The sequence below is a fragment of the Spinacia oleracea genome, chromosome 4, assembly GCF_020520425.1.
Source record: "Spinacia oleracea cultivar Varoflay chromosome 4, BTI_SOV_V1, whole genome shotgun sequence".
NCBI lineage: Eukaryota > Viridiplantae > Streptophyta > Magnoliopsida > Caryophyllales > Amaranthaceae > Spinacia > Spinacia oleracea.
This window is the reverse complement of record NC_079490.1, coordinates 170,744,243-170,803,821: the sequence shown is the minus strand read 5'-3', so window position 1 is coordinate 170,803,821 and position 59,579 is coordinate 170,744,243. Positions and strand designations below refer to the sequence as shown.

Genomic DNA, 59,579 nt, shown 5'->3' with positions numbered 1-59,579 from the left:
AGGTTGCTGACTGGATCCTGCACAGTGAAACCGTTAACTAGCCTCGGGGGTGATCCGAGAATTACCCCTCCGATGCTTAAGTCAGATTATGCTGATAGCTCTGTAATAAATGCTTATAAGAATGATTGGGTTGGAATTGCGTACCTTTGGCATTGATGGGGGTCTGTATATATAGACGGGTTATTTGTACGGAGGACCCGGGTTATTACCCGTTGGTTCCGGATCCTCCTTTTCGGCTCTGATAGGCAGATGATGTCAGAGAACTGCCGACTGGGTTTGTAAACCCTGGATGCCGACTGCACCTTTGGTGCTTCTTGTGAGTATATGTCTATGATACAGCTGTTATGGGTTGTCCTACCGGCATACCGGTAGGGCTACCCGTACAATTACCATCTTAACCCACCACCAATTTTGGTTTATATCTTCACATTAATTTATAAATAAATGTTCACATGAAGTCTAAAACAAATAAAATTTATGTGACTTTTTAATTTCTATGGACTATTTTGAAAAGAAAAAAAATTAAAGCATTACGACAACCATGAAAAAACCTGATGTCATAAATCTCATAAGAATCAACTATAGGATCGTCTTACATACCTGCATATATATCTAATTTGGTGTTTTATTAGTTTGACGCACTTAGTTGCATGAGAAAACAAATTATACAAATTATAAGATGATATGATTGAAAACTTACTTGCCATGATAAATGACTTAGCGTGTCATACTTTTCATTCTATAGAATAAGTATTTTGGTCAAATATTGAGCTCAAGAAATATCTAAAACTTTAGTTATTCAATGTAGCAACCGGGGCATCGCCCGGGCCACACACTAGTTATCATTTCAAACAAATATATGAGTGCAAGTGTACAACATTCTCATGTATCTAATAAATTGCGTATTTCTATGTAGAAATGAATAAAATTAGTGGAGAGTAAGTCTCTTATGAGATGTTGAGATCGCTTATGCATAAAACTGTTGATGTTAGCATTAAAAAACATATATACACGATGAAAAATGTAACTGTTTGAATAAAAAAGTGAAAGTATTTGATGGAAATATAATTAGTAGAGCATAATAATTAATTTGATCTCAATGTGTAACTGTTTGATTAAAAAGGACAACTATTTGATAATAAGTTGTTCTTATACATAATATTGCATTGCATAAATTTTTGTGATGGGTAGATACCTGGTTTTGTAACATAAACGACTTGGGTGATTCCAACTTTGTGGTAAAGAAATTTTGACCAGGTATTTGGTCTTGCTAACCCCTACTCCTATGACCTTTGGTTGGTGTTATAAATATTCATACAAAATTTTAGGTACTCGTTGTGTGTATTATATAAACGGTTGTTATTTTTGTTGTTTAACATAATTTTTAAATTGTTATGAATGTGCGGGAGTCGATATGATAGAAAGTGAAGACGTATGTGTTAGTAAATACAATTATGGGGCCTCATATGTATACAATAAAATGTGTTAATCATCATATAGATAAGCCAAATTTATAATGGTCTAATTACGGTTTACGGTCGGACTTGGCTTAGAGGCATAATTGTCATGAAAATAAGTGTTGTAAAGATACCATAGTACTATCTTTAATGTGGTGACGGGTCAAATTAAAGATAGTACATTTAAGTTTATTATTGAAACGATTATGGCCCCCGGTGCATGTTTTCATTAGTGTATATTATTAAGAGAAAGCTGAAAAGCTAGAAGAGTAAGAGGAGCATTAAAGATATTGTCTCCTCATGTTCTTTTCGGTTACATTTTGGGTCTTTATATCCCATCAATGGAGAGCCAAATAATCAACACACTAAACCCAGAAAACATAGCATCGGAAGGCTTAATCGTATCCGACACTCGATCCCTCTTCACTCATGGCTGCTATGGAAGCTCAAGGTATGTAATTTAAATTGATTGTTCTTTCAATGGGTTTACATGGATATGATCTTTGATGAATCATAATTCAGTCTTTTAATTTCTATCAATTGGTATCAAGAGCCGACCATGTTAGACCCTTGGAGTTCAATTGGATTGTTTACCTTTTTTTTAGTGGAAGCTCAAGTTCCATTTTCTGTAGATTTTCGATCTATGGGGTTTTTTTTGTTTTGTGGGCTTTCTTTGCAAATTAATTATGATAATATTTTTGCAATTATTATTTGGGATGAGGTTGATTTGTTTTGGATTAATTTATCAAGCATGCAATTCACTGGTATAGTGTTTCAAGAGATGATTTTTTTTTTCCCCTAAATGGCATTGCTTGGAAAATTTGATTATTGTTAAAGGGCATTTAGGTCATGAAATTTACATGACTCATCCGTGTATCAATTTTGGAGAAAACATGTAAATTTCTTCCTATTGTATTACTTTTATGGAAGAATGTGGAGGAACAGGATAATCTCAAGTAATAGGTGTTAATATTTTGATTGAGTTTATTGAAACAATATTATCACAAAAGTGATCCCTGTTGCTTAAATTACTCAAGAGAAATATCAACTGTTGTGTATGTGTATAATCTATGCGGTTCATAATCGGCCCAAAGGAAGGTAATTATCTGGCCAGATTACATGTACATTTGTGATGATGACCATGTAACAATTATCAGGTTAAAAAATTGTGAATGATAAATTTAACCCAAAGGTGTGTTTATTTGTTTACAAATATTATTGTTAGTGTTCGATTGTCACAACAAGAGTACCATTAGCAGTTAATGTTATTGTCAAAAGACTTGATGTTAATGGTGTGCCCGGTACCTTGTGATGGGAATTCTATTATTTGATATTCTTCCCTAATATCTTATATGATATGAGCATATATTTATATCATTTACCTTATTCTTTGTACAGCTAACTTTTCCACAATCTCAGCTAATCTGAATTCAATTCCAATCCTTAATGGTACTAACTTTAAGGAATGGAAGGAAAATGTTCCACTACAGGAAAATGATACATATGTAGACGGAATAATTGTGACGGTGTAACAAAGGGTCGCAAGGATTTTGGGGGCGCGAATACTACTTTGCAAATTGCGGCGGTTTAGAGGGTCGCAATATATTACGACACACTAAAGCGTCGCTATTTACCATAAAAAACACGTGAAACCCACGTGTTAATATTTCGCCAAATATTTTCGCCAAATATTTTCGCCAAAAAGATATCCCGCCTAACTCTGTTCCCACGCCCTGCTCCCACGCCCTGCTCCACGATTTTCTCCCTCAAACAACCGACTAAACCCTCACTCTCAACAATCAACTGCTCTCTACTCTCAACAATCAACTGCTCTCTGAAACATTCCTAGAGAATCGCTCAAGCTTTCGGAATCCCCTCAATTTCGTCGGTAAATCCTCAAATTCGTCCACAGTTTGTAGCAATAATCTCATTCCTCTCAATATTTAAGGATTGAAATCCCAGCTGGTTAATTCGTCTTCATAATTGCCCAAACAAAACCATCTCAAGCATCTATAAATTAGTGTTTTTTTCTGGAGAAATTCGTTCGTGGGTTGTAGAATTACAGCTAGTTTGTTTTTTCAGATAGATTCGCCCAATTCAATCAAGAAATTCTTGAAGGTTTGTTTATTTTTTTACTTTTATCTGCGGAATTTGTGTGTTTGATTTTTTTTAATTCATACTGATAGTAATTTTCTTGCAATTTAACAGATTTATGCAAGAATTCAACATATTGTTTTTATGTTTTAATTTAGGGTTAATATGTAGTTAGTTTCGATCAAGGCTGTATTTTAATTACTTTTTAATTTCTATTGGTTTTCTTAGTCATTTATATTGCATATAGATTCTAGTTGTTTTATATTTCTGCTTATTACAACAGAGATGCTGATGTTGTTGTTTAATTGCTGTTTAAATTTCAATGCTTTTACAAAATCATCAATAATAATTCACTTGCACAGTTGTGATTTGCGTTGGCCGAGTTTTTCATAGAACCGTAGCTTAAATTTCCACCCCTTTAATTTTTATTCTCTGTTTTGGGTGGGATTTTTGTTGATGAGCTTCTGCGATTGCGGTGGTGTTGGTAACTGCAGACTGTTGTGCGGTATGTTGTGTTGTTATCCGGGTTGCCTCTACATTTATGTTCTTATTGCCAATTGTGCTTTTGCAAATGCATCCTGTGAAGGTTTAGGCTTTACTATCTTTCTCAATTTCAACGTTGCTAGCTACTAAAGCCAATACTATGGCCCGTGAATTTGTTTTGGGTATTCCCCCTCCGACCTCTTATTAATCAAACCGATTAGTTTGTGGGTGGTTTCATTGGATGTGATTTTTTATATTTTACTCCTGTTTATAACATCTTATATGGTTGAATTTCCCAAGATTTTTCTTGCATTTGGTGATTTCTGACTGAATATAAATGCATATTGTTGTTTTGATAGGTTATCCTAACCCACAATAGGTAAGCTGTATATAACTAGACTCTGCAATATTTGTGAATACTGGGAAAATAAATTTACCTTAACTAGTAATACAAAAGCAAAGTAATCAGTTAACAAGAGATTAGACTCTAGATATTAGGTAATTTCATTAGACTTAGATGCTACTGCTAGTTAAGGTACATTTATTTTCCCAGTATGACGTTCTGCAATGAGATGTAATTACCTCAGTATGACGTTATGCAATGAGTTGTAATTACCTCAAGAAAAGCCCAAATTTCCTCGAAAAGTTCCTTTAAAATCACAAAAATAATTAGAAAACATCCCAAAACTAGTTGTATTCTGCTTTCTGTGTGGGAGGATGGTTTTCCATATATTTTTCCAAGGTTCAGCTTCAAATATTATTAACCTCTTTAATCCGTACTGAATTTCTGTTTCAGAGAAATAAATTATCTATAAATTTCTCGTAAATTAACCAGGGTTCTTTAGCATTGGATATAGGAAGACTAGCAGGAGGATATGGAATGGGTGCCTTCTCCTATGTGGTATGTATGCTTTGGAGTTATATGCCATCTTTCTAGACAAAAAAACTCTGTTCAATGGCCACATTTTTGCAGCTTTACATTGAAGTGCTAGCCAACATGATATGGTAAAATCAACAGGTACCTGTTTACATTGCGGAAATATCACCTGTAAATCTCCGAGGAGCACTTACAACATTAAACCAGGTATTTTTGTAACTGTTGTACTTCATGTTTTACTAAAAATTCTTGCAGTTACCATATCAAATTTTAATAATGATATTATTACGGTTTTTGCATAGACTTACACTATTTTCTCCTATTGTAGGTCATGATCTGTACTGGCGTCTCAGTGGCGTTTATAATAGGGATAGTTTTATCATGGAGGACTTTAGCATTAACTGGTAAAGAATTAGGGAAAAGGAGTTCATTGCTGAGTTTGATTACTTAAAACAAAAATCTTAGACTTTGTAGCAAGAGACTTACTAGCCATATAATGCAGGACTTGTTCCATGTGCTGTTCTGCTTTTGGGTTTATGCTTCATTCCAGAATCTCCAAGATGGATGGTAAGCATACAGAATCATTTCAAAATTAGGTATAAAATTCAATTGGAACAATCATATCAAATCGAAGTAAATACAGGCGAAAATAGGATCTCAAAAGGAGTTTGAAGCTGCATTTCAGAAACTTCGTGGCAAGGATGCAGATATAACCCATGAGGCTGCTGAGATTCAAGTACTAGTTGTTCTAAGCTGGTTCTTTCAATTTGACTATTATTATACTCAAGCACTGAAGTGGCCTACTCATATTTGCACATTACGACTTTCAATTGACAGGATTACATAGAAGAACTCGAAAAGATGCCCAAAGCTAATATGTTTGACTTGTTTCAAAAGAGGTATCTACGTTCTGTAACGGTAAGACTTCTACCCTTGTTATATGTTATCAGCTGATTGTGTCAAATTTGTGAATCCATAAGTCTTAACACAACTCCCTAATCTTATAGGGTTTTCTCAACTCATTTTGTTAAATACTTCGTATATGACAACTCACACACATTAACAAATCACATCATATACGGGCCAACAAAATACTATATATAATGTTCTTTAGATTTCATAATTTAACAGTACTTTGTCTTACTGATCACTAAACCAATGAGCCAAATCTGACTCAATTTGTTTATCTGATTAAATAAGCAAGGGCAGAGGCGAGTTGCGCTACTTAAAGAGAATTGATTAATTCACTTGACCAACAACACAAAAAAAAAATGTTCATCAGATCAGAAATTTGAGTTCTTGAGCTTTCATTAGCTTTAGCCAAAAGTGATAAACACTTTTCCAAAAGTTATCCCTATTCCAAACCACAACCTATGTCACTCGAAATTTGGACCGGGACACACGGACACACAGACCGCCACAATGCAGATCAGCTAGTGGTTTCTTCACTCTATGTCCAGCCTAATTTGAAGCACTAAATTCTCATATCCTACACAAAAGATAAAATAACAACTAACAATGCCTACCATCACCAAATGTATTTCTACTACCTATATAAGGAAAATATCATGGTCAAAATCCACAATGGTTTCCCATCAAAACCCACCTCCCAGCCAAATACCATTTTGACAATAAAGATCAACCACATACTCCACTCCAACCTCCATCCAATTGTGTTTGTTCTGATAGACGTTTCACAACCTCCGACAAATAAATTTGATAAGTCAAGTTATCTTTCCTCTGTACTCTTCTTGAATTACTAGAACTTCTACTTCACTAAGTTTTATCAGAATATTTCAAGCATGTTCACTTTATACTACTCCCATCTGGATTCTAAGGTCATGGAAAAATACATCAACCATGAGAAAGCATTGCAGTTGATCCACTAACAAAGCCTTTTTGTTTCACAAGAAACATCTCAATCCTTTCTTACAGAGTTACAGATCGATCAGCAAAATAAATGAATTGCAATACTGACGACTCACAAAACAGAATTGCAAGAAGAAACATACAGATCGATCAGAAAAATAAATGAATTGCAAAGTAAAACTCTATACCTAAACAAGGTTGGTAGGAGCCAGAAAATAGCAGATCAATATGGTATTGTGGCCAACAAAAATTTGAGAAAATAGCAGATCAATATGCATAGCACCTGACCAATTCACAGGAAAGTCCGACCCCCCCCCCAGGTGATGTAGCTTAACAACTAGCAGAAACCTACAACCTGAAGTTCCATGTAAATCAAAAGTTTTAGCAGCCATGTTGACAGCTGACCTGAACATTGCAGAATCTGAGAAGGCTGTTAGATCTATAACAATCTTTACTCAACTGCCAAAACCCTAGGAATTCAAAGGCTTTACTCCCCTAAGGTACAAATTAGAAAGGGTTTAGATTGATTATATGAGCTTCACTCACTAAATGCAATTAATCTACCTGATCTAATTTTCAGTGTTTTCACTGGCCCACAAGTGTATTTAATCTTGTTTTACTCACCGATTTACAACAGACTCTTTAGTTATAAGTCTCTCCTTCCACAAAAGAATTTTTGAAAAATTTCCTGAATATTTATCTCAAAATCTGAAAATTACAAGCAAAGAGCTGAAATAATCTTAATAAACTGTCCTAGTACCTCACTACCTCCTTAACAAATTACATATCTAATACCTAGTCCCTAAAAAGATTCTGAAATAAGAAGACTAAACCTAATCTAATTAGGAAACCAACTCCTGGTACACAAGTACACGTTTTCAGCTCTTCTTACTTTCTTAGCACCTCTAAGTTTTTAAACAAACCAATCCTGATACACATGGGACTTGAACAAAACAACAATTACTGAAATCCCAAACAAATTTTAATTTGAATTCAACAGATTCAGGAATCCTTGATAGTGCAACTAGCAAACAGAAAAACGAGTTGAATTCACCAAATTGACACACCATTGCATAGCCTTGGCTAATAATGATATAGAGAAGATAACATGATTTTTAGAAGAGTCAACGACCTACTAGAAAGAATAAAATTCAAATAGCTCATCTGCAATCAACGACTCCTATAAACATAACATTAGAATGTATGAAGAAGATTTTCACCATATCAAAATGTAATTCACACGTAAGGAAACCAGTTTAGAATGCAAGGCGTACAAGGAAAAAGGCAACTTGTCTGTGATTCTTTTCAGCAGCCAATTGCGCTGGAGTGAGGCCAGTGTTATCTACCACAATCAGGTCGTCTTTCTTTCCAGTCTGTACCAATACCGTGCAGGCCTCCAAGTTCCCTCGAATGGAAAACCAATGGAGAGGGGTACATAGCTCGAGAGAAAGCATTTATGTATTTGTGCTTGTTTATTAACGTAAACCAAAAAGTGTGGATGGTTTATGCGATGGTAAAATTATATAATATGATTTATGCGCCGGTAAAATTCTATAGTACCATGGGGTTGTTATGAGAGAGAAAGTTGAGTAATGGTCGAGGGAGCTGCCTGCTGCTTTTAGCAGAAAGAAGGTCATGTGAGTCTAAATCATATACATTTTTACAATCAATCTCTTTTGGTCTTTATAATTCAACCCCCAAAGTATTGTATGAAGTATGGTTTAATCTCTTTCCTTTTTTACATTCTTCTTCTGCAGGTAACTCTTGAGATCCCTTGGGTCAAGTGGGAAGATGGGTGGACATGGGAAGTGAAGGCACAATTGATGGAAGCTGTTGAGTGGCCTCAAAAGCACCAGGATGCATTCGAGCGAATTGGAACCTGCCCACCAACAGGAGTGTTGTTGTTTGGTCCCCCCTGGATGCAGCAAAACGCTCATGGCCCGTCCTGTAGCTTCTGAGGCAGGACTGAATTTTCTGGCTGTCAAGTGTCCAGAGTTATTCAGCAAGTGGGTTGATGAATCTGAGAAGGCTGTTAGATCTCTTTTTGCCAAAGCAAGAGCTAACGCGCCATCAGTTATATTTTTTGATGAAATAGACAATCTTGTTGTCATCCGTGGAAAGGAAAGTGATGGTGTTTCAGTTGCAGATAGGGTCATGAGTCAACTTTTGGTTGAATTGGATGGTAAGCTATTTGTGGGTCTAGTAGCAGTATCATTATTTAATAGATTGGAAGTGTTACTTTGTCGTAAAGCTGTTTTAGCTATTTACCCTCTGTTGTCTTCTTGCTGTTTTGTTGCTTTCTTTAATCTGTACCCTTACGCCTTTCTTCAGTTTTCCTTTGGGTTTGCATTCTTATTGGAACTGGATTGTTTCCTTATTTTACACTTAATATCTATTAGTGAACTTGAAAGAACCATGTGAAGATATCTACAATCTTGGAGTATATTTAAGGCCCCCTCATGTTAAGTGGTGGCATGGTGCAATGATGGAAATTGTGTCAATTAAAAGTGAAGCAAACTAGACTTATGTATGGTCCGAAAATGTTTTTTCTTATTCATGTCATATGATGTCTGGAACCCTAAGAAGACCTGCTTTCTTCTAGGTCTACATGGAAGAGTTAATGTTACTGTTATTGCTGCTACAAATCGTCCTGACAAGATTGATCCTGCCCTTCTTAGACCAGGTGATCTTCTGCGGCTCTCTCTGATACACAAATATGAGTAATTTTTTTGGTTAAATTTACTTTTTTTTTTCTTTATCCTGCATGTTACCAACTTCTTAAATATTTTCCTGATTTTGGACCCGGTTATTGAACAGGGTGGTTTGATCGACTCCTATATGTTGGACCCCCTAGTGAAACAGATCGTGTTGACGTATTTCATGTTCATTTGCGTAAAATGCCTTGCGGTTTTGATGTTGATGTAAGCGAGCTGGCTCATCTTCGATCTGCAGGGAAGCAGCAATTTCAGCAATTGAAGTATGTTGTATAAGTTCTTGGGTTGCAGAAACGTTTGTTATATTTTCAGCTGTAATTTTTATTTGCATATTTCAATGAAATCAGGAGAACCTAAATTGTTCAGAAGTAAAGATGGAGCACTAAAAGACTGCAATTCTTCGTGTACACCCATCAGAGATTCAACCTTATCAAGAATTGTCGGACAAGTTTCAGCGGCTTGTACATTCCAAGTCTCCATCAGAGGCATGTGTACATCAACTTAATAGACCAAAGGAGTTATCATCCTGGTAACAGTCCTTTTCTACATTGTCTATTTGGTTTAAATTGTCAGCCTACCAACCTGCTTAAAATCCTTTTGATTGCTTGTAGTGCTCCCTTGTACTGTTATTAGCTTATAAAATGTAAAATTTCTCTAAGATATCGTTTTTCCATCTGACCAAACCTATTTGGTTTTCTAGACTATCTGCTGAAATATTCTGAGACTTGTGTTGCTGCCTAGAGATTAATAGCTGAACCACCAAAGCCACATGCTACAAGCTTAGAACTATTTGGGAAGGGGCGATTAATAGTTAGTATTATTTTGAGAAGTCCTCTAGTAGTTAGGATCAAGCCTGGTTAGGATTACTGTTAATTTTCCCTTGATTTTAAAATATGTTCATCATGCTTTGTATATATATTTGACATATTAAATTTTCTTTGCAGATTATTGATGATTCAAGTGGTAATAGTAAAATGTAGATCAAGAGATGAACACGTTATCTTGAAGCTACGCTAGCATAAAGATAGGTTTACTTGGTAATTAGTTTGTTCGTAGCCAGGAAGTTGTTTTTATTTAGTTTTGGACTATCTTGTAGAAAAAATGATAATGCCAGTTAGAAAGTTATTTTTGTTTTAAAATATCGCTTTTATTCCAGTTTGACTAGACTCTGCTAATTAATTTAATGTATATCATAGCATGACGTTATATATATATACGTAGTAAGTTAATACTTGTATTTGATTATGACTATCTATGGTCGATATATATTTTTATAGATAATTCATGATTTTAGATTAATTTATGTATATATATATATATATGAAAAAAAATATGATGCAAATTGTGACGCTCCAAAGTGTCTAAATTATTATGTATATATGAAAAATAATATGATGCAAATTGTGACGCTCCAAAGGGTCTAAATTATTTTGGAGGGAATGAGGAGAACTTGAACGAAAGTAAACATATAGGGACTCTAATGAGAGTCTATATATTTCGGGTGTCTAAAGCGTCTCTATATGGTTTATAGTGGCTGAGAAATGTGTCTATAAGCGTGCAAATAGTGACGCTTTTTGCAGTCTAAATATTGCGACTATCTATAGAGTCCCTATATCCCAAATAGTGGCGGCGAAATACATAGATATTTTGCAAATTGTGACGCTCTAAAGCGTCGGTAAATAGCGGCAATGAAAATAGCGACCCTCTCTCAAAGCGTCGCTATGTGAAATTGCGACACAATTTTCCGTCGCAATTTGACCCAGAAAGCGTCACAATGTGCCGCGTTTTTTTGTAGTGTTCAGATATGTTTAGGCTGCATGGATCTGGACCTTGCATTAAGAGATGAGCATCCCCCTTCTCTTACGGACTCTAGTTCTTCTGATGAGAAGAAATACTATGAGAAGTGGGACCGCTCGAATCGCATGAGTCTTATGATCATAAAGCGTGGCATTCCAGAGACATTTAGGGGTGCAGTATCCGATGAGGTTACTAATGCCAAGGATTTCCTTGCCGAAATAGAAAAGCGCTTTGCCAAAAGCGATAAGGCGGAAATAAGCATGTTATTAAGCAGCTTAACTTCCAAAGAGTATAAAGGCAAAGGAAATATAAGGGAGTACATAATGGAGCTGTCTCATATTGTTTCAAGGCTCAAGGTCCTAAAGGTAGAGATATCAGAAGATATTCTCGTACACTTGGTCTTGAACTCTCTTCCTGGAACTTTTGATTCATTCAATGTTAGCTATAACTGCCAAAAGGAGAAATGGACTCTAAATGAATTTCATTCTGTGTTCAAGAGGAAGAGAGGCTAAAACAAAACAAGACAGAAAGTGCTCACCTGGCTAGTACCTTTAAGGAAAGGGGCAAAAAGAGGAAAATAGGTGCTTTTAAGAATGAAGCTGCAAATGGCCAAAAACAAAAGAATGGTGAGAGCAATTGTTTCTTTTGCAAGAAGCCAGGACACATGAAGAAGGATTGTACCAAATATGTTGCTTGGAAGGCAAAAAAGGGTATGATCCTTACTTTGGTTTGTTCTGAAATCAATTTAGCCTCAGTACCTAGAAACACTTGGTGGTTAGACTCAGGTGCAACATCTAACATTAGTGTTTCAATGCAGGGCTGTCTGAGCCACCGCAAACCAAATAATGCTGAAAGATGCATTTATGTGGGAGATGGAAAATCGGTGGACGTAGAAGCCATAGGGCACTTTAGATTGTTATTGTCTTCTGGTTTCTATTTGGATTTGAAAGACACTTTTATTGTACCGTCTTTTAGACGGAATTTAGTTTCAGTTTCCTACTTAGACAAATTAGGTTATTGTTGCTCTTTTGGAAACTCTAAAGTTACTTTGTCTTTGAATAAAAGTGTTGCGGGAACTGGTTCATTTATGGTTTATGAAAATCTTTATATGCTTGATATTATAGCTTCCTATCATGAAAGCTTTGACATTGAGTCCCGAGGTACTAAGCGAAAAATTGAAAATGCACAATCAGGAGCATTATGGCACAAACGCTTAGGACACATCTCTAGAAATAGAGTTGAGCGACTTGTGTCAGATGGAATACTTAATTCCATTGACTTCACAGATCTTAATATATGTGTTGAATGCATTAAGGGAAAACAAACCAAACATAAGAAATTAGGTGCATACAGAGCTACAGAAGTCTTAGAACTAATACACACAGATGTTTGTGGACCATTTCCTACTCCTTCATGGAATGGTCAACAATATTTTGTATTATTCATAGACGATTACTCTAGATATGCATACTTATTTCTTATCCATGAGAAATCCTAGGTTCTGGATGTGTTCAAAGCATACAAAGCTGAAGTTGAAAACCAACTCAACAGACGCATAAAGAATGTAAAATTTGACCGTGACGGTGAATACTACGGTAGATATGATGGTTCAGGTGAACAACGTCCAGGACCCTTTGCCAAATACCTAGAGGAATGCGGGATTGTCCCTCACTACACTATGCCAGGTTCACCTAGCATGAATGGTGTAGCTGAAAGGCGAAACCGAACCCTTAAAGATATGGTGAGAAGTATGATTTGTCATTCAATCTTACCAGAATCACTCTGGGGTGAGGCACTAAAAACAGCAGCTTATATTTTGAACCGGGTACCAACTAAAGCAACTGCCAAAACACCTTATGAACATTGGACAGGGAAAAAGCCTAGCTTAAAGCACTTTCGTGTATGGGGTTGTCCATCTGAAGCACGACCTTACAAGCCACACGAAAAGAAGCTAGCACCCAAGACTGTAAGAAGTTACTTTATTGGTTATTCGGAGCGATCTAGGGGCTACAAGTTCTATGATCCCATTGCTAACACTATTTTTGAGACAGGGACTGCCATATTCTTTGAGGATGTTAAGTTTGGGGGAGAAAATGAGGTCAGAAACATTGTCTTTGAGGAAGAAACGGTCTCCATCCCTCAACCATTTCATACAGATGCCTCTTATGAAACATATGAGGAACCTCAAGAAGACAATGTTTTTACTCCTTCTGGTCAGATTGAAAATCTGATTCAAACTGAGAAAACTCAACATCCTCAAGAACAAGTGCAACAAGAAGAAGTACAATTGCGTCGATCCACTAGAGAAAGGAGAAGTGCAATTCCAGATGATTACATTGTCTTCCTCCAAGAACATGTGACAAACATGGAAAAGGTTGAAGATATCCTTGCATTTCTCCAAGAACATGAGGAAAGTACTGGTTTGGTGGAAGATGATCCTATCAGCTTCCGTCAAGCCATGAAAACTTCTAATTCAAAACAGTGGATCATAGCAATGAATGAAGAGTACAAGTCTATGCAAGATAATAAAGTCCGGGAACTTGTCCCATTACCAGAAGGTGTAAAACCAATTGGTTGTAAATGGATATTTAGAACCAAAAGGGATTCTAAAGGTAATGTGGAGAGGTATAAAGCTCGTCTTGTAGCTAAAGGCTATACTCAAAAGGAGGGAATTGACTATAAAGAGACTTTTTCTCCGGTATCATCAAAAGACTCTTTTAGAACAATCATGACCCTTGTTGCACATTTTGATTTAGAGCTTCATCAGATGGATGTGAAGACAGCGGTTCTAAATGGTGATATTGATGAAATGATTTACATGATGCAACCAGAAAACTTTGTATCAGGAGATCCAAAGAAGATGGTTTGCAAATTGAGAAAATCCATCTATGGGCTAAAACAGGCATCTCGTCAATGGTACCACAAGTTTCATCACACTATTCTCTCATTTGGTTTCGAGATGAATGTTGTTGATGATTGTGTGTATCATAAATTTAGTGGAAGCAAGTTTACTTTTCTGGTCTTGTATGTCGACGATATCCTGCTTGCCAGCAACAATAAGAATATGTTGTATGAAACCAAGAAATTTCTTTCAAATAATTTTGAAATGAAAGACCTTGGTGAAGCTTCTTTTGTGTTGGGGATTGAGATACTTCGTGATAGATCTCAAAGAATTCTAAGGTTATCTCAAAGGAACTACATTGACAAAATCTTAAAAAGATTTGGCATGCAGGACTGCAGACCAGGCGATACCCCTACTTCCAAGGGTGACAAATTTAGCCTCAGCCAATGCCCTAAAAATAATCTGGAAATCCAAGAGATGCAAAAGATTCCCTATGCTTCAGTCGTAGGGAGTCTAATGTACGCTCAAGTTTGTACGCGCCCTGATATAGCGTACATTGTTGGAATGTTAGGCAGATTTCTTAGCAATCCAGGAATGGATCATTGGAAAACAGCTAAGAGGGTAATGAGATATATGAAGAGAAAAAGAGATTATATGCTCACATACAAAGGATCAGACCATTTGGAGATCGTTGGATACTCTGACTCTGATTTTGCGGGATGTGAAGACTCTAGCAGATCTACTTCTGGTTCTGTGTATCTACTAGCAGGTGGTGCCATAATTTGGAAAAGTGCCAAACAAGAAGTAATAGCCACTTCTACTATGGAAGCTGAATTCATAACATGTTTTGAGGCATCAAACCATGGAATGTGGCTACGTAACTTTGTCACTGGTCTGCGTATCATAAACGAGGTTGGAAGGCCAATCAAGTTATTCTGTGACAACAAGTCTGCAGTGCTTTATTCTAATAACAATAAGAGCTCGAGCAAATCTAGGCACATTACGGTCAAGTATCGAGCTGTTAAAGAAAGGGTCCAGAATAAAGAAATTTTTATAGAACATATCAGATCAAACTCCATGTTGGCAGATCCCTTTACAAAAGGACTCCCACCGAAGGTCTTTCATGAGCATACTGCTCACTTGGGGGTTTTAGAGTTTAAGGATATTGAGGTTTAGTGGCAGTTTTTAATAATATGATTTAAAATGTTCTATGTTAAAATATATGCACATTGCTGTTTGTTTTTAATACTCTGATCAGAAATAAAGTGTGGCAATGTATTCTGGACAACTGAAGTTATTGAGGATCAATAGGGCCAGTTGGAAATTGACATGTGCGAACCATTTTCATGTGATTTTCATGTTGTACATTTCATGATTGATCAATGTCATTAGATTATGTTGATATCAGTGATCATTGTGTAGGAACATATAGATGCATAAAGCGGAATTTCAGGAAACAATTTCCTAACATCTATCACAGGATCTCATGCATAACAATAGTATAGATCAGATTAAGTCGAAAGAATAATCACCTTTGAAGCGTGTTCTCCCGTTCGTATGCAAGCTTCGAAGATCTTAGAGCCCCACTTGTTGCTCCTCTACTCAGTCCACAAGCACGAATTGAATCCCACGTATGCTAGTACGGAAGAGAACGATCACAATCTGTCTCTTGCTTTGTTTGGGATGTACGGCGTTTAGAGAATTAGAATTAGGGTTTTTGTGTTTTCCTTTTTGTCAGATATTGAATGAACGTGATTTCTAAATCCCTGACATTATAACTATTATAATGTGAGAGTTTTAGGTTAACACAAAACCAAAGCCCAACATTCTTCCCTTAACAGACCGGTTGCCATCGGGCCTTTTGGGCCCATTCCAATTAATGCTTATATGTGTGACCTTATAGGATTAATATATTTTAGTTGTAGGTCCAATCAATATTGTCCTGCTAATCACATTTATTCTCTAGCAAGCAAATATGATTACTAAAATAATTAACTTATTATCTTCATAATTAATTCCTATTTATATTTAGTAATTGCCGGAAATGTCTAAGGACATAATTCCTTCAATCTCCCACTTGTCCGAAGACAAGAACGCAATGCTAAATTCCTTAAGTCTCTTAATGCCAAAATTTGATAACACACTGTTATTCTCAAATTCTAGTTTCTTGATCGCCGAGTTCGAACTGTTCAAATAAAGATTAACTTTTAATCCCATTCCGCATGGCCATGCAATTTTCAGTTCTCGCTCATCAAGAGGCCCAGACACCATTCCTATCAAATAGGAGGACTTATTCACTCTTGTATGACCATAACTCCCACTCAATTCTTAGCCCACCTGATCACTGCCTTTATAACCTCCTTTTACGGCGCGGCGTTTAACAGCGTCAAAGTTAAACTAATTGTCTCGTGGTTATTAAGACATACTCACGTCTAAGGAATCCACTAAATATAGAAGTTTGATTCTACTTTTAGAATCTAGTTAGGTCAAGTCACAATGCATCAAGTATACATCCATATAATCAATTAGACATCCCTATGTCTCCATAGCCCATGGAACTGCACTATCAATTAATTACATGCTAGTCTTCACGTAAATCACTTATGTCCAATTTAGTGATTTAGACTAGGGACTTAATAAGTTGTGATTTCAGTTCACTTTATAGGGTTCCATTATCAAAACGTTTTCGATAATCCTATTTGAAAACACAAGTTATTTGGACATTTTATTTAATACTAAACCAAACTATTAAATAAGAATGAACTTTTATTGATAAACATTCAAAGCATAATAAATGTCTTTACAATTGTAAACATAAAGTAAACAAACTAAAGCCATTCTCCCATATGCCTAAGCCCCATAGACCTAGTATGACTCTCATGCTTAGGTTGAGCAAGCGGTTTAGTCAGAGGATCAGCCACGTTATCCTCAGTATGAACCTTGCTTACTTTCACATCCCCTCTTTCAACGATCTCTCGAATGAGATGGAATCTCCTGAGCACATGTTTGGATTTTTGGTGCGATCTGGGTTCCTTGGACTGGGAAATGGCACCATTGTTGTCACAGTACAACTCAATGCCATTTTCAATGCTAGGAACTACACCAAGTTCACTAATGAACTTTTTGATCCAAACAGCTTCTTTTGCTGCATCACTTGCTGCAATATACTCAGCCTCTGTTGTAGAATCTGCGATGGTACTCTGCTTAGAACTCTTCCAGCTCACAGCCCCTCCATTTAGACAAAAAATGAAACCAGATTGTGATCGGAAATCATCTTTGTCACTTTGGAAGCTTGCATCGGTGTATCCAGTGGCAACCAACTCATTATCTCCACCATAGACCAAGAAATCATCCTTAGTCCTTCTTAAGTACTTAAGGATATTCTTTGCTGCCATCCAGTGCGCCTCTCCCGGGTTTGACTGGTATCTGCTGCACATACTCAAAGCATATGCAACATCCGGTCGAGTGCATACCATGGCATACATAATGGACCCTACTGCAGAGGCATAAGGAACATTACTCATGCGCTTGACCTCATCAGGTGTCGAAGGACATTGAGTCTTGCCAAGTGAAATGCCATGTTGCATGGGAATGAAACCTCTTTTGGAGTTTTCCAGCTTGAACCTTGCAAGAACCTTATCAATATAAGTCTCTTGGCTAAGTCCAATAAGCCTTTTGGATCTATCTCTATGGATCCTTATTCCCAAGATGTATTCAGCTTCTCCTAGGTCTTTCATGGAAAAACAACTTTTAAGTCATTCCTTGACTGACTCAAGCATGGTCTTGTCGTTTCCTATGAGAAGTATGTCATCCACATACAAGACTAGGAAAGCAATACTACTCCCACTCAACTTCTTGTATATACAAGATTCCTCTTCATTTCTGAGGAAGCCAAAAGATTTGACTGCCTCATCAAATCTGAGGTTCCAACTCCGGGATGCTTGCTTAAGCCCATAAATGGACTTCTTAAGCTTGCAAACTTTTCTTGGACTGTTTGGATCTTCAAAACCTTGTGGTTGTGTCATGTACACATCCTCTTTCAAGAACCCATTCAAGAAAGCGGTTTTGACGTCCATCTGCCAGATCTCATAGTCATGAAAGGCAGCAATCGCAAGAATTATCCTAATGGATTTCAGCATGGCTACTGGTGAGAAGGTTTCATCATAGTCAATACCATGAATTTGTCTAAAACCTTTTGCCACTAGTCTTGCCTTAAAGACATCAATGTTTCCATCTTTGTCCTTTTTCAGTTTGAAAATCCATTTGCAACCTATGGGTTTAACCCCATCAGGCAAAGCAACCAAGTCCCATACTTGATTTTCAAACATCGAATCCATTTCGGATCTCATGGCTTCAAGCCATTTCTCGGAGTCTTGACTCGTCAAAGCATTTGTGTAGCTAGTAGGTTCCTCATGTTCTAAAATCTCTATTTCAGAACTTTCAGTCAAAAGGAAATCAATATATCTCTTTGACGGAATGACAGTCCTACTAGACCTACGTTGGGGAACAACAGGAGAAGTTTCCACCTCATTAGGTTGAGGGACTTCGCATGGATTATCTCCAAGTGGGACGGTAGAAGGCGCATGAATGGAATGCACCGCCTCCTGAGCATTTTCATGCTGGGTCGTCTCTGACGAGGTGTGAACCTCATCCATTTGTTGCTCATCTCGAATTTCTTCGAGATATACATTACTCCCACTTGTTTTTCTGGAAATAAACTCCTTTTCCAGAAAGACACCATCGCGAGCAACAAACACTTTGTTTTCGCTTTGGTTGTAGAAGTAGTATCCCTTAGTCTGTTTTGGGTAACCCACAAAAAGACACTTATCGGACTTGGGTGAAAGCTTATCAGAAAGTAAACGTTTTACATAAACTTCACAACCCCATGTCCTTAGAAAAGACAATTTTGGAACTTTTCCAGTCCACATCTCATATGGCGTCTTTTCTACTGCTTTGGACGGAGCTCTGTTGAGTGTGAATGCCGCTGTTTCAAGCGCAAATCCCCAAAATGAGGCAGGAAGGTTAGCAAGACTCATCATGGACCGAACCATATCTAATAGAGTTCGATTCCTTCTTTCGGAAACCCCATTCAATTGTGGTGTCCCTGGTGGAGTCAATTGCGAAAGTATTCCACAATCTTTCAAATGATCACCAAACTCTTGAGATAAATATTCACCACCACGATCGGATCGCAATGCTTTAATTTTCTTTCCAAGTTGGTTTTGTACTTCATTTTGGAATTCCTTGAACTTTTCAAAGGATTCCGACTTATGTCGCATGAGGTAAACATATCCAAATCTGCTCACATCATCAGTAAAAGTAATGAAATACCCGTACCCTCCCCTAGCCAAAGTACTCATAGGTCCGCACACATCAGTATGTATGAGGGCTAAAAGATCATTGGCCCTTTCACTTGAGCCTGTGAAAGGAGATTTTGTCATTTTCCCCATTAAGCAAAACTCACATACTTCAAATGATTTAAAATCAAATGATTTGAGAATTCCATCCTTATGAAGTTTCTCTATGCGCTTTGAGCTTATGTGGCCTAATCGACAATGCCATAGGTAAGTAGGGTTCAAATCATTTGGTTTGTGTTTCTTGTTTTCTATGTGATAGATATGGTTTTGTAAGTCTAGTACATACAAACCATTTGATAATTTAGCAGAGACATAGAACATACCATTCAAATATGCTGAACAACAATTATTCATAATTTGAAATGAAAAACCTTCCGAATCCAAAATCGGAATAGAAATTATGTTCTTGGTAATAACTGGAACGTAATAACAATTATAAAGTTCTAATATTAAACCAGAAGGCAAGCGTAAACTATAATCTCCTACAGCTAAAGCAGCAACTCTTGCTCCATTGCCTACTCGGAGATCTACTTCGCCTTTGCTCAAGCTTCTACTTCTTTTTAGTCCTTGCACATTACCAATAATGTGCGACCCACAAGCGGTATCAAATACCCAAGAAGTAGTTGTAGCTAAATTAACTTCTATGACATTGATACTCTTGAACTGCTTACCTCTCTTGACCATTAGAACATCCTTATGTTCAGGTTCACCAGGTAAGTTCCCCTCGTCCTGAACCACCATACTATACAACCTCCCTAATCTAGCATTCTTCTGAAACAAAGTTTTAAGTTGCTGGATTATTGTGTAGGCATCCAGACCATCAAAACGCTTTTGATACTCTGGTTCCATGCAAGCAAGCATCAAACATGTTACTTGCAGAGAGTTATCCTGGAGAGTTTGTTTAGCTCGACATTGAGCTTCAGTAGCATTTTCTGGCAGGGGTTCAAGAGGGAGTGGATTTTCAAGAACACTTTCTTTTCCTTCCGCTCTGAGAACAATTCTCATAGCCTTTTCCCATTGTAGGAAGTTGTGTGCATTCAGTTTGTTTTCAATTAGAGGGCGTAAGTTAAAAGTAGAGTTGTTTGCACCAGACATGATAACTACAATAAAAAGTAAAGCAAGATTCAATATAATGTTTATCAAAAGTAGCAATTAAACAAATTCAATTCACTACTACCCTTTATTCAAAATTAGAAGTCCCCATTGAATAAAGAATTAACCAAGATCCCCTCCCACTACAATCAAACGGACTTTGGCCCTGCTACTTTAATTTGTAGTATTCGAGGTAAGTAAACATTTTACTAATTATAACTGATTATAACTCTTGGTAGACAGGTTAACAACTCTTTGTATTTTCCTATCTCTTAGCTTCAAAACCCAAAACTTTGTCTTTTGATAGTTTTGTTGAGTTAAACCAAACATTAACATGTAAGTTTCAAAAAACCTACCCTACTATCCCCGGAATTATAAGCAACACCCTGCTTTGGCAGAACCTATTACTCATGATCTAAGGCTTTATAGGTGTTGTATGGAAAAGCACTTAAACTCAATATTATTTTGGGACCTAAGTTTACTATGTTGGTTAATTAAAAGTGAACGCATTGCTTTAAATAACCACATACATAAACTCAATAAGCATTTTAAGGCAATATAAATGCATAAAAATCAATGTGATCCTAGTATGGCCCCTAAAAATAAGCTCAAATCTTCTTGGGTTCCTGTTCATCTTTCTTGGATCTCCATCCTTGAATTTCGGATTGAACCTTCTTACTCCATCGAGCTCATAATACGAACTTTATAATCTAATTTAAACTTTTAAATTAAATTACAATAATACAGAACGATGCGCAGATCGTATTTCAAAATTTACAAGAATACAAAACGATACGCAGATCGTATTTTCTATCCTATTTTGGGCCATACTAGTCACTCGCATGTAACAAAATATTATATATATTCCATACACGCATATAATATCAAACTATATTAAACACAAATTATTTACTTATTAACTGTTAATAAGCAAATAACTTTTCCAAAATAATTATAAAAACTTAAACAATTTAAGTTCAATATTACTTAGGAAACTTTATTATTTTATTCAATTACTTGTTTAAATATGGCTAGAATAATCTCATTAATCATGAATTTGCATTTATTGAAAAATTATGAATTTATGCTCAAAAAAAAAAAATTTGAATTTCCCAAAAAAAAAAAAATTCAAAATAATCAAATGTGTCCCATTCTGATTTTAATATGGCTAGAATAGTCAAAATAGTCAAATAGTCAAACTAACTAGGGAATCTTATTTTAATTTCCATACTTCTGATTGATTTTGGAACTCTTTGGGAATCAGACTTCGCAAACCCAAAACCCAGTAACGACGACTTCGCAAAAAAAACCACCCTCACGGCTAACGCCAGCCAGCAGCCACCGGGACCGCCGGCCAGCCGCCGTGATTTAAAATCTCAGCCACGCTGGTCGACTCAGCAACCAGAAGAAGCCGGCAGCTACGGTAACCAGCGACAGCCCGCGGTGGAGCTGCAGCTAGCGAAACAGCAGCGACCGCCACCCCTGACCTCCGGGAACGCCGCCCCTTCTGCCACCCTAATCTCCCTCCATCGTGGCTCCACCGTTGCAGGTGGGGCCACCCAGCCATGGTGGGTTGTTCTTTTTAAATTTTGGTAACAATTACCTAAATTAAATTAATCTTTATTCAACTTTTGTTAAAGATTAACAAAATTAATTAGGGTTTAATTATCCGAAAATAATGGCAAAAAATTTGAATAAATTAACAATCCTTAAACTGAATTTTAGGGTTGTTAGAAGTTAGATTTCAATTTAAACTCTTTATTAAAATTAAATCTAACAAGAATTCAAAATTTAAGGCATAATTATCTCATTTTATTCAAATAAATCAAGAAAATAACAATTATAATCCGAAAAATTCGAATTAAATTACCAGGCAGATCTATTGAATTTTCTTAACAAATAAAATCAAAAATTTTAATTGTCATCCTTAAATTTTATGATTAATCGAATTAAACATAAAAATTAACCAAATTCAATAATTAATATACAAAAATTCCGAAAATTAGTTAAAAAATTACCAAAAAATTTCGGCTATTGCATAAAAATTAGGGGATAATCAGTAGATTTATTTAACAAATTAAAAATCAAATCTTTAATTGTTAACAAATTATTTCCATGATTAATCTTATTAACCATTAAATAATTTAAAATCTAACGAATTTAATTTTAAAAAATCCGAAAATTTTTATGAGATATTAACAGTTAATTTCGACCCTGTGATAAAAATTTCGGAATTTTATAAATTTATTTTGAGCAAAATTTAATTAAATCACGATTTAATGATTCCAATCAATTAGTATCATATATTAATTTTGCAAATTCAAGCCATAAATAAATCTTCCCTTAATTGAATCAAAATAGTAATGTTGCATACAATCATGATCATAAAATATTATGCAAGAGGCTAAAACTGATACCACTGTAGGAACATATAGATGCATAAAGCGGAATTTCAGGAAACAATTTCCTAACATCTATCACAGGATCTCATGCATAACAATAGTATAGATCAGATTAAGTCGAAAGAATAATCACCTTTGAAGCGTGTTCTCCCGTTCGTATGCAAGCTTCGAAGATCTTAGAGCCCCACTTGTTGCTCCTCTACTCAGTCCACAAGCACGAATTGAATCCCACGTATGCTAGTACGGAAGAGAACGATCACAATCTGTCTCTTGCTTTGTTTGGGATGTACGGCGTTTAGAGAATTAGAATTAGGGTTTTTGTGTTTTCCTTTTTGTCAGATATTGAATGAACGTGATTTCTAAATCCCTGACATTATAACTATTATAATGTGAGAGTTTTAGGTTAACACAAAACCAAAGCCCAACATTCTTCCCTTAACAGACCGGTTGCCATCGGGCCTTTTGGGCCCATTCCAATTAATGCTTATATGTGTGACCTTATAGGATTAATATATTTTAGTTGTAGGTCCAATCAATATTGTCCTGCTAATCACATTTATTCTCTAGCAAGCAAATATGATTACTAAAATAATTAACTTATTATCTTCATAATTAATTCCTATTTATATTTAGTAATTGCCGGAAATGTCTAAGGACATAATTCCTTCACATTGCTGGTAAATTCTGATTGCAGGAATGGAACCACGCTGGTCCTATATTAATATGACTAATGGACAAGATTGTGTTTATTGCTCTCTGGATATGATGTTAATTTTGAGCTCTTAAGGTGTAATACATTTATAAGGACACATATGCGGCCCAGTGGGAGATTTTTAGTAAATACAATTATGGGGCCTCATATGTATACAATAAAATGTGTTAATCATCATATAGATAAGCCAAATTTATAATGGCCTAATTACGGTTTATGGTTTACGGTCGGACTTGGCTTAGAGGCATAATTGTCATGAAAATAAGTGTTGTATAGATACCATAGTACTATCTTTAATGTGGTGACGGGTCAAATTAAAGATAGTGCATTTAAGTTTATTATTGAAACGGTTATGGCCCCCGGTGCATGTTTTCATTAGTGTATGTTATTAAGAGAAAGCTGAAAAGCTAGAAGAGTAAGAGGAGCATTAAAGATATAGTCTCCTCATGTTCTTTTCGGTTACATTTTGGGTCTTTATATCCCATCAATGGAGAGCCAAATAATCAACACACTAAACCCAGAAAACATAGCATCGGAAGGCTTAATCGTATCCGACACTCGATCCCTCTTCACTCATGGCTGCTATGGAAGCTCAAGGTATGTAATTTAAATTGATTGTTCTTTCAATGGGTTTACATGGATATGATCTTTGATGAATCATAATTCAGTCTTTTAATTTCTATCAGTATGTGCTAAATTTTATACCGATTGGGCAAAATGGTGTTAATTTGGTCAGTGGATCATTTTTATACACTAAATGTTACTATTACTCTAAGATAATAAAGATAAGATTGAAGGGTAGAATGGAAGTTGTGGTACTATGCTCTAGACTTGGAGTACCATGTCCATCCAAATTCCAAGTAAAATTGATGAATAAATTACGAGGTTTAATGATTATTGATTAATCGAATGACATTTATAACACTTTTTTCAATCTTGTGGGAAAATTGAAACAAAGTTGAAGTCAACCAATGACAATAATAGAAATTAGGTTATACTTGGTATGTTGTTAAAATAAAAATAAAAACACAATTTATAAGCTACATTAGGGTTTTAAGAAGTGTGGAGAATGAGATTATAAAGTCAATTAAATGAAGCTCGAAAGAAGTCAACGGTGTGGTAGAAAATTGTGCATGTAAGAGATAGGTTACGCATAAAGCTGACAAGCATAAGGTGGGGAGTTCCAGCCTTGTGTTTATTCTTCATCATGCGATTCGAACAACGTGAAAGCTTTGTGCCCGTTACTATTATATCTAGACCTAATTAAGTGAGAGATTGTTGTAAGGTAGGGCTTTAATTTCTTGGTATTTTTAAAGCTTGTAATCTTTATCATACATCACCAATCAGTCGGCGGATGCATTGTAGAGAAGTAGAGGGGTCAATTGACCCCACTTAAATTGTGAAATTTTGGTAATTTTCTTTATAATTTTTAGGATTTTCTTCAAATTAATTTTGTTACAAAAGTAACTATTTTACCCCACTAAAATCTATATTTTTTATTTTACACCCACTAAACATTTTTCCTAGACCCGCCTCTGTCACCAATGTATGATCACTTCATATATTTAATGGATTTGTAGGTTCTCTTATGTCACTTAGGTTCCCGGACACGATATTTTTTTTCCCGTTTATTTTCCTTCATGCATGCTCTTTTCTTGCTTACTCGACTAGTTTCTATTGTTAACTGGTGGGTATCAGGTAAATAGAACGTAATCACATACTAGTTAGCATATCTTTTGTTTCTCCCTTCACCATCCACCACTATTTTGCAAACACTAGTTAATTAGTAGGTGAAAATAGTAAAAGCTACTCCAAAAACTATTGCCGAAATTATCTACATTTTCCATTCAAGAGTTTCAATGTACAGAGTATAATTTTACATTTTCAACTCGAGAAGATTAATATATGAAATAATTCAAGACTATTAACAAAACTATATTGTAAAAACAAAATTAATCCCATGCTACAAATGAATTTCACGAAAACCCTTCCATCATGATGTAAACATAGCCAGATTCGTTAGAAGTTCTCCTACAAAATAGGAAGCAAATCAATTATTAATTTTCACAAAAATAGGCTTATATATATAAGAAAAAAAATATTGTGCTCTAGAATTTATATACCTTGTGTAGAAAATAAACCCTGCAAATCCAAGAGCAATAATAGCAACAAAGATTAAAAGTATCATCATCCATGTCAATGTTCTACTATGTCTTCTTCCCTTATCCTTGCCATTGCTTACTACGCTTGCGACACAATTTTGTAGATTGCACAACTCTCGAACTTTGGGCTACCAATTCAAAAATTATAACAAGCTTAGCGTGTTGTAAATAGTAGCGGATATAGGAAAAATGTTTAGAAGTTGCAAAATAAAATATACAGATTTTAGTGGGGTGAAATAATTATTTGAAGAAAATCCTAAAAATTATAAAGAAAATTATAAGAATTTTTTAAGTGTGGTCAATTGACCCATCTATTGCTTAATTTCATCCGCCACTGGTTGTAAAAGAGCTTCATTAAGGATTATGACATTTTCAATATATATTATTTTAACTCAGAAATAACAAGAATTAGACAATTCACTTGTATTATCGAAGATGCATGAAATATAATTGTAACGACGACTAATGCCCTCATGGTTGGGCAAATAGTAAGACAAAAGAACTTGAATTGTAAATCTAGCATCAACCTAAACCCGAAGTATATATGATTCAAGGCAAAATTCGTGATTAATCTTATACGAAGTATGTGGGAGACATACTACGTACATTAATTGTTAAACCACTAATAATACAATACTCGTACAGTCGTACTAGTTTTGACTTTATACGATTCAGAAAAGAAAATCCAATAATATCAATAATTTATAGTTCATCAAGGGTTGTTGTTATTAAAATATTAAATTAATGCAATTGATAGTAGTAATTAAAGCTACTAATTTTATCAATAATATGTCAGGATGGCTGAGTGGTCTAAGGCGCCAGACTCAAGTTCTGGTCTTCGTAAGAGGGCGTGGGTTCAAATCCCACTTCTGACAGTTTTTATTTTTATTTTTTTCCCACCAAATTAAAATATGAATTGTTTATTTAATTTATTTTAAACAATAAACATCAATATCCCACTTCTGACAATTTTTTATATATTTTAAGCTAGTCGGATATCGTTAGACCCATAAAATCACACGTTAGTTAATTTTTTTTTTGTATAGTTTTCATTGTGTTTATAGGGAAGCAAATAAGACGGTTTTTTGTACCAAATTAAAATATGAATTGTTTATTTTATTTACATTTAAACAATAAGCATCATAATCCCATTTCTGACAATTTATATATTTTAAGCAGTCCGATATAGTTAGACCCATAAAATCACATGTTAATTTATTTATTTTCGTATAGTTTTTTATTTTTATTTTTTTCCACCAAATTAAAATATGAATTGTTTATTTAATTTATTTTAAACAATAAACATCAATATCTCACTTCTGACAATTTATATATTTTAAGCTAGTCGGATATAGTTAGACCCATAAAATCACACGTTAGTTTTTTTTTTTTTTTTTTCCGTATAGTTTTCATTGTGTTTATAGGGAAGCAAATAAGACGGTTTTTTGTACCAAATTAAAATATGAATTGTTTATTTTATTTACATTTAAACAATAAGCATCATATAATCCCACTTCTGACAATTTATATATTTTAAGCAGTCCGATGTAGTTAGACCCATAAAATCACATGTTAATTTATTTATTTTCGTATAGTTTTCATTGGGTTTATAGGAAAGCAAATAAAGCGGCTCATATCGTAACACGAATAGATTTTCATTGAGTATCAATGTACAATAGGTCGAGCTAATTGTGGTACGTAGGACCAAACCTAAGTCTCGTGATCGATTTATAAAGTTTTTTTTGCTAGCCGGATATAGTTAAACATATAAATTAAATCGCACATTAATTTATTTCTTCGTATGGTTTTCCTCGTGTTCATAAGGAAGCAAATCAAACGGCTACTAATCTACTATACACAATTAGATGTTCAATGAGTACCATTTTTATGTTTTAAGTTCCTTTTTAGGTTCGCGGTTCATAGAGGTGATTAGAGAATTAGGTAACACTGAACCTATATACTCAATCAGGTCATTCTACCAACAAAATCAGTCAATACAACACAACCAAATAGGGCAATAATCAGGAATTTTTTGTTACCTTTTCTTGATTTAAACAATGGTCATCGTATACTGGATAATCAGGGAAGGAAGTTTCCTCAATTACTGCATAACAATCGACTCTTCTACTCCGAATCCCACCACCACAAAGTGCAGAACATGGTAGCCATGGTCCATTAACCCATTTAAACACCTCTACATGGTAAAATAAACATTGGATGAGCTAATAGTTTACCAATTTCACAAAACATACTGACAAATAATGTCTTGACCTATTGGTTAAAACCGAGGCCCTGTCTATGATAATTCACAAGTTTATACTACTCCAGTACTCCCCATGTTCTTGAATACTTGCAACAGTTTGACTAAGGCCCGGTTTAGTTCACCTTATTTAAGGACGTTATTACTTATTTCAGATTTAATCAGATCAGACCAGACCATATCAAATTAGATCAGATCAGAAAAACTAAGTTCAGACCAGATCAGATCAGATCAGACCAGATTATTATTATTATTATTATTATTATTATTATTATTATTATTATTATTATTATTATTATTATTATTATCATCATCATCATCATCATCATCATCATCATCATCATCATCATTGTTATTATATTTAATATTTTATTACTGTTATTGCTTTAATAAAAAAGAAGGTTGTTGTCGGTGCAATTAAAATCTACTCCGTATTACTTAAGGCATAAAAAAACATTAACAAAATATTCGAATTCATCATGTCCAAATTAAAACCATTAAGTCCAGATCAGAAACGATATGATCAGGTCATGTCCATATCAAAAATGATTTTTATAGATCAGAAACATTATATATATCTAGACCAGAACTGGTAGGATAAGATAATATCTAGATCATGTTCAAATCTGCAAAGATCTTGTCTACATCGATCAGAACCGATCCTTAAATAACCAATATGTTCAGATCAAAACCGATTTGTACATATCATGTCCAGATCAGAATCGATATGTCCAGATTATAACTGGTCTAGATATCGACTCTGTACAGATTATGTTCAGATCAGAATTGATCTGCAAAGATCATGTCCATATCAGAATTGATTTGTACTGATCATGACCAACCAGAACTGGTATGTACAGATCATGACCAGATCATAACTGGTATGTACAGATCATGACAAGATCAGAATTGATTTGTACAGATCATGTCCAGAGCAGAACTGATCTGTCCATATTAGAACTGATCTGTACAAACCATGTCCAGATCAGAACTGATTTGTACAGATCATGTCCAGATTAGAATTGATCTATACAAATCATGTCCAGATCAGAACTGATCTGTACAGATCATGGCCAGATCATAACTGAACTGTACATATCAATTCTAGAACATAACTAGTTTGTATAGATCATGTCCAGATCAGAACTAATAATGTCCATAACGGAACAGATATGTACAAATCATGTCCAGATCAGAATCGATCTGTACAGCTCATATCCAGATCAGAACTTATATGTCTAGATAATAACCGATCTATCTAGATCATGTCTAGGCCTATCTAATATAAGGAATATTTAAATCATGAGCAAAGTCAAATAAATAATAACAATATGATAAATTTGTGTAACATTTATTTTACACGTAAGTCGTTTAATATTAATAAATGTAGATTTTTGTTTAAACTTAATTATGAAGAATCAGATCAGATCAAATCAGATCAGAAAAAATAAGTTTAGATCATATCAGATCAGAAAAAATAAGTTCAGATCCGATCAGATCAGACCAGATCATATCAGGAGAAATAAGGTGAACTAAACAAGACCTAACACACTTGTCAAAACACTAATTTGACCATAGTTATATGCAATTACATATTTGGAAAATGTACACTAAGACTAATACAACAACATACTTCATTTGTTCTTATTTAGATAACACAATAGGATTTTTGACACTATCCACACATGCTCCTTTGACTTTCTTTTGTGATTTATGCTTAATAAAAAACATAGTCTTGTGGGGTCTTATTAGATTCGTCCCAATAAATACTTTTTAAATATCGAATTTTTTTAATTTTTTCTTATCCATAATGGAAGATATTAATGTTAGAAATCGTGTATTGACAAATGAGCCTAAATAATTGTGTCATTTAAAAAAGAACGGAGGAAGTATTCCTAAGAACATTTGATTTTTATATATTACTCCATTCGTTCCTTAATGTTCTTCCCATTTGGAATCTTAAACACTATTCACAATAGAAGAAAATCTTTAGATTTTTTTCCAATTATAAGAAAAAACATATTCTCGCGGGATCTTGTTTGATTCGTCTCAATGAATACCTTAACAATATGAAAATTTTATAATTTTTAATTACATGGGATTCGAGATATTATTGATATAAAAAGTGCGTTAGCAAATGCGCCAAAGGAAAATGGGAAAAACATTTAGGAACAGGGGGAGTAGTAAGAAAATTTAGTCAAAATTAATATGTACGGAGTGTGAAAGTGCAAAAATCAAACTGGTGTAAGTATTCAGAAACGGAAGCAGGAGTAGCAGTATTACATAACAGATACCTTTAGGCTTTGGTTGTGAAATCAATTCTGAACCACTTTTGCAATACCCTAATGAAGTATCACCATAGACCATGTCCGGATAAGTGCAGTCTCCGCAACATACAAACCCATCATCGTCCTCCACCTTATTCTCACACTTCTTGCACCCATCTTTCACCTTTGTAGGGCTACCTGCCAGATTTGTACATAACAAGTTTTTTTTAACGGAATTAATAGTCACATATACTCTGTAAACTGTAATACTTTAAGTCGAAGAAATTACCAGCTATGCAGCAGTAAAAATGTGTGTGATTAGGAGGACATGATGAATATTTTAGTCCTTGACAATTGCCATAGCAATTACTTGATTGGTTATACACAAGACCACCACAATCTCCATGTAATTTATGTAGGCATGTCTCAGTCCAATAACATCCTAAATAAAACCAAAAAAAAAAAAAAAAAAACCAATTCAATTACTTTATTAGAAATTTAATCAACAAAAAAAAAAACAATTTCATTAACGACGGACTATTAATTAATGACGAGATCAAATCCCGTTTTTTATGTGAAAATTCTACGACTAAGTATTTAGACACGCCATAAGCTAGTCCAAAAAATATAATAAATTAAATGACCGATATGATATTTGCGACGCGGTAGTCAATTATGACGGCTCATTTTCATGACGACCCGTCATAATTATTCTTTTACGACGGGAATTCTTGTCGTTAATTATACTTTTTCTTGTAATGAATCAAAGTTTCAAAATATAACTAGTTGCCTAATAAAAGTACTATTCTCACCCAAGTCTAGTTGTCGTGTTAACACTGGATTATGTCCGTCAACATGACAACAAATGATTCTTCCAAGAATGAATTTCACTAGGAAATCCCTTTTGAGAAAAATGATGATTTCCTCGAAAAAAATGAAATCATTCTCTGGAAGAATCACCTCCCTGATTAATTCCTCGTAACAAAATGAAGGAGAAAAACCGAAAAAATTAGGAGGGGTTTACCTTGGGAGGGGAAATCCTCTGAAAATGCCACATAAAGAAGAGATAGAAAGAGGAGGAAGAGGAGTTTCCATCTCCACATTTGTTTCTCCATTGATAATCTTATTATTAACACCAATATTTTGATTATTGTTGTTGGGTTTTGATTAATACTTAAACAAGGTCAAGATTCCATATGTAATATGTTACTTTCTCTCTCCATTGACATTCTTCAACAACAAAATATTTAGTTAGTTGGGTTATTAACTAAAGGATGTAAAGTCGTAAACCATGTCTCATAGAGTCATAGAGTATTGAAAGAAAAACATAGGCATTTTAAGAACACGATGTGTGTCCCATCTTTGAACATGTCTCATTGTGTTTTTGCACGCATTCTTGACATTCTATATTAATTACTCTCTCCGTCCCGGAATATTCGACCCGGTTTGACCGGCACAGAGTTTAAGGGACTTGAATTGACTTATTTAATTTAATAGGTAGTAGTTGATAGTGGGGTATTATTTTAATGTAGTTAGTGGAAGGTGGGTTAAGAGGTGGGGTTGGGGGAGAGTAGGGGTTGAATTTTTAATTATTTTTTGTATGGAGTAGGGGGTAGGTGGGTTAATAGGGGTGGAGTGAGAAATAGTATAATACTAGTATGGTACCCGTGCGATGCACGATTTAATAGAAAATACAAAATTTATATGAAATCTGGTAGACAATTATCATCAAAATAGAGTTTATAAATATTCTCCAAATAAAAAATAATTAATGATGGATAAATTTGTTATTGTTTATACGGTGTCTTACTTATTAAAACAAATAAGGGTACATAGATAAAATTATTTTCATTCTCATTCACCACTTGTGTCAAACATAAATTTATCTCACACGCCTTCACTTCGATAGTAATACCAACTTAATACTCGCACAGTCGCCCCGTCAACCTCATTACCCGATCACTTATCACCTATCTATACCATTTAATTTATTGAGTTAGAGATGACTTTGAGGCGGAGTAGGGCCTGCACACCCGCACCCGCCTACAATTCTCATCTTCATCCCCTCCATCTACGATAGGAACGATACCCCCTCCCCCTCCAACCCCCGTCTCAAAAGATATAAAGTAAAATTCATCCCCTCTTCATCACCTTCGTTCCCGTGTATCCACACCCACGCCCCTAAACTCGACTTTTTTTTTTTCTTTTGTAAGAGAGTTTTGAATTTTAAAACTCTATTCAAGAGCCTCTGAAAATTCGTTTGTCTTATTAGAGTTATTGAGTATATAAATAAACAAAACATTATAATATGTAAGTTAATAGTACTTTTGTTTACATATTCATAATTAATCAGATGAAGGATTAGCGGCTCGGCCGGGTTCAATCTAAAATCCATCATCTCCCCGTCACTCGCGACGAATACATTTTTTAACCCCAACACCCAATAAACTTTCTTCCATCGCCACCCACTTGGGGAGGATGCACAAGGGGATTTCCCAAAAAACCCGCCCCATTGATCGACAATCTGACATCCTATGGTCGATAAATAATTCAATTTTCCTTACAATTAAATTTTAAATATATTGACATAAGTTTATTGCGAAGTAACAAAATTGATTGTATTAGCTATAATATTGAAAAAAATTATTTTAAAGTGACATACATAATTAGAATTGGGTTAGTGTTCTCAAATTTTAAAAGTGACATACATAATTAGGATTGGTGAGTGTTCTCAGTATATGACACAATTTCTAAACGAAACTTGATAGTACTTACAATTAGTCATTATTTATGTTATAAGAGAGGCAAATCATAGAGCGACATTTGTCATCTCTACATCGATTTACCTTAGTACAGAGTATATAGATTAAGGGTGCGTTCGTACCTAATTTTTACTTATATTTCCGGAACTTATCTTATTTGAACTTATCTGAACTTATTAGAACTTATCAAAACTTATTTTAGTTACTAATTATACTTGGTCAACCCTTATTTTTCTTGAACTTATCTTATATGAACTTAACTGAACTTATCTTAACTTATCTGAACTTATTTTTCCTCAAAATAAGTGAAAATAAGGTGAACGGAACATAACCTAAAATTAAGAAATTTATTGACATGAGTAATTAATATGTAATTCTTAGTATAATCGATTATTACCATAAGTAATTAGAAGATTTTAGGTGAAATATATACAAAGTATATTAAATATTTTATCATAGGTTAGTTACCAATATTATAAAAGAGGCAAATCAGAGCGGCATTTGTCAGCGGGTCCATCAATTTGCTTATCATTTAGTATAGTACTTCGTATACATATGTTTGTTAAAAATTGACTAAAATATAAGTCAATTGGTTAGCCTAAAATATATTTCCTCCGTCTTTTAATACTCGCAACGTTTGTTAGTTTCACGCATGCCAATGCATAACTTTGATCATTTATATCTTAAATTCTCTTTATGCAAAAATTATAAAAAGTTGATATTTTGAAAATACACATTGAGACGAATCTAACAAGATCCAACATGACTATGTTTTATCTTATATAAAAAACACTAAGAATAGTCAAAGTAGATTATATGAATAGTGGCAAAAGTCCAAACGTTGCGACTATTAAAAGACGGAGGAAGTATATTTGGAGGAGCTTTTTGAAGTAAAGAGGACTACGTAGTCGTGCATCATTTTTCTTGTTTACTACTTCGCCCTTTTTTTTGGATAAATCACTTTTATTTTCACGGTTGTTAATAAATAACTTCAACTATTAATATCTTAAATTATCAATTAGTAAACATCATAAAGAAAAATGGTAGTATTATGTAAGTATTTAGACAAATCCAACAAAATGATACAGAGTACATGACTATGTTCATCATAAAGTATTAATAATCGCAAAAAAAAAAAAAAAAAAAACAGAAAAGGTAGAGGTATGTGTGAATATATAGCTAGTGTAAAAAACAAATAGTTGCATCTAAAAAATTTAGGAATTACATAGTAAAGTACTCCCTCCATTCCTTTTTGTTCTTCCCATTTCCTTTTTTAGCATTTCTTTTTGTTCTTCCCCTACTGAATCTTTACTATTTTTGACCATAGTTTTTTTTACCAATTTACCCTAAGATTCCTCACTATTTACTAAAAAACCCTAAGATTCTACCCTTTTTTCACCCTCTTTTTCCCCACCACCCTTATTTAATTAATTTCCCATCCCCCATAACCCCACCCCACTACCGTCACTTTCACTCTCTCTCACCTCTCTGATTTCTCTCTCTCTCTTCAACCTCCTTTCACTTTTCTCTCTCTCCTCCTTCCTTTCTCTGTTTCTCTTTCTGATACCCTCAAGAACATCAAAGATGTTCTTCATTTTCATCTTCCTCCTCTCACTTTTCTCTCTCTCCTCCTTCCTCTCTCACTTTTCTCTCTCCTCGTTCAATATCGCCGCCACCACCACCACAACTCCGCCACCGCCACCACCACCCGAAAAAGCTGTAGAATACGTATTATGGTTTTAGATGGTGAAATTCGACCACGAAAACCCTAGATCTAGAGTTTTCATGGTCGAATTTGACCTCTAAATCCTCAAAATCGTGAAATTGAGATCAATTGGGTATTTATTTATTTCTGTATTCACGTTTCAAATTTTTAGGGTTTTTTTTTTTTTGCGAACTTATGACGAATTTCTGGGTTGTTTTTTTGGTTGATTTTGGTCGAATTTTTGGTTTAATTTTTGTCGAATTTTTGGTTGATTTTGGACGAATTTTTTGTCGAATTTTTTGGTCGAATTTTTGGTTGAATGTTCTCGAATTTTGGTTTGATTTTGGTCGATTTTTTGGGGTTTATTTTGGTCTAATTTTGGGTTGAATTATCTCGATTTTCTTGTCTAATTTTTAGGTCGATTTTGGTTGAATTTTCTCGAATTTCTGGGTTTAATTTTGGGTTGAATTTGTTCGTATTTCTAGGTTGAATTTTGCTCGATTTTTGTTGAATTTGGGTTGAATTTGTTCAATTTTCTGGGTTGAATTTGTTGTTCGATTTCCTGGGTTTAATTTGTTCGATTTTCTGGGTTGAATTTGTTCGATTTGGGTTGAATTTTCCTGATTTTCTGGGTTGAATATGTTCGTATTTATGGGTTGAATTGTGCTCGAATTTGTTCACGAATTTGTGAGTTGATTGTTGTCTAAATTTCTGGGTTTTTGTTGGATTTTCTTATTTTTTGGTTGAATTTCTGGTTCGAATTTTCTTGAATTTTCTTGTTCGATTTAGAGTTGTTCCAATTTTGTTATTTTTCTAGTTCGATTTTAATCTGATTATTTTGTTAATGAAATATCTCTCATTTATCTTATTTATTTATTATTTTCTCTCTCCTTACTTTATTTTAAATATATAATCTCTTACACCCAATCATTATTCTTACACTCAATCATTACTCATATCCCAATACAAACCAAGATTCAGTTTTCTTAAACCACACCCAACATTCTTTAGGGGAAGAACAAAAGGGAATGGAGGGAGTAGTACGGAGTAGATAGATTATATTACACAAATTTTGCTCATGTTTAAAGAAGTTACATAATCTTTTTAAAGTAGTAAAATATTACTATCAATATAATGGAGGTGATAATTATCGAATTTAGTTGCTAAATATACTACGTGTAAAATATTACAATCAATGACGGTTATAATTATTGCATATAGTTGTTAAAATATTCTAGAGTACAATTGTAATTTTTTTATACTCTTATTCATACTTGATTGATTTTCTAATTTATTTATATTCGATTTATGTAAGTACGAAATACAAATAAGTAGACTACTCTTATTTTTTTAAAAAAATCATACTACGTACTATGTATAATGGATTAATTTTTATAAAAAGATAATCTTATATTGGTAATATTTGTTACCAAATATAGAAAAGATAAACTACGTATAATTTTTTAAAAAAATTCCCTATGTATAGAATGAAATCTTTTTAAATTTTGAGGAAAAGATAATCAAATATTTTTTGTGGTAAAAGTTAACAAAAATAATTATAGAATCCAAGTATTTTATTTTTTTAATATTTTTTTTATATCTATAAGAGAGGCCAATCAATGAGTGACATTTGTCATCATCACATTGATTTCCTCTCTTTTAGTATAATATATAGATTATTAGAATATTTCCATTTTTAGAAACATGTCAAGTATTAAGGGACGGCCCGATAAGGAAAACAGGTCAAGTATTCCGGGACGGAGGGAGTAATATTACAATTTCATATCTATCTATATAACATCATACGAAGTACTCCGTACTAAAACAAACTCAAGGAATGACACACTATTTTATTTTTTTTATTTTTTTAATTATGTAAAATTTTCGCGCCCAAAAATAAATTTCCTACAAAAAATCTCTACTTTAAAGAAAATAAAAATGCAATCTTTTTATGTAAATTTTTTATGCATGTAAAAATTATTGGGTTAAAGATTATGGAAATAATAGATATTACGGAGTACTTAGTATGTACGGAGTAATAATAATTTGTTAAAAATGAAGTTCAGATATTTTAGTCAAATCGTTATACTCAATATTTTGGTCAAATTAACATATTTTAAGCATATAAAACATGTAATACGTATGTAGTACTATGAAAATTGCATATTGATTAAATTAGTATGTTCAAGATTTATTAATAGTACCCTACGGAGTTTGTAATAACTTTAGTTTGGGGGAAATATTAGTTTCAGTTAAATATTTTGTTAAAACAAACCAAATAATAATTTTAGAATATTATTATTTTCATTTATCCGAACTTATTTTTTTTTCTAAAAAGAAGACGAGATAAGATGAACAAAACAAGATATATCGAGTTTTATTTAATTGTTCCATCAGATACCCAAAAATAGTCAAAATTATGTGTTAGTCGTTGTCTCGTTGATAGTCATTAATATGTCGACCCATGAACCAATTGTCTGTTGGTTCAGTGGTGATTGAGGCTGAACTTGGTAGAGAGGAATTTGTGTTCGATCCCCCAACAACAATTGGAAGGGGACTGAAAGTTATCCATTCAGAAGTCAGAACCAGGCACGAATCCGGATTAACATAAGGATGAACCGGATGGTAAAAAAAAAAACAAAATTAATATGACTCATGAGAGAGACGTGGAACCTTAGTGGTAACAGAGTGTTAGGTCCATGGCCTGATTCATGGATTGACTATGAGTTATGACTTATGAGTTGTTTTTTTAAGGTGCAAATGACTTGTACTCTAGTACGTTGAACGTTGTTATTATAATGGACCATGTTTCATGCAACGTAAGATATCAAATTAATCAACAAAGTTCTGTTGTTTTTAACTCCCTCAAAGAAAAACACTAGTGTTGATTTAAAAGACTTAAATACATCTAGAGACTAAGTCTAAAACAACATTAAACTAGGTTATTAAACCTAAAAACATGTTCGTTTTGCAATGCTAATTAAGTAAAGTTAAGAAAGTAATGTTGTGTTTGTTGATGTTGATGAAACCTGTTTCTTGTGAATTCCTTCTGCTTTTAAAGAGAGAGATTTTTTGCCGATAAACTACTCGGGAGAAGGAAATTCTATGTACGTTGTATGAAACCGCTTGATGTCGGTCCCACCAAAAAGTTGCTGCAAATTTATGGGCTCATTCTCATGGTTTTTGGGCTTGTTGATGGGACTTGTTATTTTTGTGGGCACTAATCCTAAGATTTAAGGACTTAAACTTTTCAAGTTTTCTCAAAGCTCAAACATAAAATTTGTGCATAACAAGACCGTATTATCGTTGTCAATTTATCATACAATTACATCATACATCCTCAATCCTCACTCAGTCACTCTTACGAGTATTAGACAAACTATGTTGGAGTTAATCACACCTTCTAACTTTCTTGCACCAATTTTTTTCACAACATCCACAACGGTCAAGCTACAACAATTCTTGTGAGTCAAATGGACCGATAGAATTTCATATCATCTAATACCGATTTGTAGACCTGTCAAACGGGTCGGGTTGTAAAAATTATTTTCGGGTTCGGATTGAACCGGGTGGTCGCTTTCGGGTTCGGGTTTACAGATGCTTGTTCAAGAGGCCATTAAAATAATATTACACACAACAATAGTAAAAAAAACGTGTTTATTATGCTTAAATTTTCTCATAATCTCATTTATTACTATAAATACAACGATTTTCAATCGGTCGGGTCCAAAACGGATTCGGTCGAATTTTGACCCATTACTTTGGGTTTCTCGGGTTCGGATAAAATCGGGTTATGGGTCACAAAATCTTATTCAGGACCCAGTATTTTCAGGTCGGATTCAGATCGATTTCCAGATCGGATCGATTTTTGACAGGTTTACCGATTTGTGAAGTCATACCCACCTTAACAAACCTCTACCTAGTTGCTCATTTCCATCTTTCTCACAAAAAAATACGGAATATGTTTTAAATTTTTGGACGGCACATTAAATACATATCTTGCTTACTAACTGAACATTTAAAGTTAGTTATTCTGTAATAAATAAGCTTTTCCCATCACTAAGAAAAAAAGAATAAGAATCTCAAAATGTTCAAAGCTCAAATAATATCTTTTTGAGAGTGTAAAGCATCCACATGATAAATCCTTTGATACCTCAAAAAAAGAAAAAACCAAATATAATTACACAACAAATATAATAATAATATAATAAATAAAAAAATAAAAAAACCCTCCAAATCCCACCAAGTTCCAGAGTGTAAGCTAACAGCAAAATCGAAAGACCTTTTCATTTCATTCTCAACCCCTCTTTGTCACTCCAATGCCCAAATCACTTTCATTTGGTTTCGTAAACCCAATCAATTTCATTTAAATTTCCTGGTTTATTTGATTTTTGGGAATTTTCTGGAAGATTTCTTCAATCATACTCGTATTTGTCTGGTAAGTTTGCTTTTTACTCCAATTTTAATTAATTTTCTCAGTATTTATTCAGTCATAATATCAGATTGTTGTACTATTTGTCCAATAATAAAGAATTAAGATAGCCCCATTTCATAATTTACGGTGCTTTTGCTTTATTTCTTCTTGATGGGTATTTTGTTGAATCTGAAGTTCCGGTGATTTGGATTAATTTTGTTGGTTAATTTATTATGCAATTCGAATTAATGATTGTTTTTTTTTTTTGGGTGGATATGGTATTGGTGGAGGCTGTCAGTTTAACCCCTTTATTGTTGGAGACATTGATTAATGAAAGGGATGTTGAGCATATTTAAGCAAATGCTTGAATTTTTCTTTTTCTGTGTTTTTGTTGTATTGAACTTTCTTAAGTACTCCCCATTTACAGGAGGAATTGGTAAGTTATGTTCTATCTTATGTGCTAGTTAATTGATGTTTGAAGCTGGGAAATTTCCTGGTTTTGTTTTGTTGAAGGATTTTGTTTGTTTTAGCTTGAATTTGGAGCACCCTAGTGTTATTAGCTATGTTCCTCAGATTCGGGTACTTGTGTTGGACACTAGTGGTGTCTGAATTTACTATTTTTGAAAAAAATCATGTCCAGAAGTGTGAAGTGTCCATACCCAAATTGGCGTGTCAAGGATATTACATAAATACTTGAAGTGCAATGAAGAGTCTGTGTAACATAGGTTATTGGTGTATTAATGAGCACCAGGAGACGTGTATGATGGATGGAAGAATCCGATTAACATAGATTGATAGAATTTTCTCAGATCATGTTGGATTAGAAGCACTTCTGTTGTAGAATGCGTTAGAATTCGTAGAAATGCAACAATCCTCTTCATTTGGATGAATATTATGATGTTTGAGTTTATTGTCATGTTTATAGCTACAAAATCTAGAGCTGTCTCTTATTTCCTTAATTGTGCTGGAAAATGGGTTACATCTTTTTGTCTGCTTAGCTGATATGTCAACTACTTGAGCATCATAAGATGATATATATCGGTCGTGTGGCTAAGTTCATGCCTACGGCCCTGCACAACATTAGTCTGTTTTCTTGCATACTTTCTGCTTCCTTTTTCTCTTTACTATTTTATGTCTGTTAGTTTGGTTCAGTTACTCTTGTCATGCCATAGTACCCTCTAGCTTTATTATTTTTGGTTTTTTTCAAGAATCATTTTGCTTAATATCAGAAAAAATATGTACCCGAATGACCTATTTTGTCCCCTTTTCAGGTAGTTACCCGGATCCTTGTGTATGAGCACTGTTGGTGTCGGTGAGAAGAGATCAAGTTTAGAGCCATGAATAAGCTCAGGCGCCGTAAGCAGTCCAATGAGGTTGGTTTATTCTTAATTTTAATTTCCTGCAATTCTGTTAGACGTACATTATAATTGTCTTGTTACATTTTCTTGTTCTCTCCCTTCTCATCTGTTTCTTCTGGGGTTGTTTCTTTCTTATTTCCCTTGCCTTTTTGATAGTTAAACTCATAAAACTCATAATTCAGTGAATATATCTATCGAACTGCCTCTATGTCCATGTTAGCTAGTCTGTGTGGCATCTTAAAAAAGACTACTCTCCTCTAAAATTTCAAAATTGATGAACTGTTTCCAATTAGATTCCGTCTGAAATCACCAAACCAAATGGGGGCAATCTACTTGCTAATGATCGAAACAAGTACAAGTCGATGTGGATCCGCACACATTCTACCTTTTGGATGATTGGGGCCTTTGTCCTGCTCATCTACATGGGTCATCTTTATATTTGTGCGATGGTGATTTCAATCCAAATCCTGATGGCAAAGGAGCTGTTTAATCTGTTAAGGAAGGTTCGAGAGGATCGTGATCTTCCTGGTTTCCGGCTATTAAATTGGTGAGTTTAAAATTCCGAAACTTAGGATAAATTGCCTATAATTGCATTCTTAGCAGTTGTCTAATTTCCGTCCTATTTTACTTTTTCAGGCACTTTTTTTTCACTGCAGTGCTATTTGTCTATGGTCGATTTCTCAGTCAGCGGCTTGTCAATACTGTCACTTCAGACAAAGTATTGTATAAGTTCGTTAGCATTCTTTTAAAGTACCAAATGGTTATCTGTTATTTCTTGTACATCGCAGGTTGGTCATCTTTTCCTGTTTAGTTCACTTGTTATATCTCCTGCTAATGGAGCATATTTAATATCCAGATATAGGGGATAGGCATATTTCTGCATTAAGCAAAACTGGAAAACCAACCTGAAAACTGGATGTTCAAACGGATAGGTCTATTAACCATACTTCCATACTTGCTTAACCTTTTAAAAAACCTGGTTTTTGTTTTCTCATGGCACCTGTTCGTGTGTTATGTTAGCAGACTTCTTTGCTAACGACTCTTGGAAATTTTGAACTTTTAATCAGGGGACTTATGTTACTTAGACTTGGCTACTAGTGTAGAGTAGTGTCCAGTATGTGTACATATCCAGGTTTTACACTTGGCTATTCATGTAAAAGTTGCATATTTTTGGTCCAAACTGAAGTATGAAGTGTCCACAACCAACATGGTTTGGAACTTTTCAGGTTTCTTTTTCTTTCCAGAATGTTTATCTTTGAATCTCAAAGTTAAATCCCTGAAGGGAACTAAAAAAAATGTCATAATTCAGTTCGCTCACTCTATCTGCCTCATTCTTGTTCCCTCCCTCCAACTTTTTCCCTTTCTCACTTTCTTCACTTGGCGGCTCCTATGTGCTTGAGACTGCTATAAAATTCTTCGCCAGTAAAACATGTACCAAATTCTTTGTTTTTTTTGAGAGATCCCTTTCTTTTAGTTTCCTCTTCGGATTGAAGAGATTTGAAAGAGAATAATCTTCCCGTGTTCTACCAATAATCTCCTGGACTTTGTTTTTCCATCTGGAGTTTGGTGAGCTGAACGGTGTGAGATTCTAGGGCTTGGTTAGTGCTTATGTCCTGCCATACACTACTATACTGCACCCCATATCCAGATAATCTCCTAAGAATCCTCCATATAGCAAAGGTATATTAAGGAAATGAGGAAGAACCTTCATAGGGTGATCTCATGTCTCCTACCACCAACTTAACCTGCTTATCGGCACTATCCGCTCCACTGGGGCATGAGTTTAGAGGAGAAAGCTCAGGCCCCTATCCACACCTTCTGAGGCTTTAGCAGTGTAGCTTGGCGGCTAGGCCCTTCTCTAATTGCTACCCTCGTCATTTCTCTCTGGCAGTTTAGGAATGGCTGGATGAAGGCATTTGGGTTGCTACTTTCGGTGGCTTACTTCCCCAGCTGCGTAACAAGATATTAACTTTAGGATTTTGGGACATATCTCAATTTGAGGCACTTATTGTCTCGATAGCATAAATGTTTTGTGGGTTTAGGTTGTATAGGTACTAATGATAGATTAGAGTGTCAACCTGATGACCTTTTTGTTGAATTGAAGGGGATTATAGGTGGAGGGGGTAGAGAGATAGTTATCATGGTGGTAGAGTAGCTAATGCACAACGAGTGGAGTTAGTGAAGGTAGAGGTGAGTAGGTGGCACAACAATTTGTTTAGGGGACTATGGAGGTGGCAAGTTGGCAACTATATCTTGTTAGACTGTTGAAGGTGGAGGTGGTGGTGCTTAAATTTCTGGATAAAAGAGTTGGCAATTGATTACAATTTCTTCTGAGGAATAATTTTTAATTTAGTCACAATCACACACTTAAACATTCTTTTAATATCGGTAGTTATTTATGAAGTATGATGTTTCTGAGAAATGGATGTCATTGTCCTTGCCTGGTTTATATATGATGTATGTAAATGTGGCATCTGGCTGTTTTTACCACAAGGAACAATTTTGAAGGGGAATCAAAATGAGTTTGCAGCACAACAGATGATAATTGTTGATTATGTCAGTGCTGTGTGAAAATTTACCTTTCTATTTGATGTGCGTTTTCTTATCTGGTAAAAAGATTGCTGAATTTATGTTGCAACTGCTTCAGGTTTTGTGTGGTTTATTCTCTCTCTTAAGAAGAAGATGTACAAGTATCAGTTTGGCCAGTTTGCATGGACGCACATGATACTTATTGTTGTTTTCACACAATCATCATTCACTGTGGCCAACATCTTTGAAGGAATGTTTTGGTAAGATAACTTACAATACACCATATTTGCTATTTTAATTTCCAGATCATGATGATTGCTTGTCAAGAGAGGAGGCAGGATGGGGGAGGAACAAGATAATATATCTTATCTAAGGGATCATGCTGGATTTTTAATCAACAGACTATGACAGAATTCAAATTACTCAGTGCCTCTAGCCTCGCCTTTAATAGAAAGTTCAAAGTGATAAAGCTTTCAATCACGTATCATTTCTATGAATACAATCAACTGTAAAAGATCTAGCAGCATTAGGAAACAGAGCTTTGAAACATCACTGTCCCAAATTCATGTTTCTTATGAACTAAGAGGTCCTACGATTCCTCTCCGACCATGAATTCACCAAAAAGGTGTAAATCTTTGTGCTTTTGAGAGAATACTCTCTTTATATTTTGCTTATATGTTGCAGTGGTGCTCTATGTATATTGTTGTTTAATGTTTTTTGTACAAAATCAGGGCATGTTTGATTAATCAATCACGTTGGATTTTGTAATCTACAGACTGATAGGATTTACTGAATCTTATGTTGATACTGTGATTGTGGCTCCTTTGGCTCATTTATCTGTTTAACTGTAGTATGTCCCAGGGTGTGAACATTATGATATTCTATGATTATTTTTATGCCTTTGTTTTATTCTTTGTATGGCCAACATGTGAAAATTAGAGATCTACCAAAGACTTTCATACATATTGCTGGCTTAATAGAATAACTTGCGTTTGTGACTTGACAGGAGATTCTTAGTTATCACCTTGTTCTCTCGATGTATTATGGGTTCCATGATGAAACTGTCATCTTTCATTTTTATTCGATGCTGCATACTAGCTTTTCTTTCTGTTCTCAAGAAAAATAACTCCGTCTGATATGATTGCAGGTTTCTTCTTCCTGCATCACTTATTGTCATAAACGACATTGCTGCTTATTTATTTGGGTTTTTCTTTGGGAAAACTCCTTTGATTAAGCTTTCTCCCAAGAAAACTTGGGAAGGTTTTATTGGGGCTTCAGTTACAACCATCATTTCAGCATTTCTGGTGCGTACTGTTCTTCAAGTTTCCACATATTTCACCTTTTTGACCTTTAGGATTGAGTTCAAATTCACCTTTAAAATTAAAATTGACGCTAGGAACTTACTGCGAGCCTTGTTTTAGGTGTCATTGTAATTACTTTTTTTTTTTCAATGCTGCAAGCATAGTACCTGTTTAAAAGCATATGTCAACCCTGGCATAAAGTTGAATTTCGCTTGAGGAGACTCTTATACTCTCTATTCTTTTTCATGTATGGATCGTCGCGTTTTATTGCAGATTGCAAATGTCATGGGTCGGTTTGAGTGGCTAACATGTCCAAGAAAGGTATAACTTTCTCTTGTTTAAAGGTAAAGGAAATTTTCAGGAAATTAAAATTCTGTCCAGACTAATTGCTCTGTTTGTCTTTGGTATTTTGAAGGATTTATCTACTGGTTGGCTCCATTGTGATCCCGGGCCATTGTTTAAGCCGGATTATTACCACTTGCCTGGATCGATCGCCAGTTGGGTGAGTTATATATACTGCTTTTTTGTAGTGTAATAGTTTTTGTTCTTGGTCGTTTCTCATTGGTTGTCCTAATTGCGAAAGGTGGTTCTGGTGTGTCTGTCAGCTTCTCATGCTGATTTGGCCTTATAGCTGCACGTCAGTGAGGTAGCAATTACAGTTGTGTCATAAGTTATAACACCTGTTCATCATGTCAATTTTTGTTGGCATCTGCTATGAATTAGCATAGATAACAAACCATAAATCAAGAGACTAAGGAAGATTTGATTAATAAACTGAAAGTACAAGAAGTAACCGATATTCAAGCATTCGAGAGGCTTGATTTCTCTCCCAATGAGCTCTTAAAAGCTCAACCAAATTACTCCACAATATTCCACATGCCTTTCTCTCTCTAATTATCCCTATATACAGTGTAATTTCCTTAGCCCAACTACTTAGCTTATTCCCCAAGCTACTAATTAAGAGAATATCTAAATTACCCTCCCCCATAGTATCAGTTCATTGCAGCATCCAATAACCAGAAATTTGGCCCAGTCAAGGGGTATGTAACACGGGAGTTGGGGCTCATGATCCAAGTGTCAAGACTCAAGTTTCCTTTTCAATAAGCTATTCATATTGTCAGACATTCCAATAGTAATATTCGTACAAGTCATTATATGTATTCTGTAATGGCATGACACATTGACGCGTAAAGTCTTAATCCAAGCAAGATGTCTGGTTGTCTGATTATTTTTTGGTGCTGCCTATTTTATGAGCTACTCGTATTCGTTACGATTACATGACATCTATTTCTCCTCAGAAAACCATGTGATATTGCATCCTCTAAACAAAAGTTAGTATAATACGACGTAATTGCTAAAATGGGCTGTTTATGTTCAATGGAGCTTCCATTAATTTAGCATTGTTTGCCTAACTGGCGATTAATGATCTATGTTCATCAGGAACTAATCCCTCTTATTGTCTGAGTATTATTTATTTGTGATGGAGTTAAGAATAGGGAACTAGTTGTATTGTTTGAATCTCACAATCAAGCGATTTGCTGAGAGATCCTTGTGCCGAGTTAGAAGAAAGGTCAGCAAGTGGTAATGAAGCAAACAACTGGTTACCTGCCCAACTGTAGCATAATTTAGGTTGACTAGGTTCTCAACTTCTATACTCTATAACTTTTAAGTAGAAAGAGCTGTAGATGTAGAGCTCACCTATCTCATTTGTTAGAGGCTAATGTTTTCATTTGTCATTACTCTTTAGTTAAACCAGGAAATTGGTAGTCATTCAACAAATCGTTTGTTGAATGAATTGACCGAGATTTGGGAGAGCATAGCTATATTTCTGTTTGGTTCCTTTTAAGCATGAGCTTCCCGTGCTTATTTTTTCCATTATGAACTGGCATCCTCGGTATATCTTTAGAATGTTACACTGCTTTGTTCTGTTCAATGTAGCTCGATCAAGCTTCTCAGATCTGCTTGGTTTCAGTTGCAGTTTTTCCCTTGATTGAGGAACCAGCATGTATTTCCATCTAGCTGTTCTTTTATCATCCAATTTACATTTTGTATAGCAGTTTTCGTGGCTTTTTATTTGGACATCAAGGTCATTTTTTCTGTTCAATTCTTTGAACGTATGTGGTGGATCACGAGAGTTATACTTGGTCTATGAAGAAGAGTCCTTTCATTTCTTTTTCTATTAGGATCCTTTGATGTCCATGACATCACATGCCTGAAGTTTATCTTGTTTAACAAGTTTCCATTCATATTCTGAGTTCTGACATAATGTTGAGAGTGGTAGTGAAGGACACAAGATTTTATTTTGATGTTTATGTTAAATTCAGCGTTCTTGATTATTGTATCTTTTGCAGATGTTTATGTTAAATTCAGCGTTGATGATTATTGTATGTTTTGCAGATGTTTATGTTAAATTCAGCGTTGATGATTATTGTATCTTTTGCAGATCCCTTGGAAGGAAATTCCCATCATGCCTGTTCAATGGCATGCTTTATGTCTAGGCCTGTTCTCATCAATCATAGCGCCTTTTGGAGGGTTTTTCGCTAGCGGTTTCAAAAGAGCCTTCAAAATCAAGGTTCACTTGCAATTTTTTAACCTTAATTACTTAGACAGTAAAAATCTGCAATGTGCGTGCTTACATCCTTTTCGATTTCTTCACAGGACTTTGGTGATAGCATCCCTGGACATGGTGGAATTACTGATAGAATGGATTGTCAGGTATGCTGCAGAACATATTTCAGTGTTTGTTCTGATCTAACATTATGTTATATTGATATTCATGTGATGATTGTGAAAAACTACTCATGACTTTCCCCTGTTTTCAATTAGTCTGTTGCGGGGTAGATTTTATGGATAGAAGTATGCTTTGGTAAGTCATGTAAGGCGGAGAAAAATCATCTGTTAAAGCAACTGAAAAAAAGAGTCTCTTCCCGAGGGCTTTAGTTTTGATTTCTGTCTCCTCAAATTTTGTCATATAATCCATCCGTTTCGATATAAATGGTTATACTTTACCTTTCTCACGCTTGCCAATGTAAATGTTTGAACATTAATATCTCTAACTCTGTATTCGTAAAAATTATAAAAAGCGATATTCCGAAAGTACATATTGAGACGAATCAAACAGGATCCTACACGACTATATTTTACATATAAATAAAAACTGGTAGTCAAATTAAAATTTGTGAGTAGTGTCAAAAGTCAAAGTGTAACTATTATATCGAAACGTAGGGGGTACTCATTTATGCAAAAACTCATTATTTGCTGTTTATTATGATGTTCAAGAGGACTTGGTGTTTTACTAGGCTAAGCTAAAATTTAATGGAAAATACTGCCAAATTTTGGATCTGACCTGTATTAATCTAGGGGATGCAATTGCATACTCAATAAAGCGAATCTTTTGAAGTCTATTCAGTATCATATGCAAGAACATGTAAATGGGAACATAAATTGTTGCAACCAAATAGTGCAATGTTGTGTCAAGTATATCAAATTAAGCAGTTGAATTCGTTCGTTATTAAAGCATGATTATTTTTTAATGATACAGATGGTAATGGCCGTCTTTGCATATATCTACCATCAGTCCTTTGTTAAGTCACAAAGCTTCTCAGTTGAAACTATCCTGGACCAGGTAGTTTGCCGTTTTCCTCTGTTCATCTATTTGATCTTGGTTTTTGATTTCCTGTTTCGTTATTGATGACGCCGTTATACTAACGTATAATTCTTTGGTAGATATTGATGAACCTTACATTTGAGGAGCAGCTAGATCTATACCGGAAACTGGGAGAAATCTTGCAGCAGAAAAGATTTGGATAATCTTAAACCCGCACTAGATATATGTTTTTGAGGTTTGTTCTTGCCCCCCTATATGCTTTCTAGACCGGATCATCACGAGTCTGACCCGACCCGAAAATAGCGGGGTTTGGACAGAATTTTAGTCCCGCTTTCGGGGCCTAACCATGCCCATTTTAAATTTTTGGGTGGGTTTTGGGCAACTCAAAACTGAAATTTTAGTTATAAAATTGTCCCAGTCCCGCTATTTTGGCCCAAAATAGCCGGTTTTGGGTAGAAAAATTCGACCCAACCTAATAGGCCCGGCCTGGCCCGCATTTTGATCAGGTCTGATGCTTTCTAAGTGGCATTTTGTAATGCGCGTTTTATCTGTGTGAGCATTTGGTACTAGGCCAATGACTCTCTTTGATTTAGCTTTGCTGAATTGCATCGCCTTAATTCTTCTCTTGATTAACTTGTAAATTCATTTGAAGATTGATTTGCTGGGAGAAGCCCTTGGGTGATTAGTGAACTGCCATTTCTACTCGCGATTATATCCGAGGGCTGCTATTTCCCGAGATGTGGCGTCAACCTTATTTACGCTTGGACTGCCTCTTCTTTCGGAAAAAAAACGTTGACGGTGGTGGCTATTGCCTTGTACATGTGGAAAAAATTAGGAGGAGCTTTCTTATGAATGTATTTCTTCACTAGAGTGTACCATAATCTCTTCATTTGGGATTGTTTTTCCTGTTATTTTTTTCTAAATTACGCGTAGTTTCAACTATTTTAGGGTCTTTAAAAAAAAAATGGAATATTCTTTTGACTCGCATTTTACCATTGCATTCTCCATTGTTGATGCAGCGGTACCGTGTTTCGATCCCATCTATGATAATTGGGGTTTTGACTTTCGACTTGTACATTTTTTTCCTTTTCTTTTGCTCTTTGTTTGAACAAAATAAAATGAAAATGACCACGTTGAAGTTGGTGCGATACACCTGACCCTTCCCCTTCACCTGAAATCCCCCATGGTCCGAGTGTTTTGACATCGGTTTGTGCGGCGTGCTCTTACTTGTGTCGCAGTAAGGGCGCAAGCCTTGTGCGGAAAATGAATGTCAAGGCTTGAAGCACGAGCGGTGCTGATTCAGAATAGCCACTCTTGCCTATTGGCGACAAGAGTGAGGGTCGATGGTTGATCGAGGCGCTTGTGTGCGCACAACAAGCACAAGCGGGACTGGTGCTGGGAATGCATTTGTTTTGTGGAGACCTTGTTGAGTCTTGAAAAGCTTAAAAACAAGCGACAACCCAATATCTAGAAAGGCTAACAACAATGCCAGTAATGTGGTATTAGTCCACATCACTCATAGAGGTTTATGTTGAGTTAGCTTTAAAATTCCGGTGAACGCTAGATTGATAGAAACATAATAATTCTATCTAAAGTCTAGAAAACTATTAGAAAGGTCTTAAAGCTAAATTCAAGTAAATGAAGGTTGGATTCTAATATGTTGGCTCTAATTTTTTTTTAATTTCTTTTTGGGTGCGGATGAGCGAAACGGTCAACATAAGTTACAAATGATTAGAGGGGATTCGAAGCCGTGACATATCTTAAACAGACTCTCAGTCTTAACCACTAGGCCGAGATACTATTGGTGCGCATGTTGACTCCATGACTCTATTTCCAAGCTAACGAGAGAGTCCTCTCGTGTGATTCATTCTCCTCCACCGCTCCACCACCACCTCCGATCATCGAACTTGGAACACCGTTGAGGATATTACTCCTCCCTCCTAAGAACTGAAAAGTGTATACTATATAGTATATAGATCATGCATCTAGTCGTCGACGTGATGTACATAATAAGATTAAGAGCTCATGAAGTCAGTCTCCGTTTCGAAACGTAAATAATAATATTATTAACAATAAAGGAACGTACGTACCACATATGTTAATCTTAACAGGAAAAAACAACGCTTCGTTTCGGGATAATAATTTATAGCAGTATAAAATAACGTTTTTTTTTTTTTTTTTGAACATATGCTCAGAGTATAAAATAATGTTGGCAATTAGAATTGAGATACTATGATTATTGACAAAATACATGTCTTCTGTCTACCTGATGTTTGCGGATCACAACATAGAAAGTACATTCAACCAATTATTTTTAATTTTTTCTTTAAAAATATGCGTTTATTTAAAATTAATAAATTGGAAGATTGCAACTTTACGCCTTCTTTGCATTGCTTATACATCTTATAATAGTGTTAGAAAGTAAATATCGATGAGGTTTTGAACAAGTGGTTAAGATTGAGATGATGCTGTGTATAATAGGTCTCAAGTTTAAATAGTTTAATCCATTTATAATTTATATTGAACTTGTGGCTCATTCACACCAAAAAAAATAAAATAAAAAATTAATCCTTAAACTTAATTTATTTTCCCTTTCGATAATACCCTTTTACATTTCTCATCATTTTTGTAAATAAAATATTTGCAACGTACATATGTACCCTTATATGTATTAAACTATTAATGTATACTCCGAATTAATTAACCATGGAATTACACGCAGGCAAAGAGATAATTAAATTATACTCCATACGTATGTATTATCTATATTATTAAAGTAGAGTGGTGAGAAATGAGAGGCATTCAAACCCCAATTCTCAAACTACAACTACTCCACGTCATCACCTTTAATTTCCTTAAATTAAGATGAACTAAATAGGAAACTACGGAGTCCCAAAGTAAGAAAATAAATCATCAAGAAGAGGGGAAAAAAATACTAACAAAAAAGAAAAATATTAAAAACTTTAGTCAATTTAAATCTAATATAATATAAAGGAGGCATATTTGCTGAAATATTAGAGCGCCATCTAGGATTACTATTGATTTCGGCCAATGAAAAATAAGATTTCTAATTTATTTTTAAATTAAAAAATCAAGTGCCACGTAGATAATTAATCATATGCCACGTAGATATTTTAATTAATTAATTAATTAATTAATAATATATACAACTCCATCTAAAATCAAACACTCTAATAATATAATTAAAAAATAAATCTAAAATAAAATTCATCCAAAATCAAACACTATTCTAAAATAAAATAAATAAGATTCAATTTAAAATCAAACATTAATCCAATATTAGAGCACCACGCCGCCACGTAGGAACTCTAATTGTTTCTGCCGAAAAATAAGATTTCAAAATTAACTTTGAATTAAAAAAAAGTTGAGTGCCACATAGATAAATAATTAAGTGTCACGTTGATATTTTTATTAATTAATTTTTAACATTACTCATATACAATTTTATCAAAAAACAAACACTCTCATAATTTAAAAAAAAAATCTAAAATGAAATTCAATGCAAAATCAAAAACTAATCTAATCTAATCTAATATACGGAGTATAAAATTGGTATATACATAGGAGTTTTATTTAAACATAAAAATTTAATAGAATCCGTGCATCGCACGAGTTAAAATCTAGTAATAATGTAAATAAAGAAGAAAACTAAATGCTTTTTTATTAGCTTTTTAATTTATAAATATTCCGTGCTAAAAAGTCCAAAACAGTAGGGAATCAAACAAGACGTGAAATTTTGTGGAGTAATTGAAAAAGAAAATTGCAATCAACATCAATTATTATTCCTCTTAAAGGGAAGAATTGTCTTTTTTTTTTCTTTTTTTTTTTTCTGAGGGAATGGAAGAATTGTCTAAGGAATTGAAAGCGCTAATACTTTCCTTTACAAATCACTATATATTACATACGTACAAAGTAATTACGACCAATAATTTTAATTAAATCTCATCAGCTATTTCACAAATTAATAATAAAATTTAAACAATACTCCGTAAAAATTAATATGAGTAATAATAATAATTCTGGTAGAAAGACTTCTGTTGTGTTCCACATTTGACCCTATCATCAATGAGTAAATAGGTCTGGAGGTCCCTAAACTTTGCCAAAAGGAGCAGTTAGGTCCCTCAAGTTTCAAAATGAGCATTTAGGTCCCTGCGTTTGGATGGAAAACGCTGCTTTTTGTTTTCCGTCACTAATGGCCGTTAAAATTCAATTAAATTAAAAGGAAACTAAATAAAAGGCACTAAACGACAAAAAAACAGTTACAATTACCATTTACCAATAATTAAATAAAGGGGAATTCATTTCAGTTAGCTTTTTACAGAAATATAGCCGTTGAGGCTCTCAAAAAACAGAGTATTTAACATTCCATGGCCAACAAAACAACAATAAAACACTTTAAAAAAAAATTCTTTCTTCTCCATCTTCTGCTCTGTGTTTTTTCTCTGTTGCTCCACCATAGCTGACTCTTCTCAACAAAAAAGTATTTTTCTGCCATTTTTTTTAAAATCTTAAGTTAGCTTATTTTAACAATAATTAAACATATTTAGGAAATAATTATTAAAACGTAATTTATTTGCAGAATGATGAACAGGGCTATCTCTTTGTTCAACAATGGTGATAATGAACACCCTAAGAGGTGCTACTGTGGATTCACAGTATCCATTCAAAAGGCATGGACAAAAGAAAATCCTGGAAGGAGGTTCATTGCTTGTCCAGATTATGATGTTGAAACAAACAGAAGGGGTTGCATTTTTTTTAGATGGATTGATGAACAAGAACCAACAACTTGGCAAACAATTGTCATACTAGGGTTAATGCAAGATAAACAAAGCCTTGCTGCTGAAGTTGATAGTTTTAGGACAAAACTTAGTGAAGCTAACAATTATTCAAGGAAGAGGGAGGCAGACTATGTGATGAGCAAGATGAGAAGACCTATTAGTGTGAAATGTGAAGTGTGGGTTGTAATCCTAGTGGTTCTGTTTTTTTTTTATCTGGTTTGTTTTAAGTTAAGTGGGTTAAGTGGGTAGGTAAAATGTAATGATCTGCACTAATGAAATGTAATGAAGACTTTAAATTCAATAAAATCTAACCTCATGGTCTTTTTTCTAATCTTCTAGCCATTGCAAGATCCTGCAATGCTTGGCTTGATATTGTGTGTCCTTGACTTGGTTGAGTCTGTGACAATGGGAAGTCATGTGCAGGGAAGGAGTAGATGGTTTGCTCACCCCCATGATCAGAATAGAAAGCTGCAGGAGGTCTTTGCCTATGTGGTGTGGGGAAGTGTTGTGATATATTAATTAAAACAAATTAGGAACAAGTTGGCTTCAGTACAGTAAAGTAACATGTAAGAAAGAATTTGAGTATATTGAATGACTTACAGTAGCTATTCTTTGATACCCATTTGGGTAGGTATAAATACCCACACCCCTATTGTGCATTGGTATAGCTGAACTGGTTCTTGGGTGTTGTTGCTGTGGTGTGGTCTGCTCTGCAGTAGCATGATTGTTGCTGTGTTGTTGTTGCTTAGGGGCATTCTTGCAACCCCTTTTGTTGTGGCCTATCACACCACATAAGCTGCATTTCATAGAACAACCTGTTCTCTTCAGCTTACCAGATGCAGTTACCTCTCCAACACCATATCTCCTCTTTGTTTTAGGTCTTTCATTGACCTTTTTCACCTTTGGAGCCACAACAATGCTATCAGAAGTAGGCCACTCTTGAGGACCATTTAAAGGCTCTAACAAAAATTCATATGCCTTCATGTAGGTCTGTTTGCAGAAATATGCATTGACATATTGTTATGGGTGGTCTACTTTATTCCATATAGCAACAATTGCATGTTTGCATGGAATCCCACTCACCTGCCATGCATTGCAACTACAAGTATGTTGGTTCAGATCCACCACATACTTAACCTGTGTTGCACCTTCTCTTACTCCATAGCAAAACCCACCATCCCAGTATGCATTCCAACCCCTAGCCCAAATTTTGTGTTTCTCTAACTGAATTTGGATCCTAGGACACAACATTATCTCCTTTTTCCCAATGAAATCTCTTTTCTTATGCAGTCTTTCCATCAAACCCTCTCTGATATCTTCCAACATGGTAATAATAGGCTTGTGCCTTGCACTCAAGATGTATGCATTAAACACCTCACTCATGTTGTTGTCTACACTGTCACAACAAGATAATGGAGTGTAGAATGCCCTACACCATTTCTTGTAGTTCCTTTTCAGTAGGTCTTCAGCAGCTTCATGTGAAATACCCCTCATTACTTCAATGTTTTCATTGAAGTGATTTACTGTGTTGCTTTTTGCAATAGTCCAAAATAGTTTTCTGTACTCTAAACCACCTCCAAACACTCCCCTAAAGTTACAGTACACATGCCTTGCACACACCCTACTTTCAGCTTGTGGAAACACATTTGACACAGCAGCAAGTAAACCCTTTTGTTGGTCAGACATGAAAGTGTACCCTGCTCCTTCACTAGTACCTAAATCAGTAGCTAGAAGTTCTAGAAACCAACTCCATGTGTCAGTGCTCTCAACCTCACAAACAGCCCAAGCCAAAGGGAACATTTGATTGTTTCCATCCCTCCCTACTGCTACTAACAATTGACCCCCAAATGGTCCCTTTAAGAAACATCCATCAAGTGATATGAAAGGTCTGCATCCTGCCAAGAACCCTTTCCTAAGTGCCTCAAAACACAAATACAGTCTGTCAAACACATTTGCATCCAACTTCAACTTCACTGTGTTCCCTGGATTGCTTCTTAGTATCTCAGCTGCATACCTTTGGAGTAATGCATACTGCTCTTTGTATTCACCAACAATGAGTGCTTGACCCCTTCTCCTAGCCCTGGCAGCCTTGTCTTTGCTCACCCTTATACCCTTTTCTAACCAAATGGTTTCCTGAATATCTTGCACTCTCATGTAAGGGTTAACCTTAAACAGATTCTGGTAGTGTTCTGCAATCCAATGTGAAGTCATCTTCTTAATGATAGGTGTCCTACCACAAGTGTGCTCACTGACAAATGTTTTCACTGTAAATGACCTTCTTCCTCTCTCTCATGAAGCCCAAATTCTCCATTTACAACCTTTATCTTTGTGCTCACACTCTGCACAAACCCTAGTGGAATCATTTTTAGAAAATGGAATGTTTCTTCCTTTATCAATTGAATAATCTATGATTGCTTTCCTAAATGTCTTTGGATTCTCAAACTGTTGCCCAACATAAAAAGTGGCTTCCCTCTCTTCAGTTTCAGTGTTGTTTTGCTTCTGTTTCCCTCTCCCTCTCTTATGGTGTTGTGGTGCAACTAAGTAACCAACATCATCCTCATCTTCTGACTCACTAGGGCTGTCTAAGTCACTGTATCCATCAAAGTCATCCCCCAAATTCAGACCACCTTCTACTTTACTTTCTGCTAGTTTTTTCAGCATTACTAACTCCTCAAAATAAGCCTTTTCCCTTCTCATATCATCAGATATCTTAGACCTAGCAGTGGCTAACTCATCATCATCTTCATCTGTACCCTCTGAATCATAATCAATTTCAGGTTGAGGCACATTTTGAGGTTGAATTTGAGGTTCAGGTTGAGTTTCAGGTTGAGTTTCAGTTTGTTTGGGTGGGAGTACTGTAAAAGGTGGTTCCACATAATCAGAATTTAAGTCAACCACATCAGTATTCAACAACTCAAGGAAGCTACCTCTCCCTCCTCCCCCTCCTGCACTCCTGTTTAGGTTAAAGTTGTAGGTGGGTTTGATTTTATGTTCAATGTATATATGAATGCTTTTGTATTCAAAGAGTAAAGCTAAGAAAGGGTCACAAGTACTACTATCAAAACCTAAAAACCTAACCCCATTCTTGAATTCTTTCCTAGGGTCCCAGAAATGTACTTTCTCTATATCATTATAACCTAAACTATCGACTAATTCCTTAACATATTTGCCATCTGCATTCTCATGGATGTAATCAAAGACATCCACCCTCCCCCCACTATAAACCATATCACCTTGCACAACCCATTCACCACCATGATGCACATATATGCAAGGGTTCAAAGTCAAATCATCAACATCATCTGATCAAAGTTAAACAATATCAATTAAAAAAACAAAACTTTAAGAAATCAAACCAAACCAAAGCTTGAATAACAACACAAGAGATAACAAAAGGAAACATTTCATTCATTCACCATCATGATCATTCCAGTTTCATTTACAAAAGGGTAGGCTTTAACCCTAACATTTCAAACCTCAATCCACTATTGAGGGAGAAGCCTACGGTTAGATATAAACTACTGTCATAGCAGTGACAAATACCAAAAACCAACATTTGTCACATTCACAAAAACCTAATTGCAATGACGGTAGTAATGTAATTGTCCTTGAAAATTAAAAATAAAAAAAGCTATAAACAAGCTGGATCATCATAAGCTTGACAAAAGAGGGGCCACCACCAGCGCCACCACCACCCCTGCATGGCCTCCACCACCAGCTACTCCTCCTCCCTGAAAAGGAGGGGGAAGCCGTCAAAGTAGACGGTCATGTCCTTGTCCATCCAGGCGTGGAAGTCACGGCCATCATTTTCAATGATGTCCATGATCACCCACTCCCGCAGCCACGCGCGGTAGCATCCTTGAGGGTAGTGGTATGGGAGGCGGTACCGCAACTTGGCCCACCTACGCCACTGCTTGCACACCATCTGCACAGCAGCCTGCCCCTCCCAGTCCAGCTTGGTGAAGATCTGGGTGATGAGGAGGTCTTGATGATGACAAAGGGGGTGTGCCTCCCTTAAAGCAAGGTCTCCTAAAGTCAAAGTAACGGCCAAAGTCAATAAAACAGTAAGTAAACCCTAATTATTATACGGAATCTAGATTAAAATACTTCTAAATTAAGAAACAATAGTTTAAATAAACACCATTTTCAAGAACATGCAAGCATCAATTCGAATTAATCAAACTCTGTTTTTTATTTAAGTGAATCAAAAACAGTAAGTGAAACCCTAATTACTACAAAATCTAGTTTAAATTAATTCCAAATTACGCAACAATTGTATAATTTAACATATTAAACACCATTTTCAAGAACATGCAAGCATCAATTCGAATTAAATATTGGAAAGTAAAAACGGACGAAACCCTAATTCAAACTTCAATTGATAAATTATGCGAAATCAGCCCACGATTGTTTAAATTAACATATAAAACACCACAATCAAGATAATGCATGCACCAATTTTTGGAAAAAGTTACTTAACAAAAAAGCCCTAATTTATCATGGCTCAACTGCAAACATTTATTAAAAAAACCGACAAATTGAATGAAAATACCTTCGTCCCATCTGGAAATTCTTGTTCTTTTGGGGGTGCGACATTCCCACTTATCAGCAGTCCTCTTTCCTGATACGCAAGAACCCATTTTTGCAGAAAACTCAGAGTAATAACTTCAAATTCTCTTAAGTGTTTGAGTGAATAAATGGCAAAAAGACAACTGAGAGTGAAAATGGGGGGGGGGGGGGACCATATAAATAGGAAGTGAAAAGGGGGGAAATAGGGTTGGGAACAGTAAAAAATTACCGCCAAAACATTATTAGGAAGGAACCAGAAAAAACGAGAGAAGTTGGAAGGTTTCCACGTGTACACATTGAAAAAGTAAGTTGAAACCTCTAAGTAATTGGAAAAGGCTTATTTTCATCAAAATCATCTGTTTTCAATCATTAATCTACGTGTATATTAATTCTCCTTTTATTTTAATAATTTTTAATATTATTATATTCATTTTAACGGCCGTTAGTGACGGAAAACAAAAAGCAGCGTTTTCCATCCATTTTGAGGGACCTAAATGCTCCTTTTGAAACTTGAGGGACCTAACTGCTCCTTTTGGCAAAGTTTAGGAACCTTCAGTACAGTTTACTCTATCATCAATTGTACATTTGTACTACTACCACATAATTTTTTTTAATATTATTTATCCACCTTTCAAAAAAAAAAAAAAAAAAATTTAAACCTAAGACAAACAAAGATGCTAGTAGTATTTTTAATGAACACTTATATTCAATGAATAAAGATGCCAGCAAGGAGTAGTAGTTAAGTCAAATTTTGGTTGATTGACTTTGTTCATGTTAAATTATGTTTGTAAGTAATTGTCCTTTCTCCACAATCGTAAGTGTTGATCTCAGCAAAATGGGCAAATTAACACTCTAATTAAGTACGTAATAATGTTAAGAGTCAAGTTTCAAACTTATACCATCCTAGTTTCATTTCTGATCCTAACTTCATCCATAGTTCCGTATGACTAACCGTCGTTAGGAACCGTGAAACCGCCTTTGATAATAATTTGTCAATTAAATATTAAAATGCATGGTATTGGGAGGTATATATTAAAACAATTACATGAGGGAAAAGTTAATTCAATCTCTATCTAGCTTTCTGTTTTTCATCTTCTTTAAAAATATAATCATGATAAATATAATTTAAGATAATATAGGTGGTCATGAATTTATTGGTAATTATCAATTCATCATGTGGATTTGAGAATTTTGGAGTACTATTTTTAATCTTTTATTTAATTTAGGTTGATCTTGATGTGTTTGGAACCTCCCCCTTCCAAACAATACATATTAATTCACTTCACGACTAAAGATTGTTAGTAAGAGTCCAGAATAAATTAATCATAACCGCATAATTAAATAGAAATTCCAACTCCACATCAATATTGACAATAATATACAACATTTTATGATCAATACATATATTGCAAAATTTCGTTTAGGTTGTTTTACACTTTGTTTTAGGTTTAGCTAGCTATATCCTTGTCACAAAAAAAAAAAAAAAAAAAAAAGAAAAAAAAAAGACAATGCAAGCATAGTAAATAACAAGAAACCTACAAAATTTCGACATAAATCAAGCATATAAATATATTTTCAATATACACAGTGCTGCGTATGAGTTAAATAATTATAATCAAAATTTAATTACGTGATCACCTTAATTAAAAAGTTTACTTATGATTAAGACGTGTAGTATTAGTACTAAACAACTCAAAGAGAAAATAATCTGATCGACTTAACTTGTTATATACCCTCTACCTCATTTTCCTTGGGACCAGAATGGGGGGGGATCCTAGTTGCAATTTTGCTACATTGTTTGCAAACTACTCATACTTGAACTTGTGACAAAAAAACTCTGAAAATTGAAACACCACTTGTGAAAAATTTGAAGAAGGGATATTCATGTATTTTTCTTTTTTTTGGCATATGCAATAATTTAGCATCAAGTTGGCTACAAAATGGTCATCCTCTGAATAATCGGTAATAAATGATGGAAATAATTAATCTCCTTGTAATCTCATCCTCATCTAGGCCATATACTATTAAGTGGAAAAGGCTAGGGATACACATGGTGTGCAAAGGTATCTTGCACACCACCTATTAAATTTTGCCACCTCACAAATCCCACTAAAAAAAGAGAGGGAAAAGCTTTGTGAAAATAGTATTTT

At 34.8% G+C, this 59,579-nt stretch overlaps 4 protein-coding genes, 1 long non-coding RNA gene and 1 other non-coding gene across 10 annotated transcripts; 4 read left to right on the top strand and 2 right to left on the bottom strand.

Annotated features, from left to right (window-relative positions):
* The first annotated feature begins 1,560 nt into the window (after window positions 1-1,560).
* LOC130472278 (sugar transporter ERD6-like 7) lies at window positions 1,561-8,889 on the top strand. 4 transcript variants are annotated; one of them, XM_056842847.1, is made up of 8 exons: window positions 1,561-1,908; window positions 4,870-4,935; window positions 5,053-5,118; window positions 5,240-5,315; window positions 5,414-5,478; window positions 5,555-5,647; window positions 5,749-5,829; window positions 8,538-8,889. In XM_056842847.1, exons 2-8 carry the CDS (start codon window positions 4,915-4,917, stop codon window positions 8,736-8,738), a joined length of 603 nt encoding a protein of 200 aa, XP_056698825.1. In that variant the 5' UTR covers window positions 1,561-1,908; window positions 4,870-4,914; the 3' UTR covers window positions 8,739-8,889. The 4 variants fall into 4 exon arrangements, with proteins under 4 accessions (XP_056698825.1, XP_056698826.1, XP_056698824.1 ...); XM_056842848.1 differs by lacking the exon at window positions 1,561-1,908 and adding an exon at window positions 2,951-3,345; XM_056842846.1 differs by lacking the exon at window positions 1,561-1,908 and adding an exon at window positions 2,951-3,575.
* Window positions 8,890-8,999: 110 nt separating this feature from the next.
* Window positions 9,000-9,615, top strand: LOC130472279 (uncharacterized). Its single transcript, XR_008932321.1, has 3 exons — window positions 9,000-9,307; window positions 9,383-9,463; window positions 9,598-9,615. It is a non-coding gene; the product is annotated as an uncharacterized lncRNA (long non-coding RNA).
* Window positions 9,616-25,523: 15,908 nt separating this feature from the next.
* LOC110787858 (uncharacterized) lies at window positions 25,524-31,563 on the bottom strand. Its single transcript, XM_021992497.2, has 6 exons — window positions 31,410-31,563; window positions 30,675-30,827; window positions 30,413-30,583; window positions 27,898-28,052; window positions 25,820-25,986; window positions 25,524-25,727 (listed from the first exon to the last, which is right to left on the bottom strand). The coding sequence occupies exons 1-6, from the start codon at window positions 31,498-31,500 to the stop codon at window positions 25,673-25,675; spliced, it is 792 nt and encodes a 263-aa protein (XP_021848189.1). The 5' UTR covers window positions 31,501-31,563; the 3' UTR covers window positions 25,524-25,672.
* Window positions 26,650-26,733, top strand: TRNAL-CAA (transfer RNA leucine (anticodon CAA)). The gene has a single exon. It is a non-coding gene; the product is annotated as a tRNA-Leu (tRNA).
* A 7,404-nt stretch (window positions 31,564-38,967) lies between the features above and the next one.
* LOC110787888 (phosphatidate cytidylyltransferase 1) lies at window positions 38,968-49,136 on the top strand. Of its 2 annotated transcripts, none has more exons than XM_021992524.2 (13): window positions 38,968-39,290; window positions 40,538-40,639; window positions 40,918-41,171; window positions 41,261-41,412; window positions 43,272-43,413; window positions 44,301-44,457; window positions 44,728-44,775; window positions 44,870-44,956; window positions 46,898-47,026; window positions 47,113-47,169; window positions 47,996-48,079; window positions 48,181-48,296; window positions 48,714-49,136. In XM_021992524.2, the coding sequence occupies exons 2-12, from the start codon at window positions 40,604-40,606 to the stop codon at window positions 48,262-48,264; spliced, it is 1,230 nt and encodes a 409-aa protein (XP_021848216.1). In that variant the 5' UTR covers window positions 38,968-39,290; window positions 40,538-40,603; the 3' UTR covers window positions 48,265-48,296; window positions 48,714-49,136. The 2 variants fall into 2 exon arrangements, with proteins under 2 accessions (XP_021848216.1, XP_021848217.1); XM_021992525.2 differs by lacking the exon at window positions 38,968-39,290 and adding an exon at window positions 39,576-39,702.
* Window positions 49,137-53,406: 4,270 nt separating this feature from the next.
* Window positions 53,407-55,071, bottom strand: LOC110787870 (uncharacterized). The gene is made up of 2 exons (XM_056842634.1): window positions 53,944-55,071; window positions 53,407-53,850 (listed from the first exon to the last, which is right to left on the bottom strand). Exons 1-2 carry the CDS (start codon window positions 55,069-55,071, stop codon window positions 53,407-53,409), a joined length of 1,572 nt encoding a protein of 523 aa, XP_056698612.1.
* Between the last annotated feature and the right edge of the window lie 4,508 nt (window positions 55,072-59,579).

Bases quoted from the DNA above. Each gene is read 5' to 3' on its own strand.
- LOC130472278 (XM_056842847.1), top strand. From the start codon at position 4,915: ATGGGTGCCTTCTCCTATGTG. The intron at 5,316-5,413 runs GTAAAGAATTAG...CATATAATGCAG, and splicing joins GAGGACTTTAGCATTAACTG to GACTTGTTCCATGTGCTGTT. The intron at 5,648-5,748 runs GTACTAGTTGTT...TTCAATTGACAG, and splicing joins ATGAGGCTGCTGAGATTCAA to GATTACATAGAAGAACTCGA.
- LOC110787858 (XM_021992497.2), bottom strand. From the start codon at position 31,500: ATGGAGAAACAAATGTGGAGATGGAAACTCCTCTTCCTCCTCTTTCTA. The intron at 25,987-27,897 runs GTAACAAAAAAT...TTGAATTGGTAG, and splicing joins ATTGTTTAAATCAAGAAAAG to CCCAAAGTTCGAGAGTTGTG. The intron at 25,728-25,819 runs GTATATAAATTC...CCTATTTTGTAG, and splicing joins GGGTTTATTTTCTACACAAG to GAGAACTTCTAACGAATCTG.
- LOC110787888 (XM_021992524.2), top strand. From the start codon at position 40,604: ATGAATAAGCTCAGGCGCCGTAAGCAGTCCAATGAG. The intron at 44,776-44,869 runs GTATAACTTTCT...GGTATTTTGAAG, and splicing joins GGCTAACATGTCCAAGAAAG to GATTTATCTACTGGTTGGCT. The intron at 44,957-46,897 runs GTGAGTTATATA...TATCTTTTGCAG, and splicing joins CTGGATCGATCGCCAGTTGG to ATCCCTTGGAAGGAAATTCC.
- LOC110787870 (XM_056842634.1), bottom strand. From the start codon at position 55,071: ATGACTTCACATTGGATTGCAGAACACTACCAGAATCTGTTTAAGGTT. The intron at 53,851-53,943 runs GTGAGTGGGATT...TTCTGCAAACAG, and splicing joins GTAGTTGCAATGCATGGCAG to ACCTACATGAAGGCATATGA.